Source organism: Lepisosteus platostomus, chromosome 7 (genome assembly GCF_059453375.1).
Source record: "Lepisosteus platostomus isolate fLepPlt1 chromosome 7, fLepPlt1.hap1, whole genome shotgun sequence".
NCBI lineage: Eukaryota > Metazoa > Chordata > Actinopteri > Semionotiformes > Lepisosteidae > Lepisosteus > Lepisosteus platostomus.
Genome location: NC_142617.1, coordinates 13,418,999 through 13,490,373, shown reverse-complemented (window position 1 = coordinate 13,490,373; position 71,375 = coordinate 13,418,999). Strand labels below are relative to the sequence as shown.

General features: G+C 37.0%; 10 protein-coding genes across 14 annotated transcripts; 2 read left to right on the top strand and 8 right to left on the bottom strand.

Moving 5' to 3' along the window:
• The first annotated feature begins 2,921 nt into the window (after positions 1–2,921).
• Positions 2,922–4,226, top strand: LOC148658276 (olfactory receptor 6N1-like). Its single transcript, XM_088639376.1, has one exon. It carries the CDS (start codon positions 2,978–2,980, stop codon positions 3,923–3,925), a length of 948 nt encoding a protein of 315 aa, XP_088495502.1. The 5' UTR covers positions 2,922–2,977; the 3' UTR covers positions 3,926–4,226.
• Positions 4,227–6,129: 1,903 nt separating this feature from the next.
• LOC148658275 (uncharacterized) lies at positions 6,130–7,943 on the bottom strand. Of its 5 annotated transcripts, none has more exons than XM_088639381.1 (2): positions 7,857–7,943; positions 6,130–6,661 (listed from the first exon to the last, which is right to left on the bottom strand). In XM_088639381.1, the coding sequence occupies exon 2, from the start codon at positions 6,637–6,639 to the stop codon at positions 6,391–6,393; it is 249 nt and encodes an 82-aa protein (XP_088495507.1). In that variant the 5' UTR covers positions 6,640–6,661; positions 7,857–7,943; the 3' UTR covers positions 6,130–6,390. The 5 variants fall into 5 exon arrangements, with proteins under 5 accessions (XP_088495507.1, XP_088495508.1, XP_088495505.1 ...); XM_088639382.1 differs by having other exon boundaries at positions 6,130–6,655; positions 7,709–7,902; XM_088639379.1 differs by having other exon boundaries at positions 6,130–6,655; positions 7,704–7,901.
• Positions 7,944–21,861: 13,918 nt separating this feature from the next.
• On the top strand, positions 21,862–24,394 carry LOC148658274 (olfactory receptor 2AT4-like). The gene has a single exon (XM_088639374.1). It carries the CDS (start codon positions 23,127–23,129, stop codon positions 24,099–24,101), a length of 975 nt encoding a protein of 324 aa, XP_088495500.1. The 5' UTR covers positions 21,862–23,126; the 3' UTR covers positions 24,102–24,394.
• A 2,193-nt stretch (positions 24,395–26,587) lies between these two features.
• On the bottom strand, positions 26,588–28,485 carry LOC148658273 (olfactory receptor 4D9-like). Its single transcript, XM_088639375.1, has 2 exons — positions 28,152–28,485; positions 26,588–27,891 (listed from the first exon to the last, which is right to left on the bottom strand). The coding sequence occupies exon 2, from the start codon at positions 27,859–27,861 to the stop codon at positions 26,902–26,904; it is 960 nt and encodes a 319-aa protein (XP_088495501.1). The 5' UTR covers positions 27,862–27,891; positions 28,152–28,485; the 3' UTR covers positions 26,588–26,901.
• Positions 28,486–31,824: 3,339 nt separating this feature from the next.
• Positions 31,825–33,866, bottom strand: LOC148658272 (olfactory receptor 51F2-like). The gene is made up of 2 exons (XM_088641927.1): positions 33,551–33,866; positions 31,825–33,349 (listed from the first exon to the last, which is right to left on the bottom strand). The coding sequence occupies exon 2, from the start codon at positions 33,337–33,339 to the stop codon at positions 32,356–32,358; it is 984 nt and encodes a 327-aa protein (XP_088498053.1). The 5' UTR covers positions 33,340–33,349; positions 33,551–33,866; the 3' UTR covers positions 31,825–32,355.
• Positions 33,867–40,326: 6,460 nt separating this feature from the next.
• On the bottom strand, positions 40,327–41,603 carry LOC148658271 (olfactory receptor 2AT4-like). Its single transcript, XM_088641926.1, has one exon. It carries the CDS (start codon positions 41,595–41,597, stop codon positions 40,620–40,622), a length of 978 nt encoding a protein of 325 aa, XP_088498052.1. The 5' UTR covers positions 41,598–41,603; the 3' UTR covers positions 40,327–40,619.
• Positions 41,604–44,833: 3,230 nt separating this feature from the next.
• LOC148658270 (olfactory receptor 51F2-like) lies at positions 44,834–47,479 on the bottom strand. Its single transcript, XM_088641925.1, has 2 exons — positions 47,433–47,479; positions 44,834–47,173 (listed from the first exon to the last, which is right to left on the bottom strand). The coding sequence occupies exon 2, from the start codon at positions 47,161–47,163 to the stop codon at positions 46,189–46,191; it is 975 nt and encodes a 324-aa protein (XP_088498051.1). The 5' UTR covers positions 47,164–47,173; positions 47,433–47,479; the 3' UTR covers positions 44,834–46,188.
• A 5,725-nt stretch (positions 47,480–53,204) lies between these two features.
• LOC148658269 (olfactory receptor 51F2-like) lies at positions 53,205–55,521 on the bottom strand. Its single transcript, XM_088641924.1, has one exon. It carries the CDS (start codon positions 55,514–55,516, stop codon positions 54,542–54,544), a length of 975 nt encoding a protein of 324 aa, XP_088498050.1. The 5' UTR covers positions 55,517–55,521; the 3' UTR covers positions 53,205–54,541.
• Positions 55,522–58,579: 3,058 nt separating this feature from the next.
• Positions 58,580–59,975, bottom strand: LOC148658268 (olfactory receptor 51F2-like). The gene has a single exon (XM_088641923.1). It carries the CDS (start codon positions 59,969–59,971, stop codon positions 58,994–58,996), a length of 978 nt encoding a protein of 325 aa, XP_088498049.1. The 5' UTR covers positions 59,972–59,975; the 3' UTR covers positions 58,580–58,993.
• Positions 59,976–64,940: 4,965 nt separating this feature from the next.
• Positions 64,941–70,480, bottom strand: LOC148658267 (olfactory receptor 51F2-like). Its single transcript, XM_088639373.1, has one exon. It carries the CDS (start codon positions 66,467–66,469, stop codon positions 65,495–65,497), a length of 975 nt encoding a protein of 324 aa, XP_088495499.1. The 5' UTR covers positions 66,470–70,480; the 3' UTR covers positions 64,941–65,494.
• Positions 70,481–71,375: the final 895 nt, after the last annotated feature.

Sequence of the window (71,375 nt, the reverse complement as noted above, 5' to 3'; positions counted from 1 at the left end):
TTGTAGTCCCAGCTGTTTTGGCTTCCAGCTGATGAGCCCCAGCTGGAAGGGTCCTATAAAGGCACACTGGACATCCCCCGACAGGATGAGCAGGGCCACCCCGGAAGGGGGGAGTTTTCACCGAAAGTCCCGGAGGAGATTGCAACAGTGGAAGGCTTTCTTTTCATTTTTTTTTTGCCTGCACTTTCACTGGGGCAGGCATACACACGCATTTTTGTTATTGTTGTGGGAAATTCTTCATCAGAGGAGCAAGACACAGTCTTGTGCAGATTCAGTTTTACTGAGCTCAATAAGTCCAACAACGCACGCTGGGTCTGCCCCACAGAACAGACAAACTGCAAGGGTTTCCCAGCTCTTATATACAGTCATAAGAAAGTTTATTTCACAACCTGAGTGCTTGTCCTGTTCTTTGATATGTAATTACTGTACCTCTTGTCCTATTCTGTCTTGCTCTAGGTTCTGTCCTTTGATATGCAGCAGACATTGGTCTGCTTTGTCCTGTTTGTGGGTGTTGTTCCTGTCTTTTATTACAGTATGTAGCGTTAAGCCACTGGGGCTACTAAAGCAAGTCAGCTTTATGGCATCTTAGCTTAACTTTTGTTGAAGGCTAAATTAACAGACCCCAGCAACACCTCTCACAATGTGCTTAAGTGGTGATATTGCGATGCTGGATAAGTGAGATTATAGATGTCCCACTTCAGTTATGCACTCCGTTCTTGTTTTATTTTTACCTTACGTGCCCTGCTCATGAGACTGGACCCTGCCAAATAGGGAAAGCCCAGCCTGGAGGTTAAGCAGCACAGTGGTGATCTTGCTTTTCACTCTTTTTGTATTATGTTTGGTCCCTGCTATCCTCAGTGATGGTGCTTCCGTCCCCTCACCTGGGGCGGTGACTTTTTTCCATTGCTCGCCGCAGCTCAATTAACTCATCAATTTCCCTACGGGATTAATAAAGTCTTATCTATCTATCTATCTACACACAGTCACACAGGTTAGCTTGGAAATTTGACAATTTTTACTTCAGACTTTACATTTCCTGTAAAAAATACAAATTTCATTGAAGTATTCATATATGGCCTCCATTTCTTCCATACATTACTTATTGCAAATTCTTGTTCTGTCCTCGCAATGAATCAGACTTCACCTTAAACGGTTCAGACAGCAGACTTATACTATAGGTTCAGAAGACAGCCTCATCCTTATAGTCATGTTCCAATTTCCACAGCCAGTATAGTTAAGCTAATAAACCTACCTAAACCTAAATAAACCCCTGTTCTATATTAATTACAGTAGGTTGGGCAGAACTACTGAACTTCCTCTAGGGGTTCCAACAGCATCTTCCTTGGAGTCAGTTTGTCTTTCACTATGCTAAGCAAGTGAAGGCATTAAATCTAAATCAAATTATGACTTTATTTCCTTCTTATGGTTTGGCCAAACTGCTGAAACCTCAATGAAGTTTTCATTCGATCCACTGTACTTTTTCTCCTTTAGACCATTTAAAATGGCCAATATGTAACAATTGTTAGAGTATATACTGTACATCTTCCAGTTATTGCTAAGTATGCATACTGTATTAGCAACCATCTCTTTTTATTTTCTAGAAGTGGTTAAGAAGTCTAATACCAACTTATTTTGAAAATGCAAATTTGACAAGAACAAGAGAAAAACAAACTGAACACACAGGACAGGACGAGACAGGACAAAATGTAAATGTGAAGTATAAATGGTAGACTTTATGGCTACATTTCGTACAGTTTACTTATTACCTATAAAGGAGCGATAATCATAATAACAATAATAATATGGGATGATAGGAATGATAATAACCCCTTAAAAAAACAGGAAAAAATGAAAATGTGGGGAATAATGGCGATATGTGATGCATTCTTTGTAAGTGTACATGTACTAAATTTGTACCTGTTTATTTATATGTATACAGTATATGTGAGTGTGCATTTAGATTTAGATTTCCAATCAATGAAGACCAAACTTCTGCAAAATGTGTAATTTTGTTTTTTAACAAATGCTGTCATTTTTTTCCATTGATATGTGTTCTAAAAGTAGATTTAACCATTGTGTGGCATTAAGTGCATTTCTGGTTTTCCAGGTCAAGAAAATAACTTTCTTGGCAATAGTTAAGGCGATGAGTATTGTTCAGTGGATTAAATACTGAGAGATCTCCCAGTAAACAAAGAGATGCAGACAGTGGAAGAGGGACATTCTATCAATGTCTGTCTGCCAAAAATGTTCTATGTAGCAGCCATATCTTAAATCCATCATTTCAGCAAAGCATCTCAGCCCAATTTGATCAAATTAATATTCAGGATGAATCTTCAGTTTTGAGTACTCCTAGATTAAAAGAACATTTTTGTAGTAGGGGTGTATGTCATGCTACATGTTTGTGTTTCTCTGGAGTGCTTTTGTTTTTGTTAAACAATGGATAATAAAATGTGAACAAACTGTGTTTGAATATTGAAAAATAAAATCTTAAAAGACAATGAGAAAAATGTAATGATTCTGGATTATACAGTATGCGTACTGTTAAATGGGGAAATTCGTCTTTTCAAAATCACAGTATAAAACTATAGTAAATGCACCTGGTGGTCATAAACACACACATGCATGAACACCCACACAGGAATACTGCTCTTTTCGATGATTGGTGATCTGAAAGGCAGACTGGCTTATAAAAGGACAGCTTTTACAAGGGCTCACTAGACAACAGGCTGAGAGTTCCAGCAGCATCTTCAAAACAGGTATAAATTCTACATCTAAGACTAATACTCTCTACTTGATAATAAATTGTGTGAGAACTCAACAGTTTACCTGTTGAGATAATTGTTATTTTTTTTACATTTATTATTTTGCTGCATTATCATCTCCTTTTTTTACTAGCATTTTTCTGATTTAATTGTAGGTTTCAAAAAGAGGGAAAAGAACAACAGATATCCAAAAGATCTTTCAGCAGCTGGCATTAATGGAAAAGAATACAACATTTCCCAAGCCTGTGGGGTTTCTGATCGCTGGTTTTCAGAATCTGCAACACAGTGAATATTATTTCATATTCCTGGCTTTTGTGTACCTGGGAACTCTGGCAGCTAACTTCTTTCTAATGTCTGTTATATGGCTTTCAGAGTGTCTTCATACACCAAAGTACTTATCAGTTTTTAGCTTATCTGTAGTGGATGTGAGCATTAGCACAGCTCTTATTCCAAAATGTATAGATTTTTTTCTTTTTAATTCAAGGTTTGTGCTATATGATATGTGCATAATTCAAATGTTTTTTTTTCATTACTTCTATGCCCTGGAATCTCTGTCACTTGTCGTTATGTCTTACGAAAGATTTGTCTCTATTTGTTTTCCACTGAGAAGCAGCACAATCAACACAAATTCCAGGATGATCATCATTATTCTTCTTTGCTGGGTATTTGCTTTAGCTATTTTACTAGCTTCAGTGATTTTAATAACACGATTGTCTTTCTGTAAACCAGTTCCAGTCATTATTAGTTATTTTTGCGACCATGGACCGGTGTTTAAAATGGCCTGCAGTGATAACACTCAGAACTGGAATGTTGCTATAATTTACATAGTTTCTTTCATTTTTGTGCCACTTGCATTTATTATTGTGTCATATGTCTGCATTATCTTTGCCCTTTCAAGGATTGTGTCTGCAGAGGGAAAATGGAAAGCATTTAAAACATGCTCAGCGCATTTGATCTTAGTTGCCATATTTTTTGTTCCTGTTCTAGTAACATATATGATTGCATGGGTAAACATAACAATCGATATTGACACTAGAATCCTAAATACATCTCTATCAGCTACATTGCCTCCTCTGTTAAATCCAATCATATACACGTTAAAAACTGAGGAGGTAATGGACCAAGTTAAAAAGTTATTCAAAAGGGTTAAACCACTTAATTAATTGTTTGATAGGAATATGATGTTAATGATGTTTTTGCTTTTTAAAATAACCTAACCTTAGTAAGTGTATCTTTACTCTTGGTCTTTACTCTTCGTATTAGTGTCAATTTAGAACAAAACAGTGGAAACGGCCTGCCTTTTTCTACTTTTGTTTTCTTTGTAATTGCCGCATAAATACTGTTGAAGCTATCAAGAGAAGTAACTGTGAACCTTTTTATATACAGAAGTAGTTCAATTAGGTAGTTGGGACAACATGCGTAGGCTGCAAAGGAACAAGTAGAGGTTTATTCCATGCTGAAAAGAGAAGAAAAAAAACATTGTGTTTCTTTTCTTCTCTTTTCAGCATGAAAGAAACCTTTACTTGTTCTTTTTTATATAGTAGTTGTGTTGCCTATTGCAATTCACATTGTATACACAATTTAAATATTTCTTGATTGCAAGCTGATCAGAGTCCACAAAGATGTTGGCTTTGGCATCCATCAGGCCTCAGTAGAGAAATTTCATTTTCTTATGGTAAATTATTGCATTTAGACTGAATACCAGGTTTAAGTTCTGGACAAAAAATTCTGTGAAATACTGTATATTTCTTTCATATAAAAAATGACATTCACCCTTTTTTACACTACAGGAAAGACATGAATATAGAATAAATGATTTTGATGTAATGCACAGAATGTCTTTCAGCCAGGTTTTAATATGGTGTATTACCAGATGTTACTGCTACTTGAAAAGATGGGAAACACAAAACAGCGCTTTCAGACTGCTTTTGTAGGCCTTCATTTATTTACCTATTTGGTGATAGATTTTATTTGCAGCATTATTAGTTTTTCCCACACTAACAAATGATTTTCAAAATGTTTAAGATGTAGAAATGTTTTGAAAGCTAGAGGAGGGATAGGGAACTTCTGAAATATTCCAGTTTACAACTGCTTTGAGAAAGACAAGCCACATGAAGAAATATGCTTCCATGCTCACATATTAAATGACACTTTTATATTTAACGTCTTGCATGTTACAAGGTAGTGGATTATCATGAATTTATGAGAAATCTACAACAAAAAGTACAAGTTACAATGTACTTACCATACATGACAGTAAACTAGCAAAATTGAGCCATGTAATAAAAATTGAATATAATATGTTCAACAGCATTGGAGCACAGAAGAAACAAGAACTCTACCAGCTATGTTGTATTGTATTGCAGCATAACACAGTAGAGTTGCTATTGCTTCCTCAAACAACAGAAAGGGCTGATCAGTTCTGTTACAGAATACCATCCACTTCCATGTATTAACAGCATACTGTGCTATCGGTTTTACAAGCTGTAAAAAACAAGAGTGGGAACTGTTTTTTTATATTTTATATTCACAATGTGTTTCTGGCATTAAAAATGGAACAGAGGAGTACTGAAATCAATAACATTTGTTGCATTTTAATGCCTCTCAGTAAAATATTTTTTTAATCTGAATAGCCGAAGTATACTATATTGACACACGCACTACTTAAATAAAACCAACACAATCCGTGCCCAGCACCTTTAATAGTAACTACATTGTTTTTCAATTTCCAATGTGTTTCCAGAAGAACCATGATAAACGCATTTTACACATTTTTGGTATCCTGACCTCTAAAGCTCCCTTTAGCGCTAGCTTAAAATTATTTTTGGGGAAAATGTTAATTACTAAAACCAGCATTTTGATGGTATTTTTCCATCTCCTTTGGTCTGAATAAATGACCAATCAATCCAAAAGTAGAGGTTTCCAAATGTTTTTTCAAAAACTATTTATCAGGTGAAGTTAAAACTAGATTCTGTTTAAAACTGTCACTTTGGAGACTTATAATTTAACATTTTCCACCATAACTTATTTTCCTGAAACCATGTATTACAAAAGAAATATTTCAGTTTACCTCATACGATATGTTTCTTTACTGTACCTGTATATTCTAGTTGTTTTTTGCACTTACACCAGTTTCCCATCAAAGTAGTAAGGGCATGTTGTTCATTCACAGAAAGACACAGGTTAAGAGAAAAGAAGCCCAATAAAAGGATTTCTAAACAACATTATTTAATAAAATAATAGTAAATACTATTTAAAAAATAATTTCAGAGAGACAGCTTAGCAGTTGGGTTGGCATGTATTATGTCAGTGTGTTAACCTGAAAATATAACTACAAAAGAAGAAAAATAAAATAATTACAAAACCATTTTTGTTAAATTATGTTGAAAATTTATTTCTGAAGCAGGTGTGGAAGCACAAATGTCCTCACGGGAATCCAGCATCAGTGACCACAAAATAGACCAGGCTGTAAATTCTTTAAGCTGTCACAGTCATTTTGATTTTTACAACTCAACACAATATATCCAATTGTACAACCGTTTTTACAGTAATTCGTAACTGATGAAACAAAACACTTGGTTAAGAGCAAGAGCGTGTCTGTCACCCTGATCCTGGGTGTCTGTATTCATCAACTCTGAACACGGGATGGTGTGGGAGCCTTCTGTAAGCTTTCCTCTTTTTTGGATTTCTGGAACGCCAACATGCACTCCTTAAAGTTCTGGACCTGACGCTGACATTTCCTCCAGTCCTGGTGCTCTGCCATGCACTCCTGCACGGCGTAGTGCAGTTCCGCGCAGCCCGTCTTTGAAATCATCCGATCCACTGGGTCATCCTCATCCTCGCTCCTGCTGCGGTTGTGCGGCGAAGGGGAGGCCATGGTGCACCTCCCACAGCTGAAACTGAAAATAATATTTTTTTACTGACACGTAAAATCCAGGTCTATAAACCATAGTATTGTACTATAAACCAGCAAAGAAGAAAATAAAATCGAATAGTGTACATACTGTACAACACCCATCCATTCAGTTTCTAACCGGTTCTTCCAATTCAGGGTCATGGGAGAGCCAGACCCTATCCTGGCAAGCAGTGGGCACAAGACAGGGTACGTCCTGGACAGGATACCAGTCCATCGCAGGGCACACACAGACATGCAAACACTCACATCAGGTCCAGTTTTCAAGGAGCTAATTAACCTACCAGTTTGTCATGGACTGTGAGAGGAAAACAGAGCACCCAGACAAAATTCACACCAGCACAGTGAGAACATACAAACGTCACACAGACAGCGCCCCAGTTCAGGAATTAAATGAACTTACAACCCCAGCACTGCAAGGCAGCAATGCTAACCACTGCATCATTGGGTAACTCATATATACAACAATTATATATATATATAAACATAAATGCAGTGAATGTGTATCGGAACTAACAGTGTTTGTTGTGTTTCTAATGCTTATTTAATAGCGGCCTAAAGTGTTTTTCGCCCTAAAGTATCCAAAAAAGTGCATTTTTATGCCATTACATAAGCATTAGGCAATATCAACTGGCTAGGACTACAAACGAAAATCCCCTTATTCACACCACATATCACCGAATCCCACCTCAAGAGATGAAGAATACCAACGTTTCTAGAGATAGAAACGTTCTGCAGTATACCGCAGAACATGTATGTTTCAAAAGACTCATTCTAACATCACTATTAAGCATCCTGCTGCATGGTTGCTGATATAAACCGTATCGAGTCCTCATTGGTTTTTTTAATTCTTTTTGTTGGTTAATCACTTTAATCGTTCATTAAAGCATATATGTAAGAAAACTACAGTAATAATAAAAACGCCTAACAACATTTAAAAACGCACGTTTACGATTAACCTTTGAGACGCAAACCATGCAGCACTTTTACATTATAATAATATTTGCACTTAAAAATCCAAAATGAACTTTACCCGTAGCTTTTTTTTAATACCCGATAATTCTGCACATTTACGTAATTGTAAAACTAATCTTCGTTCAACATTTGCGATTTCAAACGTATCCGCACTTTTCTCGGACAAGCGTCTTCTACTCTACCTATATTAACCTAAGAACTGTCACCTCTTTGCACCATAACAGGAAACCTTAACTTCAACAAGAGGAAATGTGTATCTTTAAAATATGTTCGACTTGCGGTCAGGGTGAGGAGGAAAAAAACAGAAAATGGTTGAGGGCTGCAATACAATAGCACTCCACTAGATGGAAATATTTTCCAAAATATAACATTTAGTGCTACACTTCTAATGAGCAGAACTCAATTTGAATTCAGTTCTAGCTCTGTTGTCCCATTTGGCAAAATTCGTTTTACAGCACACTTCCAACATAGCAACACACTGACAGGCAAAATGTTAACTACCAAAAAGTCAGTGCAACAGTTTTACAGAAAGGTAATGGAGAAGATAGTTAAGATTCATTGTTTTAAATAGGTATTGCAGTGGGGATGAAATATTTCCTGTGTCTATTAGTATTACACCTGGGGACTCAAAGGCATCTCCTAGATGGGAGAAGTGTGAACTGGCAGTGGAGGGGGTGAGAGACACAATCTGTAATACACTTTGCTACCACCCTGTTTGTAGAGCATATGTGTGGTGATTTGATTTGCCCCCAATTAATCTGCTACTTATTTTGACTAATTTCCCCAGATTAATATATTTAATGGAACTGATATTGTCAAACCAGTAAATGAGACAGCATGTTAAGACACGTACAATAAAAGACTTGAAGAAAAGTGTTAGAATGGTTCTAACTTCCTTGAAATAGCTTAATTTCCTATGATTTTTTTTTTATTAATTGTGTTGCAGCATTTGTCCCATCTCAGGTTTTTGCCTATGATCAGTCCCAAGTACCTGTAGTCATTGACAATTTCTACAATTTTCCTCAAATGAGCTCCTTTGTTTTTAAGAGAACTCATCACACCATTTAGTAAAATCATTTAGGATGGGTGTTTCCTTTTACCATCATTAGTGTTAAAAACATACAATAAGGGGAACAAAACAATGTCAGATAACCAGTTCCCCAATTTGACCTGTTGAGTCCTATTTGTTAAACAGTTTAGGACTATTATTATCAATTTACTGTTTAGCTTCAAGTTTTCTGAGCCTCTCTGTGCAAGCAACAATGGTTTTATTGTGTTAAAAGCAGAGGAAAAGTCAACAAATATATCCTTACAAATAACCTTTCTTGATCAAGATGATGATAGACCAGATTTAACAATGTGAGTATTGCATCTACCCCCCTCCTTTCTCTGAATACAAACCAAAGGGTGTCAATGAGGTCCTGTGTTCTTTGTAATGTATTGCTATAGAAATCTCTCCAGACTTTTCATTCGGAGAGATCTACAGTAAGAGCGACTGGTCTATAGCTGCTAAGCTCACTTGGCCTGGCAGTTTTTGGATTAGGCTGATGGATTTCTTCCACGGAGAAGGGATGATTTGTAGATTTAAGAAAAAGCAAACTGAAAACATCACACAGGGGATCTGCACAAGATTGCAAAACTCTTCCACACACATTATCTAAACACATTATTGGCGCTATTTCTCACATTAACTTTCCTAAACTGCTTATGCACCTCTACTGAATCCATTTTAATAGACTCCCACCAGATACTGGGAGATCATTACTACAGGTTGGGGTGGTTATGGGTTTCATTTCAAAACAGGTGTAAAACACATATAAATCATTGCCAGCTGCTGTCCATCTATGCCATTTAACACAGGAACAGTACTACCCTTACTCCTGTGGGTGATACTGGCCATGGATTTAATATCTTGCCATGCCAACCTGGAATCTCCCATAGCCATGTATTTTTCTATTTTATCCCTGTATCGTTCCTTTGCTTTGCTTATTTCCCCTTTCACTTCTTTCTGTGCTTCCTTCCTGAGCTCCCAAGAGAGTTTGCTTGAGAGTTTCTGCATATCTAAATTAAATCAAGCAAATTATTACATTCAAATGCAGGGATCACATGGCTTTTGAAATGTTTATCTTCATCTACCCACATGATTCTTTAAAACAGTAATCTCCAGTACTGGTCCTGGAGAACCACTGTTTAGCAGATATTATAGGTCACTGAACTACTTTAAAGCTGCCACTTAGTTCTTAAAGGTTAATCTTTTGATTAATTGATTAATTGAAATGCTTTTTGAACTCAAATGAGTAGAATGTTTCACATGCTTTTTCCACAAAACATCTTTGTGGGCTATGTTGTATAACATATCATGTGCTTTTGGAAATGCTACGTACAGTATATGCATTGTATTACTCTCAACAGCTGATGCAGTCAACACTAGGAATCAATTATTAACAAAAAGCTCATTCAAACTTTAAAGCACAGTTATATCGATAAGTTTAAATTAACACATTATTCAAATCCTAACTCTAGCTTAATTTGTAAAGCGTGTGCATTCAAAAGATCATTTCATCAGCTTGTTTCAAATAAATGAATACCTGACTATGTATCTAAAGTATTATATAACATACATTTTAAGGCAAATTACATTTACATTGTGTAAATCCCCAATAAACTGCCTATTTCTAAAGATATGGAACAATACACATTGTGATCAATCTAACAGGTCAATTCTTAAATTAATTTAAAATTTAGGACTAAAATGTAATGTCTCTTCAACCCTAATGGATTACCAATCTCTCAAGTGAAATATAATTTGCTCGATTTACAGTATCAATTGCTTGTTGGTTTTTCCAGTCTTAGACTAGACTAGACTTAGACTAGGGGTTACCAGTCCTGGTCCTTGAGGACTACACATCTGCTAGTTCTTGGTCCAGCTCAACTCTCTGCTACAGACTTGAAATCTAAATTTACTTAATAATCAAATTAATTTGACCTGCTTGACTATTTTTACCCCTTAAAAACATTTAAGTGTTGCCTTTTAAGTGTTGCATTTCATAAGCACAATAAAATTGCAAATTATTGAATACCAAACAAACTTGCAAATATTCCAATTAATCAGTTTTTCAGTTCAGTTAATGGTTCAATTAGGTAATTAAACTCATCTGGAATTGAACCAAGCAGGTTTGTGAGCCTGCACACAACTACCTACAGTATAATAGGTCATTCACCAGTGTGTTTTACCACTGGGTGGTGTTCATTCTAAGTAGTGTGTGTCACTAGTGTGTGTATCTTTAGAGAATCCCTTAAGGACCGTTAGGCTTTTGTTATTGTAATTGTAGTTTGGATTATTTAAGAAAGGGATTAAGAGGTCTTTTTTCACTGGAACCTGGATTATTTAAGTAATCAATTATTGATTGACATTTGCCCTTTAGATCTAGGAATTCTACAAGTGGCTTTACATTTCTGTAGCTTCATTGTGATGTAAAATGAATGTTTTAAGCTTTAATAGGATTTTGTTGAGCATTATGAATTATTTGTATTCATGTGACAAATAGCTGTCATGCCTCCAGTGATTAAAAAAAATGACCATGCAAAAAAGCTCTAAAACAGGACATAAGCAATAAGGATCACAAACAGGAGAAAACAAACTGTGTCTATAAGCCTACATGTTCTTAACAAAAAAATCTGTTTTCAATATATTAATGTTAACACAAGCTGTTGTAGCGGAGAGGCTTATTAATAAGAAAGAATTAAGTGTTCTGAGTCTTCCCAAATGAGGCCCCATTTCTCTGTTCATCTCTGTGGTGCAGCCACAGAGAAACTATTCATGCAGGCTGATTTAAGGTTCCTTTGATAAGGACAGCTCCCAAAGGGGGATGCACTTAGCTAAGCCTGGCTATCATGATCAATGGTCATCCATTGGCGCCTATCTGTCTAGGGAGTGCCAGATGGACATCTGGACTGCATTCCTAAGTGTCAGGAGTAAGTGACTCATATCTCACCTTGATCAACCAATCAGGGACTGGTAGGGCCGAGTAACCCACGTGGGACTCTGATGCCCATGGAACTTTCAGCCAATCAACGAGCTGAAGTTCCTCCAGGTAAAAACAGGCAACACAGAGAGCCTGAGAGATTCAGAGGAGATTCAGTAAGATTCAGGAGAATTCTGTGGACTTTTCTAAAGGGAATTCAAAGGAGAATTCCAGGGCAGGATGGCCCAGGAGCAGAAGGCTCCCAAGGGCAGGACATTCTCGCAGCGCGCCTCCTGACCATCCTGAGACTCAGTCCGGACAACCACGGAACGGCCAGTGTGTCCGAGTGCCAGAACTTTCCTTTGTTCTAAGAGTCTAGAGCGGAGGTTGCCAGAGAGTAACCAGAGGATCCACCCGAGGTTAGCACCAGCAGCAGGCCTCGTGAACAGGTCGGAACTGTGGACAGCTCAATCACTATTCAGAACTAGGTCTTCATCAGGAACGAACCGGTCCTCTTCCTGACTTGCTGGGACCCACAGTCATCTTTTCTCCTGTGCACAAACTTTGCTAGTTAAAGCCAACACTAACTAGCCGGTCAGTGAGCATCTGCAGCGCACCGTCGCAAGCAGCACAGCACAGCCTGGCACCGAGCCAGAGAGCGCGGATTGGACAGCAACAGCCTGCAACTGTTTCTCTGAGCCCGCAGGAGATCTGAATCCCCAGAGATTGGATGAGTATTCAACTTCAATGCATTACAGCTCGAGAATTCAATTGTTATCCCAACCAGTTGATATCAATTTAATTCCTAAGAGTTATGTACTTGTTTTGAGTATCTAATGTAGAAGTTATAACCAAGTTCATTTATGAAACGGTCTTAATGAATGATATACTGAACGTATGTCCTCTTGATATGTGTAACACTTTGTAACTGACTGAATATATACCTTTTGTATTCTGATAACCCTCTCGATAAGATATGTTAGGTTTATATGCATATTCTATGTATTAATAAATGTATCCTCGTGTATTAGTACCTGTGTGTGTGCGTTGTTTGAGTTATGTCGCATGGTTGGATTCTAAAGCCATCAAAATAATCAATTTTGTGATTTACTGCTACAATTAATAATTGTCTCAGTAAATGCCCAAACCCTACAGAACTGGTGCCTTCAGAGAGCCACTACATTTACATTTTGGCTAAGGCAACATTACATTTTTGGCGTCCCTGGGCCGGCTATGATTACATATTTGGCGTCCCTGGACTGGCGTGGCAAGACTGAAATGAATCAACCAAGCGGAATAATTCAATATAAAACGCCGCGGGTTTCATACACGACAATACAGTGTGCTGACAGCCGAAAGGAAAAAAGTTCCCCTTGCTCTTTAAGCAGTGCTTGATTGTTTTGTGATCTTTTGCGATCTACCGGGTTGATTGCATACTTGATCTTGTGGTTTTCTGTGGTAAAACTGTGATTTCGTACTTAAAAGTAATACTCTTTAAGTTTAACGATGGTTGCTAAAAGGTCTGAATTCGGGTCGCTATTAAGCACTCTCTCTAGCAGCGACAGGTCTGACCACGATCTCTTCCATATCTCTGTCAGTGGAGAAGCTAGAATAAATCTCCATTCTCTGAGAGAGCTAGCGAAGGGCATAGAGAGATTTGACCCCGCAGTGTCAGAGAATAATATCGAGAGTTATATTCAAGACCTCAGGTATACCCTGCAGTACCTGCCAAACGCCACAGAACAGGAGAAAGTATTTCTGGTCAGGAAAACTACCAGCAGAGCTGTACATGGGTGGATGGCTAGGCAGATGAAAGAAGTCTGTAATGACTTTGAACAGCTTTGTCATGCACTTATCGAAGAATACAGTGCGTTTATTGACCCGACTGCCGCCGCCCTTAACATTAAGCACGAGAGAGCAGAGTCCCCTCGCAAATATTACGAGAGACTTAGACGAACTTATTTTGCAGGGCGAAATGATGAGGGTTGCGAAGAGAACACACATTTCAAGGGTTTATTCATTGCGAATCTCCACCCGTCAGTCAGAAAGATGATCTTAATGCATACAGATGCACAGACCATGAAAATGACTGATATTAAGAGATTCGTGCAGAAAGCCTGGGAGTATGATGTCCAAAGTCGCTCTCAGCAAAAAGCTGTTAAAGTGACTGTGTTCGCCGTCAGAGCCAGCAGGGTTAATTCCCCCCTGCTCGAAGGAGCACAGGCTCCTGAGCTGGCTAAGCCCCGTTCCAAAGCAGGCACACAGGACCGCACCCAGCGTCCTAAGTGCCATGAGAACACCGGGGGAGGGAAAGGGCTAGATAAAGCTGAACAAAAGGATTCAGTAGCCGCCCGCCTGGCCAGGCTTGAACAAGCTTTATTAGGACAGGGACAACCGCTCCCCAAGGCTGCTGGAAGCGTGAATGAGCTGATACTCTCCACTGGAGGAGGCGGAGACCCGCCCCCTCTCCCTCCCTCAGTCTATCTGATTGAGCGGAAGGGTTCCTGCCTGGATGAGGTCAGCCACTCCCAAGTGAGTGCTGACTCCACCCCTGAAGTCACAGAGCAGGCAGTAAAACAGAGAGGAAAAGCAGGAAGCTTTTACCTCAAGGCTGCCATGGGAGATGTCTTACACAGTGAGACACTGATTGACACTGAGGTTGAAAGGTGTTTGATGTCACACGGCAAGCTCAAACGGGTTGAAAAAGAAAAGGGCATGCGACTCAGAGAGGAACCTTTGGTGGATCGCCAGAAAGGCAAAGTGTGGAAAAAGGTCAAGGCTCCTAAGCCTTCTGTACAGAAGGAAAGGGGGTCCAAGAGGCAGACTGTGCTCACACAGTGCCCACCGAACACAGAAGCCTATGTGAAGATTCGTTCTGTTCCCTCTGGACAAGAAATAAAAATATTTCCTTGTTCCCCGGATATACAGGGAAGTCGTGTCCCGGCCAAGGTCCCAACAGCCTCCATGCCACAGGAGCGGTGCTCCGAGCAGCCGCCTGATCCACCAGGTAAAGCACACACCTTTTACATCCCTAAAGAGGAGCAGATCTCCCCACCTGGCGATGAAAAGGAGCTTTCCCTGTGCACCCTGGCACCCAAGAGGGGTCAGGACCACCACCCCACAGTGGTGGAAGGGATCCAGATGGCAGGAGAGCAGGTTGGTGATGTAGCCCTCACCCTTAGCCCTGAGAGGTCCTCTATTAGTGAGGATCTACTTGAGCAGCTGTCACTGGGCCACCGCCAGGTGCCCCTGGTGGAACATTCACAGGTTAGACATGAGGTCCAGCTGGACGCTGAGACTACTGCGCTGTGGACACACCTGATCCCAGATGCCGATTCCCTCTGCTGTGACCCAGGGAACCTGCAGTCAGGTAACATTATTTCTCACAACTACCAGGTAGTGAGTGAGACTGACCTGATTGTTCCTGCCTCAACGGCAGGGTTGCCAACACACCCAGTCCCCAGGAAGAGACAGGGAATGAAAGCCGAGCCGGTTTTCTCATAGCCACCAGCTCAGTCTGTCAGTCTGAGTCTGACCAACAGTGGTTCACCCAGACTGGAGCTGGATGGTCAAGTCACCCGCCTGCCAGTGCAGGACATCGCAAAGAGGGGTGTCAGAATCCCCGCCTGCACTGACATGGGCCTGGTGGGTGATAGTAAGTTCAAAGACAGTGAACTAGCTATCCCAGTGCTGGGGCAGCTCCCTGAACCCCTAGCGAGGGAAGGGGGGAGCGAGCAGGTGTCCTACACCTACCCCCAGCGAACGATTGTAAACATGCCGATAGAGGGATTCCTCAATCAGGAAGTGTGCAGGGTGGACCTGAACAGTGAGAATGGGATAACAATCCCAGATCACTCAGGTGATCCAGATGACCACTCAGCCGAGGGTCAGGCATGCTCCACCGCTGCACCACCCCCTGCAGGGTTCCTAGAGCACAGGCATGAACAAATTGAAAAAGCAGATGCCCTGGAAAAGGAGGAGCAGCATCAGCAGCTGCGTCAGATCTCCCCAGATTTCCAGGATGTTGGTGCCCAAGATGCCACAGGGCATACTGAGAAAGACACCATGTACACGCTGCGCCAGCTTAGAAAGGCAACAGTCTCTCAGAAGGAGATGACTGGGATCAGCCACCCGAAAAGACTTTTGGGAGGACTGATTGCTGCCGCCACTGTTGCACGTTTGCTTTTTCTGGTAGGTTTGTGTGCTACTGGCACTCTCACCCTGACTGCCCCAAGAAGGCAGGTGTCAGAGATGCCAGAGGGTAGTGACAGACTGTATCAACAGCAGCAAAAGTTGGAAAGCTTAGGGAAAACCCTACAGGCAACTTCCTATGCAACAGGGTTAAACCTTATTCCCCAACCAGTGGACATGATTGTTGGTGTTATACAGTGGGTTTATGCTTGTGTGCAACAGGCCAGAATGTTGACACAAGACCTGTTAAGGGAGTTTAGTGCCACTGTAGCCAGTCTAACCACGGCACAATTCCCAACCCACTTGATTCCACTCTTCTCAGTAGAGGAGTATGTGACATTAACCCCATCACTCATAGCTCACCCAGTAGGCAATCCAAGATTGAATTCGGTTCCAAATCTTGAGATGGGTATGGCTACCAAAGCTATCCATTGGCTGTGTCTAAACAATTCACCAATGAAGGGTGTAAAGCTACTAATGAGCAGAGGAAGGTTAATGAACCCCATGAAGAGCAGGTGGGAAGTAAATGGCTGGTCAACACACCACATTTAACTGACACTATGACTTGTGACAGGCATGATACAGCTACCGCAATGCAGCTACCTAACCAAATAGTTTTCCTGCAAGTTCCCGAGGAGGCCACAGTGCTCTTGAACTTAACACTGTACTGTCTAGAACCAGACAATATAAGACCAAACTTGAGGTCATGAATGCCTTCAGGTGCCACACTATTGAATTGGATAGAAATCCAAGAAACAGTAAGCCCTGAAGAGGTACAGGTAGTTGAGTTTGCTTTAATGGAACAAACCTCCAAACCACCCTAGCAGATACCCAACACAAGTGTTGTGGTTTATCGGGGGGCTGGGAACAGGAACCGTTGTTATTGTAACACTACTGCCGGGTAGCTGGATCATGACTGGGTGTACTCTGAATGCTGTACTCTTACATCAAGATGTACTCTGGGTAGCACGAATGAGTCAAAGGTAGCATGTCAAAAGAAAGGAAGTGACTTCTCCCCAAATATCTACTACAGAGGTATCAGATATAGACAGTGAACTTCCTGATGTGTAATTCCTAGACTGAGATAATGTCTCCTACCGTGTTTATGCATACTCCAGATGTTATTCATCCTGTTTGTATCCAATGCTGGTTCCGGTATGAATTCTCGAGGAGTAATGTGAACATTTAAGATTAATGTTCTAATGACAAGGGACATCACTTAACTCTGTTTCGTTTTGAAGGCAACAGCGCCTCAGGACCTCGTGACCTTCAAAAAGGGGGGATATGTAGCGGAGAGGCTTATTAATAAGAAAGAATTAAGTGTTCTGAGCCTTCCCAAATGAGGCCCCATTTCTCTGTTCATCTCTGTGGTGCAGCCACAGAGAAACTATTCATGCAGGCTGATTTAAGGTTCCTTTGATAAGGACAGCTCCCAAAGGGGGATGCACTTAGCTAAGCCTGGCTATCATGATCAATGGTCATCCATTGGCGCCTATCTGTCTAGGGAGTGCCAGATGGACACCTGGACTGCATTCCTAAGTGTCAGGAGTAAGTGACTCATATCTCACCTTGATCAACCAATCAGGGACTGGTAGGGCTCGAGTAACCCACATGGGACTCTGATGCCCATGGAACGTTCAGCCAATCAACGAGCTGAAGTTCCTCCAGGTAAAAACAGGCAACACAGAGAGCCTGAGAGATTCAGAGGAGATTCAGTAAGATTCAGGAGAATTCTGTGGACTTTTCTAAAGGGAATTCAAAGGAGAATTCCAGGGCAGGACGGCCCAGGAGCAGAAGGCTCCCAAGGGCAGGACATTCTCGCAGCGCGCCTCCTGACCATCCTGAGACTCAGCCCGGACAACCACGGAATATACCTTTTGTATTCTGATAACCCTCTCGATAAGATATGTTAGGTTTATATGCATATTCTATGTATTAATAAATGTATCCTCGTGTATTAGTACCTGTGTGTGTGCGTTGTTTGAGTTATGTTGCATGGTTGGATTCTAAAGCCATCAAAATAATCAATTTTGTGATTTACTGCTACAATTAATAATTGTCTCAGTAAATGCCCAAACCCTACAGAACTGGTGTCTTCAGAGAGCCACTACATTTACATTTTGGCTATGGCAACATTACACTGTGCTTTTCTAAATATTTTGACAAGCAGTGCATATTGAATTGTAGCATTAACTTAATTAATTACATTGTTACAGTGGCAATTTAATCAATGTCATCATAATCAATAACTGACACCCGCTAGTTATGGCAGTTGTCATGTGAACCAAAAATGCACATAACATCTTTTAACTACATAGTATGGAAAATAAGCACTTTTCTCCTGATACTGCTCACTTTTTTTCCCTTACATAGGCATTAGCGGGCAGAATTAATGGAAACGAAAGGATCATTTTCAACATTGTTTATCAGAGTATCACTGGAAACACTGATGAGACAAATGTTAAAAATGACTGCATATTTTTAGTAATTTGGTACTAAATCAAATGTACCTTTTCCCTATAAATAAAAGTAACAGCATTATCAACAAATGTGGCACTAGTATTTATTTTAAATAACATTGAATAATATATTTTTATAAACATATCTCTACTGCAGGGAAATAAATCCTGACAGGAGGTAAATGTTGACTTCAAACAAATAGTATTGATTTATCTTATTATAGTCACATAATTGTTCCTTATTTACATTTATTCATCTGGCAGACACTTTTATCCAACATGACTTACAAGCATCCAGTCAAGGTACAGTACATGAAAAAGTATTCATGTAACAGTAGCATAAAACAACAATAAAACCAGTAAGTACGGTGTAAATGAAGTGCTAGGATGTCACACAGTGTTACAGAGTATTAGTGCAGCTTGACAGACATTGTAACATGCTCTGACAGCCTCTGGAGTGTAGTTTTGTATATCCTGAAGAGGTGAGTTTTCAGCCTCTTCCTGATGATGACAAGTGAGCCCACACTTCTAACAGTGGCAGGTAGGTCCTTTCACCACTAGGGGGCAGCACAGAGAACAGTCGAGCCTTGGATCTGTGGAGCTTCGGTAATGGAGTTGCCATTCAGCCTGAGAACCTGGATCTCAGGGGTCAGGAGGTATCCTGGTGCAGTTTCCTTGAAGCCCTGTAGGCCAGCACCAAGGGATTGAATCTGAACGGATGCCAATGCACACAAGGAGATGGGAAACATGAAAAGTTTTTCAGGATGTAAAAGATGAGGTAGGCCGTAGGGTTTGGTCTAATCTGATGACACATGCAGAGAGCCCTGCAAGAAGGAATCCAGGCATGAGATGACAAATGCCAGCATGAGGGAGTTGAGTAGGGGGTCAGGTATGGGCAGATCTTCTGGATGTTGTACAGTACATGAGGAACCTGCAGAAGTGAGTCACAGATGATATTTACTGTGTGAATGTGTGGTTATCACCAAGGAAAACATCAAGGATCTTGGGAGTCTTGGTGGAGTTCACATAAGCTGTGCCCAAGGTTAAAGGGAGCTCCCAATTAAGTGACAAAGGGATGCAATTAGGGTTTCTTATGTAGGGGGTGTGAAAAGTGTCTGTTTGAGCACAAGAACTGAACCTATAGGGATCAAGGGCCATGGAACATCTATGGGTGGATGTGGCAGACCAGTACATGAAGGGACTGCAATAATCTGCTGCCACAAGCCACCAAATCTCTTAACAATTGTAAACAGGCTCACTGGGAGATAATTAGTTAAATATTGTTGAAGGGTTAGTGTCTACATTCTCAAATGGGGTTAATTAATGGTGGTTTAGTGTGTAAAAAGAGTAACTCTGGAACTTGTTGGGTTTGGTAGCAGTTATGTGGAGGTTGCTTGAGAGGGTTTTTTGTAAATATTTTAAAAAATCTGCAATAAAGCCTTTTTTTAAGGTTTGGAATGCCTCTCAATACAAACTGGGAACATCACTACATGAACAACTAAAAAAGAAATGGCAGACATGGCTAATGGTTTCTTACATACTCAGTTTTTTTGGTACATACATGAAAGAATGTAAGAGTTGATCTAGTTTTCTGAATAATCAAAATGAGTATTTCACTCAAGTGATTACAGAGAAAGAAACTACCATGTTAAATAATATTTGTATAGAAGCAGAAATGTTCCAGATATCCCAGATAAATATGAGAACAGCAAATCCCTAAGGCTTGATTGTATGCGGCAAATTCTAAATAATGGAATTCACAGGCCACTTACAAAACATTCCCACATTCACTCATGTTAGGGCTAATACACTTTGACAAAAGTTTCTAATGCAGTGACAATCCTTAAACTAAAATGCATAGATTGCCTTGCTAAAATAATCACCCTTTTTCAACGGTTTAATTTTGTTGAATCACAAATGTTGACTAAAAACTTTCAAATGAAAGTTTTTATTCAAATCATAAATTCTCAAGCTAAACACGTAAAGCTGTTAAATATCAGCAAAAAATGCAAAAAAAATCAAAAGGGAATTTTGATTTGAAGTTGGGAGACAACTATTATAGCTGCATGTCTAATGGGATTAATTCTCTACCCATCAATGTTTCATCTCAGTTTTAGGACTGAAATACTGTATATTTGCCTCTAATATTTGTACTTCGCTTTGTCCATTTGCACCTCAGTCTTGACAAGTATCACAGTCCCCATTGATGAAAATAAGTCCAATAACATGATTCTGCAATCGCCATGCTTCACAGCAAAAATAGTGTTGAATCGGTGATCAACTGTGTTTTTCATACAGATGTGATGCTTTGCATTTAGACTTCTTGTGGTCAAATAAGACAAAAACCTTTTGCCATGTTTTCAGCATTGCCTAAATTCTTTGTTGCAAACTCCATGTGGGATTTGAGATGGGTTTGCTACTCAAAACAACCCATTTCTGTGAAATACCTGGAACTTATTGACTTAGACAATTGGACTTTGAGAAATGGACAGTTCCTCGCATCTCCGCCATTGAACTCTGTTGCTCTTTCAAAGTTGCTGTTGACCTCATGGCGGCATTCCTTATCAGTTTACACCTTTCCCCGTTACCTTTCCCATTGTTCAGTTTAGTGGTAGGCAGTCTGATGTACAGTAGGCAGCGTCGGGGTGGTACAAAACACCTTCTAATTCTTAATCAACTACACCATGCTCAAAGAAATATTTACGGTCTGTGGCTTTCTACTAATTTATTCTTGAGGTATTTTGAAATATCCTTGGCCTTCATCTTTGAATATTTCTTGAAATTCACTACCGGACCAAAGGACCTTACAAAGACAGGTGTATTTCTTCTAAAATCACTTGAATCAATATGATTGCACACACAGAGGACATTTAACCGTCTGTGTGACTTGTCAAGGTATTTTTGTGCTACTGAAGTACAGGACTTTATTTAAATTAATAACTACTCACCTACTGTAACTTTACCTAAGATAACCAGTTCTACATCATATTTTCTCTGTGACACTTTCAACCTTTTAAATGGAAAGATACTGGCCACATACATCTTTGTTACAATCAATGTGGATGCATAGATCAAACTACAAGAATAAGACATGCATATTATGTCTGTATCTTAATTACCTAAATACAGACCCTCTGTTGCTTCAAATCTGTGATATGAATCTACCAGTAACATTATCTGTTTAGAAGGTGAAAGGAGACTGCTTATTAGTTAGGCAGGAGAAGTCATGCCAGATAAATATCTCACAGCTAACTGCACATGACCAGGCTCCTAGTGTTAGAAGACATTTGTATCCAAATGATGAGTGTGGTGCCAAAGGGGTCTTGTGGTTTGGAGGTGATGACAAGCCATTTCTCAAACAGTCACAGAGTATTAGCCTCTAGTGTTTAAAGATACAAGAAAGATCATTTTCCCTGCATGTGCAAACCAAATGTAATATTACTGTCACTCAATGACAAGACACCATTGAAGAAAAAAATAAAATCAAAGAAACAAATTATTTTAATTCAGTCACCATTTAATCCTTGCATTGTATTCATATTAATATTTGTGGGTACATTAAAATAGATCCACTTTTTCTCTTATTAAAAGCATGTAAATCAAGTCTATATGTTCATCATATAACACAACATGTTAATAGGTCTCTTGTTTGGAACAGTCAGAAAAACTCAGATTGGATAAGCAGTTCAACATACAGTAGTTTACCTGGTATTGATACAGAAAAATTATTTCATATTTGTGGTGAAATGTGTGCTGTAAACTGTACCCACCATAAAAAAAGAGCTGGGAAAAGCTGTTTAATTACTCCTATAAGGCTAATAATTAGTTCAAGTAATTTGTTAAGTGCTAAGAAGGAATACATTGGAGGCAAAGCAATTCTTCAAGAGTGGGTAGGGGGCTCCTTTATCAAACACCCAGTCTGTTTAATATTTGAGATGTATAAGCATATATGACAGGCTTGATCCAGCGCCTCAGTTTGGTTTGACTATTTTTTTTCCCATGTTGTATTGTTCTTTATATATTCATGTTGATGTATATTCAGAACATGTACTGTACACCACTGAGTATGATGCTTTGCTAATGCTGCCTTGACATTTCTTATTCTAAACTCTGGATGGTATATAATAGCATGTTTTCTAAGACAATTAACTGTTAAGTTACCCAAGGGTTCTAAGTAATTACTTTATGTCAGAGCAATTTACACATTTAATGAAATCCCAGGTGCATTCTGAAGAAGGAACATTAACATAAACAGCTCGAGACAAATGCTGTGCGCTTACATTTTTTCCTGTCCATGGAGTGTTTCATTTCCATCTACTACGTCTGCAGCAGTGGATTGGTGAATGTCCCCTTTTCAAATGAATAAACACAGAGTACTCAAAAGCCAACAAGATAAGTTCTTGTGCACCTGTGAGGAACTGCAATAACCTGATTAGCGCAGAGGTATAAATACAATGTAACAGCAGCAACACCTGAGCTTTGCATGAGCTGCAGCCTGAGGCCACACCTTTACCAAGACACAATTTGTGCAGATTGTTGCTGTGTTTATGATGCCATACACCCTTAAAATCTTTAAATACGTTTGCTTGAATTGTGAATACCATACCTAGCAGGGAAAACCAGTAATGGTTAAAACCTTGACTTGTTCGTTTTCAAATTTCCATCCTATTGCTGGCAGTAACAAGAGACATGCATTCAAGTGAGTTTTGAGGTTCGATATTGGATGTTTGTTATGAATTATACTGAATAATAATAATATTATCGTCCTCTTTTTTTATCCTTCTGTTTAAGGTTCAGTTACACCTGACAGAGGTGACGAGTTACTGAGGAAAGGAAACAGCTCTGACATCAAACATCAAAGATGAGCACCGATTCTGCATCGAGGGCTACTTTCATCAATGATTCCTTTGTGCGTCCTCAGGGATTTTATCTTGCTGGGTTTTCATCATTACCTTTAGTCAATGTATATTTAATTTTCCTATCCGTAGTGTACATTGTAACGTTGCTGTCTAACACATTGATAGTCTCAGTGATATGGTCAGAGGAACGCCTTCATACTCCCAAGTACATCGCGGTGGTCAACCTGGCGGTCACTGACATTTGTTACAGCACAACCTTGATCCCACAGATGATCAGGGCTTTTCTTCTCAAATACAACTTCGTCCCGTATAGTTTATGCTTAACGCAAATGTTCTTTGCCTTTACGTTCGCTTCGCTAGAATCTTTCTCGCTTGCTATACTGGCGTACGACAGGTTAATTGCAATATGTTTTCCACTGAGGCAGCACTATTTTAACACGGTGCCTAAAATGACCTGCATCATATTTACTGCTTGGATCGTATGTACCGTTGCCATTGCTTATTCCGTTTCTTTAATGAACAACCTATCTTTCTATAAATCCACCACGATTTACAGCTATTTCTGCGATTACGCACCAGTGTTTCGATTAGCCTGCAACGATTATACACAACAATGGGTCACCGCTGTCGTACTCAGCATGCTCATAATATTTGTCCCTTTGATGTTTATAATTTGCTCGTATTTGTCCATATTAACTGCTGTTTTCAAAATGCAAAACCTAGCTGGCAGACACAAAGCACTTGTGACATGTACCGAGCATTTAACGTTAGGTGCACTTTTTTACTTACCGATTTTAATCCTGTATATTTGGGGATTCTTTTTTTTAGCTGTTGATGTCGACATAAGAATGCTCAACCTTTCATTGTCTGCTTGCATTCCACCTTTAATGAACCCAATAGTGTATACCCTGAAAACCAAAGAAATCATGAATAAAATACCAGCACTTTTCAGAATAGTTAAAGTTGGTTCTAAATAATGAAAGGTCTGCATTTTTCAATTTACTAGGTGTATTAGTCTGAGGCATTTGTGTAAATACAGTATAAATGGGAATATATGAATGCTACTATCAATGTATACCATACAGTACACTTGCCATTTTGATCCCCTCTTATTAATCTAACTTAATCATTATAAGCACTACTGCACAAATAAAAATATACTGTTTTTTGGCATTTCTCACATTTTATGTTTATATTCGAACTTAACTGAAAAATATTAAAATATCTATGCTCTTACTGATGAAGTGTTTTATCAGTAAGACATGATTAGTTTAAAGTTCAAAATATCATATACTGTATAGTATCCTTTAGAAAGCGAATAATAATTTAAAGAGTCATTGCTTAAAATCATCAATTTTAAGTATTTTTACAGAAAATGAATAAAAAGTTCCAAAAGCACCTGGATTTTCATGAAAAAAAAAACTGCTTGGAAGGATTTAGAAATATTTATTTAGAAAGTGCATACTGTAGATCTTGTGATTATTAAGGGCCATTAACTCTATCATTGTTGTCACTGTAATCTGAAGGTTAACTTTAGATAGCCCAGTTAAAAATGTACAATAATAATGGGTCAAATATTTCTTGTATAATATTTTGTATTAAATTGTGTAGTTATCTGCACTTCTAAAGCTTATTTACTGTATATTATATTAATCACAAATTAAAGGGTGTCTTTAGATTATACACTTATATATTATACCATGGTATTGTAGTTCATGTGCAGCTCCACTGAGCAGGAGACCTTGATTTATTTGCTTTTACATTTCACTGAACCAAAACTTTGACACAAAGTAACAGATGTTCTGCTTTGTGTGAAATAATCCCTTGGCATCCTCAAGATTAATAAAAAAAATGCTATCATCTCCTTCTCATTTGTAAACCTTGGGGATAGGTAGTGCCTCTAAATATATATACAGTATGAGAAAGCAAGGTGATACATGGAAAATACATGGAACTGTATTTAAAACTGAGAACAGCTGCTACCCCTTTACACAAAGGGTTGTGGGAGTATGGAACAATCTATCCTGTCATAATGTTGTTGAATATCATTAATTCCTTCAAGTTACTGTTGGATGAGATCCTTCTATCAATTAACAACTGAAAATAAAAACAAATGGGACATACAGTATATCATACAAAATATTTCTTAAAATGTGATCTTTCTAAGCCATTGAACATTACCGCTTGGTTCCTTGCTGCTTATGGAACAATAGTACATAAATCCCACCCTTTGTGACAATTTTAACCCTATTTAATAAATTTAATATTTAAATATTTCTACTATTTAATAATTTAATAAATCCTACACTTCTAATGATCCAGCGATGTTTCACTGAGGCAGTTGTACAACAAATGTGGCACTGCTTACTAGCCTTTCAAACAAAAAGCACGGGACGTTTTCTGCCGAACTGGATGCGCTTTTACATCCTGTAAAGAGCATTTTGTGGTATAAAAAGGTTTTGTATAAATTGGATGTTCATAAATAAACATGATTTTAAAATTTTCTTTGCTTTGTTCTTCAAGGATGATTAGAATGTGGTTGTTAAATTAAAATTGATTATATACCTAAATAATGCATTTAATTACATAAAAGACAAAAATTACATAATTATCCCTCCCAAAGCTCCCAAGAACTCACAGGAACATACTGATAAGCTTGCAAAAGGACAAAGCTTACGTTATGGATCAGAGCATGACAAGTACTGTATTTTCCAGTATTACAGTAAATGTACAGAGGGATTCTATTGCCCATTCCCTTTTGGTTCTGTTGCACATTATTTTGCAAAAAACAGAGGTAGTCTATATGTATGCCTTCATGGAAAACAAAAATTACTACAAGACCTTTTTTTATTTTAGTGTATTCATACAAAATAAAGCAATGTGGGTATTACAGTACAGTATATATGGAATTTACCATATCTAGTTTAATGTTACAACTAAAACTAAAAGTTAAAACAGATTTATATAATTTATTTAGTACATTTAGTTACCTTATTTTAAGAAACAAGGTAACTCACTGCAGTGATGGTGAGAGTGGAAAACTGGTGAATAAATTATTTATTATTAAAAACATTGTTATAAATATTTGCTTTTCATTTTTCACTAACTTTCCATGTGTAGTTCAAACCACAGCAGGTACTGTATTTAAGATTGCTCCTGTTAAGTGCAAGGGGTACAATGAATTCAGTACCTTGGAGAGGTCCCTGTCTTCAAAGGTCATGGTATCAAATGGTTGCAAAAATTGGAGTTTGTGTCTGTACATCGGGAACACCATACATTCAATCAAACCACAAAACTGTGTGACTCTTTCACTGACTTTATCAGGTGCTAAATGATGAATATGCAGACTACCGTTACCTCATATTGAATTCAAGTCTCAATAAACATTTCACCTCATACTGTCCACTTACTAGAAAGGGTGAGGAAAATGTAACTTGACAGATATTCGTCCTATGCAGAACTATAAAAATACTAAATTATTTTAATTCATTCACAATGACAATTACATAAATAAAAAACGCATTTAAAATTGTAAAGGTACATGTACAGTAGACATTTTCTTGAATACAACACAAAAAACAAGGTCATATTGACTCCATGCACATAAAACAATTTAATATCTACATTTTTTTCAGAAAACATGGATATGTAAACAGCAGATTTCTCAACACAAATGTGAACGATTTTAGTTATGTACAGAACAATATATCCTCTCCACAACAAATAAGTTTCCCACAAACAGAAATTGCAATACCCTATGCAACATTTATTGGCTCGTTAAAATCTGGGTCTAGTTTTCCTGCGCCTGATAAACATTTTAATTTGTTCCAGAATTTCTTCAGTTTTTAAAGTATATATAATAGGATTTAGGAGCGGGGGGATAGTAGCAGACATCGACGTGTTAATTATCCTTGTGTCCGTGTCGATGTTCACATTTACCCACGCAACAACGTACGTGACAACAATAGGTATAAAAAATATAGCCACCAGAGTCAAGTGTGTGCTGCACGTCTTGAAAGCTGTCCACCTACTTTCTGTGGATGCTATTTTCAAAAGAGCATTGATAATAAACATGTATGTAACGACAATAAAAGTAAACGGAGCGAAGTATAAGGCCACCGTGTAAAAGCAAGCCATAAACCAATTGGGAGAATAATCCCCGCAAGCTATTTTAAACACTGGCCCGTGGTCACAAAAATAACTGTTGACAATAGTTGTTTTGCAGTATGGCAGAGGAGGAATCAACGCGACCATGATTAGAACGACAATCAACGGTATTGTCCAAGAAACGATGATGATCAACATCATTTTAGCATTGGAATTCAGAGCATGGCTCCGTAATGGGAAGCAAATAGCGATTAACCTATCGTACGCCAGCACACAAAGACCAAACGATTCCATCGAAGAAAAGTAATGAACAAAGAACATCTGCGTTAGACAGGCATTGAAGTACACGAATCTCGAATTGAAAAGAAATGTGTGTATTGCTTTGGGAATAAGAGCTGTGCTGTAACTCACGTCTACGACTGCCAAACTGAAAATGGCTAGGTACTTCGGAGTGTGGAGGGATTCTGCGTACCATATGATTAACATTATCAAGAAGTTTGCTAGCAGTGTAATCACATAAACAACAGCTAAAAATGTGAAATAATATTCAGTTATTTGTAAAGCATAGAAGCCTCGGATGTAGAATCCAACAGGACGAGTGAAGTTACTCAAATCTGGTGTGGCATCCATTGAACTTCAATTCTTCGAATTTCGTGATCCCTAGAAATAGTCAGCATAGATATTGCGATTTAAAATGGTTATGAATATATAAACCTTATAATTTTAAAATGATAATACCCCAGTAGAATTAATAGTATCTTTATTAAAAGTAAAAGAAGAAATCGTACTGGCAATAAAATACAAAAGAAACAATATGCTGATTCACTATTTTGTTTGTTAAATAGGCTACTGTAAATTCCACATATGCTGCACAAGACAACGAAAAGTGAAAATTGTCCTCAATAGTAAGTAATACATACCCTCTTGGACAAAATCTGTAGTTATTTAACCAGCTCCTTCCGATGTAGGTGGATTCGTAATTTAGTTTGGTTGTGGGAAATCCACTGAATTTATGCGATGGATTTCACTAGATCAGGCGGACGTAACGGAACCCACGTCGCTAGAGGTTATGGAAAACAGTAATTGTCGTTAAACTGTTCCTCTAAGAAGTTCATTACATTTGACGATGCCTCTCTCGGGATGCAATTACTGTAGATAAACCTCGGCATCTTCATACTGAGATTCGCACAGGATACACCAAGAAAGAACTTAAGGTGCAGAAGTTTAAATCGTCTTCCTGTACATTAATTTGGTCTGAGGATTTCAAATGCAGTATTTGAGAAGATCCGTGGGTTGAATAATCCTCTCTTTGCTATATCTGTAAACAGGATCTAGGATTATTTGTTAAACTTGGCAAGGGATGAAAAAGCACAAGCATGACAGACTTGGAAGGAATGCCTGTTGCTGAAGCATCCCTACTTCCAAAGTCACAGTTTTTGGTGTTAACTTTTTCACATAGGCTATTGTCTAGATGAGACCACTTATCTGCTTTAACTTTATTTTTATTTTTTTTATACCATGGTGTGAAAACAATGGAGGCAATGGATTTAAATTTTAAAAACGTGTCATGTCCTGTTACATGAGATATGTTAAGATGAAAGTGCCACGTAACACACATCTAATGTAAGGCCACTTCAAACTCCTTGTGCCAATCACAAATTCCAAATGCAGTACCAGATGGAGGCTTTATTTTGTTCTTGGGTCTACCCAATCGGATCCCACCAACAAGAAAATATACAGTATTGGGTTTAAAATTCTGCTACAATTAAACAGTTTGATATAATTTAAATTTGCACAAGCCTAAAATCCTCAGAAACAAGTTAAATATATATATTGCTTTGTTATATTTTAGAGTTTTTTTAAACTTAAACTTTTAAACACTACAGTGCATCTGAAACAAAGTTTTTCATTAAAAAGCTGTTGACCCCTTCAATACTTCAGAACTAGGCTGGCCATGTGAAATACTGCTTTATGTTTTAAGTTTATTGTTTCATATCAAAGTTTCATGAAAAGTGAACACTGAATAACTCACGGTAGTTCTGCAAGCTTCAGGTTCAATTATCTCTTCACATCCATGTTCACCAGCCTCTCAGGTCCAGCAAATGAAGAGCAGTTATTTATGCAAGTTGGCTTTTGTTTAATTGAAATTAATTAATAAAAAATAATTCCAAAATGGCTACACATTTTTTAAATGTAATACATATCCTGTGTTTGCAAGGGGCAGGCCCTTCAATTTTCATGTCACAGGTATACCATAGAAATGCTGATTACCAGAACTGCTACTTAAAGTATTTTATGTTTTGATATTTCCATTCTGTGGGTGGTGTTTGTGGTGAAAGGGTTGAATAGCGATTAACCTCCCTGGCCGTAGGATGAAGAGACTCAAGCTTCATTCAGAGAGAGGAGTTAATCAAGGGGTAGCTGCAAGGTGAGATGGGTTGGAGGCGGGATACATGAGATAGATGCGACAAGAGGTGATTGGTTATATACTGTATGTAACTAATTTCAGTAAAAATTATGATTAGAGTGAGATTGACTTGTTGTCATTATCACTCCTGAATGTCAGTTAATAACTTCTTAATAAAATAGCATTTTGAAAGACATACAGTAGAAACCACAGATATTAAACAGCCAAATAATGTTAGTTTAAAAGACAGGTTTCGTCATAGTTCTTAGTCTGCATATCATTAAATAAAGCATGCATAGTATTTTTTGTACTGCAGTGTTTTTTTAAAACATCATATGGTATCTCACCCCTGAGGATACTGATGAAAAACAACAGAACCAGCCTCTTTATGTTGTCTCAGTCAAACCCCACTGCCTCCACTCTGCACTTTCCTGAAAAGCAGTTTAATTTATTAAAGTCACTCTGGTGCTAAGTGGCATCAGGAGTCCCCAGGGATGGGTGCAATGGAGGAGGTTTGATTAATTCCTGTAATAATCTTTAACTTAAAATGGTGCATCATTAGTTTTTTACACTGTAGGCTGCACCACAAATCTGATTCATGCATCCAATAATGTATTAATGCAACAGCGCAGCTGTTATCTTATCAGGTGTTACCTGTGTTTAAAGCAACTTTTTAGGTCTCGCCAAGGGGAGTGCAAACAGCAGATTTGTTTCCTCAGCAAGCTAGCAAGATGTCTTGTGATAAATACGGAAATGCTGAAAGGTACCTGGACCTGGAGCAAGCAGGGAATCCCCCCTCACAACCCCCCCCCTTCACAGAACCCATGTTAGCATTCAGACGGAGACAGAATAATTTTACGATTGACCCTTGTAGAAAACAGCCCTAAGCGTTTATACAAGTGTCACTAAGAGTTTGTATGTACATTATATACTGTATTAAGAGGGAGTTGTACAGTGCTGCCTGTGACATTAGAGCATTAGTAGTGAACTGGAAAGGGTTGAAAGGAGATGACACTGTATGCTGGTCCTACATTCTTAATAACATCTTCGTTTTAGGTACGTTTTATGCAGTAGACTTGAAACCCCTAAGGGCTACACAAGGTGAAGTGCACTTCTATTTTATTGTTCTTATTTAGTTGCAAAAAATGTAATCCTCTTCAGTTTTACCTTCGAGTTACTTTTCCGAGGTTAGAGCAAGTGTGGCCCAGATTTGAAGAACTTACAGCCAGTACTCTCAGTTCTTTTTTGTGTCCAGTAGGTACTGCACACTGCATATTTTGAAAAGTGATATAATATTTACAGGTGATGGGGACTCCCCTCCAATACCACCAATGTGTAGCCCCCACCTGGATGATGCGACAGCAGCCAGAGTGGAGAACAAAGTATGAATTTGCATGTTTTTACCAGCCACACATTTCTATTGTCGTCCTATTAAAAAGAAGCACATGCACTATTGCCTAAACTTTATATTTCACTAATACACTCATGCAGAAAGTGTCATTTTCTATACTGGATAGAAACATCAGCCCTAATGCAGACATTTTAAAATGTTAAAATAATACAGTATATTTCTCCTTGTCATGTGAGGATGGCTAGAATGTAGTGTTACTTTTAAAGAACAACCTAGATGGAGCCTCATCATTTATAACTACAGTGCATGAAGTAAAGGCGGTGTGGTGGCTCTGTGGCTAAGGGTCTGCGCCTGTGGCTGGAAGGTTGCAGGTTTGTACAGTATGCTGCGGCCGACAGAGGAATCCTACTCTACTGGGCCCTTGTGTAAGGCCCTTAATCCCAACTGCGCCAGGGGCGCCGTATAAATGGCTGAGCCTGCTCTCTGACGCCAAGCTTCTCTCCCTGTCTTTGTGTCGCATGGAAAGCAACTTGGGGTATGCGAAAAGACAAATTCCTAATACAAGAAATTGTATATGGCCAATAAAGTGATCTTATCTTATCGTATGTTATAAAGTAGACAGGGAATTATTGACTCGTCAAGCAGGCACCCCATCAATGTCAAATAGAATAGAAAGCTACAGTATGCTGTATCCTAGTAATTCTGACCACTTAGTGTTTCTAATCCATTCTTCCTGTGTTATCTTGGTCTCCTTTATTTGAGATACTCTGGTGAGAAATTAAAGATTTTGCAACAAAAACTATTTTAATTTTTTTTAAGTTAAATGGATGACACTTCAAAACCCAACACTTGCACGAACAATGTCATAGATAGTTGCTTACAGTAAATTTGTAGAAAACAAATAATAGTCTAATATTACACGGGGCATCACTTCTAGTGCTGTATCAAATTACATTAAAATCACGCTGATTGACATTTAATCCAGGTAAATAATTTGTTAATTGATATTACTGAAGGAACAAAAACAATGCAAAGTATGTATACAAACAATGTGAAGTGCAGTTACTGACTTTAAACTTTAACTTTGTTAAAAGTTACTGTCCTAACTATAACAAACCCACATTTGTACAAACCACATATAGTACAGCATTTGATAGGGCGTTGCACAGAGATAGATTAATGTGAATATAAAAAAAACATTTCAAGAGAAAGAAAACATCCAAAGGATCTTTTTGCATCTCAGAGAAGCAGATAAAATGGGGTTTGCAGGTGGTTTTCAAACTTATTCCAAGAAAAAAAGCTGAATATTATTTAGTTTTTATTTTTTAAACATGGTTTTGTTTTTATTAAACTTTTTCAAACTAGTTTACCGCGTAAAAGAAAACAAATTATTTCTATTTCTAATGTATTTTTTAATTTGCTCCATAATTTCGTCAGTCTTCAAAGTGTAAATAATAGGATTAAGAAGAGGAGGAATAGCACCCGACAAAGACGTGTTCAGAATTCGGGTGTCGGTATCAATGTATACGTTAACCCAGGCTATAATGTTGGTGACTAAAAGCGGAACGTAAAATATAGCCACCAAAATTAAGTGGGAAGTGCATGTTTTGAATGCTTTTCGTCGACCATCGGCTTCTGCTATCTTTAGCAGTGCTACTACAATACAAACATAAGACACCAGTATTAACGCGAGAGGGAAAAACAATAAAACGACTATATAAAATGCAGCCATAAACCAGTTGATAGAATAGTCGCTGCAAGAAATTTTAAATACCGGTCCATGGTCACAGTAGTAACTGTTAACGATTACAGATTTACAATAAGACAAGCGTGTTATGAAACACACCATTGTTAGAACAATAACAAAGGGTATAGCCCAAGAAATTAGAATAACTATGATCATTTTAGAATTTGAATTGATAGTTTTGCATCTTAGAGGAAAACAAATAGCAATTAATCTGTCGTACGCCAAAACCACGAGCGCGTACGATTCCATTGCAGAAAAAAATTCAACGAAGAACATCTGAGTTAAACAAGCATTATATTCGACGAGTCTGTTCCCGTAAATAAACATATCTAAAGACTTCGGGATGAGTGATGTGCTGTAACTCACATCTACCAAGGCCAAGCTAAAGACCCCGAAATACTTCGGGGTGTGCAGCGGCTGAGCAAACCAGATGATGGACATAATCAGTGCATTGGCTAATATTGTAGCGATGTAAATCACCCCTAAGCATATAAAGTAGTAATTCGAGTTTTCCAAGGCGTAGAAACCACGGACGTAAAAGCCATAAGGTCGGATAAAAGTGGTGTTAAGAACTGGTGATGTTGTAGTCATCTCGGACGTCATAGTTCTTAACCTGTAAAAAAATAAAAAATGATGCACGAGTTTCTCAAAGTCAGATTTCAGAAACATCAAAATGGGTATTCATTGTTTAAAGATAATAAAAGCTGTTAAAATATTAATCGATGTACGTTTTCCCATCCACATGCACACTAAACGACTAAATAGTTAACTGCAGACGAATATTTTTCAGTCCAAATTGGAAGACACTGCTCACCTTTGAAACACTGTCTCTTCAAGCCTGCAATTTGGTGCAGAAGCGCTCTATTAAAGATCTCCATGATGTTATCACGTGAGGTATTCCTAGAATTGAGCTGGGCGGGTAGAGTAAACCTCGTTTGGAATAAACATGCAACGTCTCTTGAAACTTCCCTCTTAATTAATGTGTCTATTACTGTATGTCAAGAATATGTAGATGTACAGCAGCAAATCCCAAGAAGGAGTGTACAGCCAAACAAGGGGGTTCTTCATGAAGCAAAATAAGAAGTCGCAAATGTTGAGAAGGTAACAATTCTCCCATTTTGTCCAAAGCACTTTGTGTTTGGATGAGAGGTGGTATGAAAGAATTAGCTGTGTTGTCACAGAGTGACAAAAGTGAATATAGGGCTTCAGGTGTTGGGGACTATACTGATTTTATGATTGGACCTTAAGATACAGTGGCGAGTTTTGTTTTGTTATTTGAAGCACGTTTGAGACTTGAGCTTCCCCTCGTACAAGTTTTCCTGGCACAGACAGTAAGGCAGGTACCAGTCAACAGTAATTGTGTAAAGTGTGTGTGTGTGAGGGGGGGGGAGGGTTGGTAGGAGAGGCAAAAGTCTAAAAAAAAGACAAACAATACACTATACTATCAGTAGTGTGTATCACACATTACACAGGGCATATCGCATTGCAAGAATAATTTTCTAACTTATCAATTCAAAACAAAAAATAAAATAATCAAATAAGTAACTCAATTTCATCCACCTTACCCTAAGTAGGGGTTTGAATCTCTAAATTTACTTAATATAATCCGAATCCCTTTTGCTGTAATACCCAGGTTCTTTTTATTTTGTCGACTCACTCAATCACAGGGCAAGAAACCAACATTACTAACTGTATATTAACATTTATTAACATAGAACAAGAGCAACTAAAACCAGTTCCAGTCAGCACTTAGTGGATGACTATACAGTGACTTTCCATAATCACAACTAACACGTGATAATGATACCGCTATGAATAAAGAATAGTGCAACAACCTATTTGTACTTGCCCTACTAAGAAGTCACCTACCCACTCCAGATACTCTACAACTCACGCCAGAAATAAGAGCTTCAATCATCTCCAAGCAGTTGTAATATACAAGGACTAAAACTACCATTAACAAAAATTCCCCAACCATGCCAACGGGCAAACATAGAAACGCAAAACAATTCCACTCTTCCTCTAATATGACACCAAAGAGAAACAAAGCAATATAACTCCATGCACAATTATAGAATACGGTACAACTAGAGACCCTGAGCTGGGAGGTACTAGAATCTAGGTAACAGACTACTGCATTTACTCAACACTGACCCGCCGTAATACTCCCTCAAACCAAGCAGGAAGAAAATTTACTTCAATACAGTATTACTGTTTCCTGTCCTTCTCTTGACAACCATCTAGTGCACCCTCCCAACTCAACTATCCTCAACACAGGTCCTCTCTCTTCTTTACTCGTCAGTCTTAGCTTTTAATCTCCTTTACCACATAACCAACAGCAAGATGTACAGTAATTATAGCAGCCAAATCACAGAGCTGCTCATAATGGGGAAAAAGAGAAAATCTACTGCTAAAACAATTATAACTCTTTCCCTCTTACAACTGAACATTTCAATGTTTTCATGGGTGCCCATCAGTTACCACATACTGTAGTTCAGCGGTGACATGGGATGGCAGACAAATTTAACTAGGCCTGAGACAGAGGAGGGGGCTCCAGAACAGGGGAAGAATAGCAATCTACGTACAGTGAGTTAGTTAATTAGCCCCTAGCCATTAGCTCTGCCCAGCCCCAAGACATCACAAGCACACTCTCACCCCTCATTTTGAGTCCCAAGCTCTGGTCGGGACGGTGCTTTATGAGCTTGAGTCAGAATTTCATGTGAAGAATTTGGAGGGCACAAATTGCACCATTGGACACTGGAGAGGATTCAGGTACCAGACAGGAACTCTACAGAGTGCAGCAGATGAAGCCTCCATCTTCATCTTTCTCCCTATTACCCTGTATTGAACTCGGAGGACTCAGAGAAAACAAGGTGTGGGGGTGCATAATGAGACATATTGTTTGGGACTGACTAGCTGAATCCAGGGCCTCACAGTTTTATCCCTTTCCTCAGTGTTTCTAGTTTAGACATTTTTTATTCGACATTAAGGATTTTTAAAAATCAAAATCTATCATATTATACATATTAACCAATATTATTGTTTTTGCACTTTTGAGTATATTCTTTCATGGACTTATAATATGCCAGTCAATAAATGTATCACATTATTTGATTTTGAGTGCTTTTCACTATTTTAAATTCAGGATTGCTCTATCAGAAGAGATTGTGATGATACTCTCAAAGCTAAATAACATTATCACAGGACTTTGATTTCAGAGGTGTGGTCTCTGTGCCTGGAAACATATTTGATTTTTATGCAAAAAAAATGCTTGGGTTTTTAATTTTTTGTGTGTGAAATATTACAGTATTGTTTAATGAAATGGAAGGTTATGTATTGTAAGGGACAGGCTGAACTGAAGGCTTTATAGTTCTGTCACTTTCTTTAGTTTGGTTGCAGAAAGCAGACTATGATACCAGACAGCTAAGAGTAGTACTCTTGGACTTTCTTTTCTCTTTCAGGACTTTCCTTTGGATTACTGGAGAACTATATAGTAAATCTCATTTGTTTCGACTGTACATCCTCTGCAGATGCTTTTTTATTGTTTTATTCTTTCTCAAATGGTCATGTATTATAAATATTAGAGGAAATAAAGGAGTCTATTGTACATAATTATGTAGCTCTAATGTCTTTTACAGGGCTGTGGGTTGTTGGTTTTGGTAGATACAAGGAACCTGCTGCAGGGGGAAAGAGCTGTAACACTCTTAACATTTCTAGGTGGCATACTCAACTACAATTTTCTTGCATATTGGGGGATAAATATCCATGACATTATTTGTGGTTGGTATTTGGCATTATTCTCAACTGCAGTGCTTGAGAGGAATGGGTTACTCCAGTCTCTGCTGAATTGCACCCTTTGCTGGTCAATCTACATATTAATTTAAGCCGTTTTGCATGCTATAAGATGCTAATTAATCAAAAGAAAATATTTAAAAAGCCATATGGTTTAGAACTAGAGCTAAGGAATCCTGGAGTTATTTGAGAGTCCTCTGGAGCAGAGAGCAGACTTGCCTCTCTCCTGGGTTACTGGATCACTGGATCTCTTCCTTTTTTCTTCTTCCTTCTTTATTCCACTTCATCCTCTGCCATGTGGTTTCACAACTGTGACAGAACTGTCCAGAGAAATATTTCCACAGATCCCTGCATTTCCGACTCCCAAAGTGTTTTTGTGTCACTACTGCTCTTTCAGTGGACCACTGTCTTTCAATAGCTATTTGTGAAGCTCCGTCGTAGTGTAGGGAACTAATTGGGTGGGTTTAGTTTGCAGAGTTCTGAATTTAAGTAAGAGTTTGGTGTCAGAAAGTGTTCTATAAGACAAATTTTACATAAGTCAGATTTCACCCTTGAGCTCTATACACAGTTAGTATTCTATACTTTGGTGGTTGTGATGCTTAGTCAAAGCCTCTTCCTTCACTGAAGTACAGTACTGTAAATTGGACAAGTGTGCCTTGATTGAGTGATTGAACTCCCATGGAATGGAATTCCACAGATAGAAAAGAGATCAACTGATTTGCCCTGAGCTTAACTGGGCATTCCTTAGGAGTACCATCAGCCAGTATATCAGCATTGAGGTGAAGCTGCATCTAAACTCCTGCAGTTCAAAGAGGAGGGTAGATACTGTAGTGCTTTAGGGACAAGGGTAAGGCTTTTGGCCTGTTTTTTTTTTTCTGGATAAAGCCCAGGGGTGAAGGCGGAGTCTTTCAAAGAGGATAAGGACAGGGGAATATGTTTTTTGTTTTTGGTGCACAGTAGGGCTGTTTTTTGGTAGTTTTGTAATGGCCATGGTGGCCAGCACGGCATTGTACTGTATGTTTTTTAAGGATGGTAATGGTTTGACACCCTTGGCTGATATTTCAAGGTTGGATTTTTCAAGAACAGGGTTGCAGAAAGAGTTGGGAATCAAGGCATCCGATGTGTAGTTAGTCCACCGAGGGGAGCTGGTTTTGATATTACTTTTAAGTCGCAAAGTTGTTGAAAGAGTTTTGGATGAAGGTAGAAGAGAAAAAGGTCAGTACATGTGAATGGGAGAAATTGACAGATCATTCTAGTAGGACAGTGATTTTGTCTGTTTAATGATTTGGTGATGAAAGAAGATATTGTTACATGGTTGTCTATAGTTTTGTTTAGTTAAAGGTGATCCATGGAAAATCTTGGATGATTTGTGCGTGTTCTGTATTACTGGGTTAAATGGAACTTCATAGTCTTTTATAGTATAGTAGATTAGGGTTTGTTGGAAACTGGTTGCTGGGCATATGGTGTGCCAGTAGGTCTTGGAAGAGACAGGGGACAGTATCTTTGAGTGAAGACTTTGAAGGGGTGTGCCTGACTGAGTGTGCTGGGGTTCCAGGGACTGAAGTTATATCAGGGCTACAGTCTGTGGCTTGGAGTTGGCTTTCATCACAATGGTACTAAATTGTTGTATTCAACGTATTCCATAGCTCCATGAATACATCTTGGTATAGTGCAATAAGTTTAGTTACCTTTTGATTGTATTGTACTGTATGTGCACAACAAAGTTATATATCATTTTTCTTTGAGGTTCCAGTAGCGTTCCTTTTAACTGAGTCTGAATTGATAACCTTTTAGGTTATGCTTTTAGCTACAGTACCTTTGTAATTAATAGACATTATACTGTAGTAAATTCTTTCAAAATATTTTAGTCATCATGGTGTCAATTAAGCAACTAGTAACACATATCAAAACAAATTTAAATGACCAATTATTTCTTCAGTATTTACCTGCCTAATCTTAAATCTCTAGTTGTGTAAGGCCTTTGTTTAGGGCTAAAACTAGGAACTAGGAAGAACTGCTGACATGCTCCTCTGATACACTAAACAATTACACATGTATAGATTATCAGTATTAACTGCGGTCAGTTAGACATGCAAAACTCCTTTTAATCTGTCTGTACTTTGAATGTTTTAACATGTTTTACATGTTACATAAGTAGCTCTTAAGATGCAAGTTTTTAATGTATTTGCAATTTATTTACAAATTGGTAATTGAACAGGAAATTATTGTTAACAAATGCAAGTGTCTCATGAGTTCTGGGACAATGAGCAATATTCATGATTTACATTCTCTTGTCTTAAGCATTTCCTGTTTGATTTTAGGAAATAGCTCACTTAGAACTGAAAATCACCACATGAAATATCCAGTGCTGAGAGTGATCAGCAGCTGTGTGAATATAAAGTGAATTAAAATTGAATGGGTGTATGGAAATTCAAGATACTGTGGACAAAGTTTGGTATATTGTCAGACTGGCTAAAGTACTGTACAGTATACTGTGTATTGGATTTGATCACTTAACATTAATATCACAATAACTGGAAGGGGAAATGCATAATCTATACTTCAGGTGATCTTGAGTACTAAGTTTGTTTTTCATTAAACAATCAGCAAGTGGCATTTTCCTTTATCAGAAAAAAAGTGTTATTTTCTCAGGTTTCATGTAATATAATTTATTCTTTCTGGCCACTGCACCAAAATCAGATTCCTCATAGTAGAATTATAGTTTAATACTTCTGGCCAAAGAAGGAGGATAGGTGTACAGTATAGTGTTACTTCCAAGGAAAACCCTGGAAGGGGCCTCAATATTTTTAACAATATGTGAAGGAAAGCAGAGATCAGGGCTGAGCAAGAATTCTCAGCATTTGTCACAGTCTTCCTGTCTTCAGTGTCCAATGGGATAGAAAACTACAGCTGGGGATTGCCGACAAGCATCAAATAACTAGATCTCATTTCATAAACATGCAGTCCAGGCAAACTAATTCTGTTAAATGTCCATCTACAGTATGTATTTCCAAACCCCTTCATCTGGATTAAAATGCAGCTCTTTGCGGTAAGTTTGAACACTGCATACAGTATCTATCCCTGAGGTCTGGCTGTGGAGCAGCCTCAGACATCAAACATCAAGTAACCATGTGCACATTAGCTATTGTTGTCACGCCCAGTACACCTAGCGGGCGCTCTACTTCTCTCCTGTTCCTAGTTCCCTGTGATTATTCATGTGTTTCTGGTGTGTCTTGTTGTGTAGCCTATTTACTTTCTGCTTCCACTCTGCTCCTCGCTTAGCATTGAGGTTCAGATGTCCTGAGACCCGCCTAGCACTAGGTCACTCCTGTCCATGGCCTGAGGGCATAGGTTTCTATACGGCATTTCCTGAACAGCTAAGCCCGGGCTAACCCCATGTCTCGCCGATACGCAAAGGGTCTATTTTCGCTCTCCTTTCCGACATCCTTGACAATTGTACTACTGTCAGGGCCTATAGGCTGTGGTACATAGGAATGTAAACCTGTACAGAAGGTAATGCACACCAGACACCTATTCTAAATACACTAAAATAGATTATCAATGATATGATGTATTTGTTCTTTTGATATATTTTCCCACAAAATATGGAGAAACCTCATTGTTCTTCATTTCGTCTGACCTCTTGAAACTATGAATTTAGAGAATTTCAAGACTTTCAACTGAATAAATAAATTGCACACAGTAGTATAGAGCTGAAATAGTACACATTTAATAGTAGTAAATGTTATATATTTTATTTCACAGACTGACCCAGTTTACTCTAAATTTTGCTTGATTTACATTGTATTCAGCTTAAATGTTTATTTATATGACAGAAGCAAGGTTAATAAATGCAACATTTAGAATATTATCTAAAATGCACATCAGCAACTACTAAGCAAAATAAAATATTTTTCTTGTGTCAAGTCAGCACAACAATGATACTTATATGTAAACAGAAAGATTTTACACAAAGAATTACATTACACACATTTCGAGAAAAGTGACCATTAGAAGATATTTTATTGATATCTGAGAGCTGAATCAGAGGATTGATGATAGTACAGATTCTCACAAGCGTTATCTCTTAATTAAGCAAATAAGACTATATTCCGATTTCTAATGTATTTTTTAATTTGTTCCATTATTTCATCGGTCTTTAAAGTGTAAATAATCGGATTAAGAAGAGGAGGAAGAGCACCAGACAAAGCTGTGTTGAGAACTCTGGTATCAGTATCAACGTTCACGTTTACCCAGGCTATAATATTGGTGACAAGAAGCGGCAGATAATATATCGCCACCAGAATTAAATGGGAAGTGCAGGTTTTGAATGCTTTTCGTCGACCATCGGTTTCTGCTATCTTTAGAAGTGCAACTATAATACATAAATAAGACAGCAATATTAACGCGAGAGGGAAAAACCAAACAGACATGACATAAAAAGAAGCCAGGAACCAGCTGATTGAGTAATCGCTGCAAGTACTTTTAAATACCGGTCCATGGTCACAATATAAACTGTTGACGATTACAGATTTACAGTAAGACAAGCGAGTTATGAAACACACCATCGTTAAAACAATAACAAAAGGTATAGACCAAGAAATGATAATAACTATAATCATTTTATTGTTTGAATTGATAGTTTTGTATCTCAGAGGAAAGCAAATAGCGATTAATCTGTCATATGCCAAAACTATTAGCGCGTACGATTCCATTGCAGAAAAATACTCTACGAAGAACATCTGAGTTAAACAAGTACTGTATTCCATGAATCTGTTCCCGTAAAGGAACAAGTCTAAAGACTTCGGGATGAGTGATGTACTGTAACTCACATCTACCAAGGCCAAGCTAAAGACCCCGAAATACTTCGGGGTGTGCAGCGGCCGAGCAAACCAGATGATGGACATAATCAAGGCGTTGGCTAATAAAGTAGCGACATAAATCACCCCCAGGAATATAAAAAAGTAATTAGTGTTTTCCAAGGCGTAAAAACCACGGATGTAAAAGCCGTTTGGCCGGATAAAAGTGGTGTTAAGAACAGGTGATGTTGTTGTTATCACGGAGGTCATTTTTCTTAACCTGGTAAAAAATAAAAATGATACTCGAGTTTCTCAAAATCAGTTTTAAAAAATATCAAAACATTTGTTTAAAATTGACTTAAATTAAAGAGTGTTAAAATATTCATTGCCTGACGTTTTCTTATCAACTTGGATACTTAGCGATGTAATGGAACTTAAACTATTTTAAATAATAATATATTCACAATATCATGATTATAATAATGAACAAAATTAACAAAATGTTCTCTATGTCTACAGTATTTTTAAAATAACCAGATACTTCTTAAAGTCACCATTTAAAAAAGGCCACTCACCTTTCAAACACGTCCTCTTCAATTGTGCACTGTAGTGGAGAGGCTCTCTAATTTATAATAAACTACCATGACGCTAAATCACATGAAGTATTCCGAGGGGTAAGAGTTATTGGGAAACCAGATCTTATTTGTACTAAACATGTATACCTGGAAAGGCCAGTTAATTGCCTCGTCAGTTAATGCCTCCTGCGGGGTAAGCTTGATCACATGTTCTGTAACAGTAAAAGGTAAATCATGAATAGGTTGCAATAATGTAATATCAACGTATGAAAAAGCCTGTGCTCTGCTGTGTGTAAAGTAAAATAACATGGTCAAAACAATTGAGTGTGTAGTATGATACTGTAGTTCTCAGATCGTGTCCCTTTCTTATAATAATAATAATAATTGCTTACACTTATATAGCGCTTTTCTGGACACTCCACTCAAAGCGCTTTACAGGTAATGGGGACACTCCTCCACCACCACCAATGTGCAGCATCCACCTGGATGATGCGACGGCAGCCATAGTGCGCCAGAACGCTCACCACACATCAGCTATCAGTGGGGAGGAGAGCAGAGTAATGTAGCCAATTCTTGTTGTGGTTGTATGAGAAGCAGAGGGAAGGTGTAGCTTCTGCTAGTTTTGACTGGTATTTGACTGTCAGAGAAGAAATCTTAATGAACAGCTTTTGAATGTGTGATTGTAATCTTTCTAAAATGTGCCTTATCGTACTGTATGTCACGATAAATATAAGTCCAATACAATCAAGTTGTAGAAAACTTACTTATTTTGTGTGCTCCACCAGACATGCGTTAAACGTCTGCTACCAGTTGTTTTCCTGCAAGGGCTCTTACAGGTCAGGTGGTACAATACAAGCACTGAGTGCTATTGCACTTTTACAATATACCACAAAACGGACAGTCAAAAGTTAAGGAGTCCCTTAACTGCACTCCTCAAGAGCAAGAGGTCCAGTAATTATTTTGTAGCGTTTTTCACAGGTCTTAAGCTTCTGATAAATCGAAAGAGAAGATCCTTAAAAAGTAAACCATTGATGAATGAGAGCTCACAAAGAGCAAACTGGGAACAGATGGATATGGAGGATAGAATGAACGTGTTTTAAATGTAATTCATCCCTAAAAGAATGAATTTCTGTTCAAAGAAATATGGCCTAAATGCCATTATGGAGATATTAAGAAAAAGGTGAAAAGGGAGAGAGTGTTCTAAAAGCTGCATAAAATGCCCAAGATTCACTGTAAAAAAGATATTTTAATTGCCAAAATGGATACAGAAAGATATTACAACAGAGACAAAAAATAATAAATTTTCAGTACATGCACTACAGCTGTATAAAAGCATAAAGTGGGACTTAACAGTTCTCAATATATTGGTTAATAACAGAAGTAACAGAAGATGACAAAAAAAATGATAAAATATTGAGCCTACATTAATTACATTATTTACATTAGTTTTTACATCAGGCAATAATAACATGCCTTGAAACACACACAAATCCAAGGAGAAATTTAGAAAGGCCATTTAATCTGCCTAACTTGGCTTTCAACTGTGGTAGCAAATTGGAGAGCCCAGAAAGATCCCATGTTGGCAAGCTGGGAACATGCAAACTCCACGCTAAAGTTGTACCAGACTGGAACCAAACCTATCTTCCAAAGACTGTGATGCAGAAAAGCTAAAAGTGCTATACCAATTATTAATGGTTATGATAATTTTACCATACCTTTTCCACGAGTACTTTCATGTTTCCTACTGTACATGGAATTCTGTTGATATGCTGACACTTCTGATTGTGTGTGTGCAGGTATGGGATCACACATTACTATCAATGCAAGGGCAAATGCTCCAAGGAACAGCCTAGAAAGGCCCTCATTATTTTTAACAATATGTGATGGAGAGCAGAGAGCAGGAATTCTCAGCATTTGTCACAGGCTTCCTGTCTTCAGGGTCCAATGGGATAGAAAACTACAGCTTGGTATTGCTGACTGGCATCACAGAACAAGGTGTCATTCAATAAACATTCAGTTCAGGTAAAAAATATTCTATTAGTGTCTATTCATGCGTTTGCAAACCTCCATGTCTTCAGATTAATCGGCTGCATCATGCTGTAAGGTTGAACACTGTATACAGTATCTATCCCTGAGGTCTGGCTGTGGAGCAGCCTCAGACATCAAACATCAGGTAACTGTGTGCACATTAGCTATTGTACTACTGTCAGGGCCTATAGGCTGTGGTGCATACACTATGAATGTAAACCTGTACAGGATGTAATGCATACCAGACACTTATTCTAAATACAGTATAATACTGTATTCTACTACATCTAGATATTCTATCTCTGTACTGTATATCTACTGTATTTAGATATTCTAAATACAGTTTAATTGATTATACAATATTCATAATACTATGTGTGAAGACAGACATGAATACAATAGTTTTAGTATCGATACCACTTAATTGTATTTTGTGATTTTTATTATATATTTGTCTACAAAATAACCAGAAAGATGGAGAATCCTCATCATTCTTCATTTCTTTTGATCTCTTGAAACAGTGAATTTGGAGAGTTTCACAGCTTTCAACTGAATACATTTCACAGAGACTACTATAATACTGAAATAATAGACATTTAATAGGGCTAGATGTTATATCTTTTTTTCTATTGCATAAAGTGCCCCAATCTACCTTAAAAGCTGTTGGATATACATTTTCAGTGAAATTGTTTATTTACTGTATACTGCATTACAGAAACAATAATTAAAAGCAAAGGCAACATTTAGAATATTCCCAGTAAAATGCACTATAATATCTAAGCAAAATATTTAGAACTTTCTTTTTTAGAGTCAACACAATAACAATACTCTTACAGTATGTCCTAAAAGGACACAAAGACCTACTGCATTTTGACGAGACGTTTTTGTCTTTTTAATGCACCAACAAAAATATATACAATATACATGGGAATACATAGAACCTCATCAGGGGTACATACAGTACAGTAATACAGTTGCTTTTCACACAAAAAAAAGATTAAATGAGGTAAATAAGGCACACAGAGCTTTCCTGTTCTAACATTTAGAAATAGTCTGGAGATTGGCCCTTACAGTGCTCTATGCCCATTTTAAATTGTTAAATGTGGGTCTCTTCTCTGACCATTTTATTTTAAGTATATACTGTAATAACAAGCAAGCATTATGATTCAGTCAATGAAAAATTATATTTTTATATTTTTTTCAATGGGATTAAAAAGTAACATAACATATTTTTCTAAAAGAAATGTCAATATTAGAATCCTTCCTTATACAATTTTTCATATCAATCCTGAATGTTTTAACAACAGGACAAAACCTAAACAAAGTGTAAAGTTTTTGTGCTGAGATTGCAAAAGGCAGAAGTTATAATATGCATTCATTTTATATCTACAGCATGCACAACAAGAATCTTTACAGGGTAAACTCAATGAATGATTTCATAATCTTATTGGCAATACAATATTTATTTGACATCATACATATTTTATTCCTGTCAATTAGTCTCCCAAATAAGGCATTTCAAAATAGTTTAATTTACAAGATATTATCATCTTGCAAAAGGGATTTTAGAAATTTATTAGCACAACTATAACTCAATAAACTGCATCCTTGTAGTCTCATAACAGCTGTAAACTCTTTCATAGTTTCCGATGGACAATTATTATTAAAGTTTCTTAAAAGAGTTAATGCCTCTGTAGGGATAGAATTGGTTACAATATAGGTGTTCAGACTTAACATATAATGTTTATCTATTCACAAAGTCTGTGTATTTATACATTTCACTGTCATGTTTTACCCAAATGATACCACTTTTAACCCAGGTTTCAAAGAACACTTTATTGCTAAAGTTTATATCTCTGTTATTCCAGATTGTATATACAGTATACAGTATGAGGGGAAATTTTTATTCTTAAGAGAGCATGTAAGGAGTACTTGTTTATGGAAGCTGGCAAGATATAAGGGGATTTGCCCAACATCAAAATTACATTTAAGTAAAAACTCTATACCCCTACTTCTTGGAAAATTAAAGTAGGGAATATACGGTATGCCATACACTTTGCTTAATTCTATATCCACGTTCACTTAAAATTGTATAAGATGTTCTAAAATCTAAAGCATAAAGGTAAACATTTCAGACAAGTTGAGAAAAGAATATTAGTAGTTATTAGTCTTTTAAGTAAGGGTGATACATCTGAGTTGAATCAGAGGCTTGATGATTGTTCCGAACCTTGTCACCGCTGTTTTATTGTATCTACGAATCAAACAAATGAAACCATTTTCCTGTTTCTAATATATTTTTTAATTTGTACCATTATTTCCTCTGTCTTTAAAGTGTAAATAATTGGGTTAAGAAGAGGAGGAATACTACCCGACAAAGATAAGTTGAGAATTCTGGTATTTGTATCAATGTTCACGTTCACCCAGGCTATAATGTTTGTGACTAATAGTGGCACATAAAATATAGCCACCAGAATCAAATGACTAGTACAGGTTTTGAATGCTTTTCGTCGACCATCGATTTCAGCTATCTTTAGCAGTGCAACTACAATACATACATAAGACAACAATATTAACGCAAGAGGGAAAAACAATAAGGACACGACAAAAAATGAAGCCAGGAACCAGTTGATAGAATAATCGCTGCAAGAAATTTTAAATACTGGTCCATGGTCACAGTAGAAACTGTTAACAATTACAGATTTACAGTAAGACAAACGCGTTACGAAACACACCATTGTTAAAACAACAATAAAAGGAATAAACCAAGAGATGATAATCACTATAATCATTTTAGTATTTGAATTGATAGTTTGGCATCTCAGAGGAAAGCAAATAGCGATAAATCTGTCATATGCCAAAACCAAGAGAGCATATGATTCCATTGCAGAAAAATAGTGTACAAAGAACATCTGCGTTAAACAAGTATTGTATTCGACAAGTCTGTTCCCGTAAATAAACATATCTAAAGACTTCGGGATGAGTGATGTACTGTAACTCACATCTACCAAGGCCAAGCTAAAGACCCCGAAATACTTCGGGGTGTGCAGCGGCTGAGCAAACCAGATGATGGACATAATGAAGGCGTTGGCTAATAACGTAGCGACATAAATCACCCCCAAGAATATAAAATAGTAATTCGAGTTTTCCAAGTCATAGAAACCACGGATGTAAAAGCCGTAAGGTCGGATAAGGGTGGTGTTAAGAATAGGTGTTGTTGACATTTGGGAGGTCATTTTTCGTAACCTGTTAAAAATAAGAACAGGAATTGATCAAAATCAGCTTTGAAAACCAACAAAACATTTGTTCATTATTTAAAATTAACGAATAATGAACGATATGCATTGTTTGACCATTTCTTAAAGTCTTCTTTATCCTCATAATAATGGCAATATTTTCAGAATATCGTGATTATAACTAAACATATTCAGAATGTTTACTTTTAAAATAATAAGTTGCTGAGAGTTAATAAAATTACAATCATCATTGAAAAGATACCTCTCACCTTTCAAACTCTGCCTCCTCAATTGTGTACTGTAGTGGAGAGACTCTCTAATTTGTTTAGGACAACAATGACGCTGAGTCACATGAGGTATTCCCGAAGGGTGAGAGGTGTAGAGTAATCAGACCTTGTTTGTATTGAATGTACACTTTAAATTGCCAGTTAATTGCCTCATTAGTTAAAGTCTCCTCTTGGGCAGCCTTTCTGTAACAGTAACTAGTAAGTCACAAGAAAATATGAGTATGTTGCAATTAGCACTTGTTAAATATTAAGGAGAGGAGACTGGCCTCTTTCCTGTCAGAAGTAATTGTACAAGTTTAAATCAAAGATTTTACCATTAAGATTAAGATTTATTGTAAGTATTATTCTTTACTATTAATTACTTAAGTAGATTAATTTTTAATTTAATTAATCTTCATTTGTGTTTCATTTGTTGAAAGAAAGTATGTAGTTATAAATTCTTTTGCTCTCTCTGGACAAATAGGTCAGCCATTTTCTTGGCGGAAGGCAGGGCAGGTAGGGGGATGAAGTGCGCAGCCTTAGAAAATCTGTTGGTGACCACCATGATTGCAGTTTTCACTTATCTGCGTGGTAGGTCCGAGATTAAATCTACTGAGAGGTGAGACCAAGAGCATTGTGGGAGAGGGAGGGGATGAAGGAGACCATATCTTTAAGCACAAGGGGTCTTGACACGCGCTCAGGTAGGGAACACCTGGACATAATGTTTGACCTCAGTTGACATGGATTGCCACTAGAAGTCCCTAGAGATAAGCTCCAAAGTGCGTTGGATGCCCAGGTGACCTGATGATCATTGGACAGGTGTTGTTAATTAATGATGTCCTGGTATGCCCATAACAATTTGCCTCTCCACTGTGGTAGGAAATCAGAGAACTCAGAAAGAAACTATGTGGGCAAGCTGAGAACATATAAAACAAGTATACTATCTCTGTACTATGGAAAGACTAGATGTAGTTTTGTTCCTCTCTTGGCTGTGGCAGATGAAAGAATGCCAGATTACCAGAGGGAACTGTTTTGGAGCAGTAAAAGTTCTGGATGTCTATTTTGGGACATTGGTTTTGAGTTACTGGGGTCCAAGGGGTTTGTGTTTGTAAGTGTGTATGTTCCTTTGTGTTGTGTTTCCATGTATCAGGTAGACAGTGATAGATATTATAGTTTCTAGAGTAATAAGAAGGGCAATTATTTAGTATTACTATCTTGTGAGGATCTTTGGGTACACTGGTGGTTCTGAGAGTCCTAGCACTCTTAAAAGTCTTGCATATAATAATAATAGCTTACACTTATATAGCGCTTTTTCTGGATACTCCACTCAAAGCGCTTTACAGGTAATGGGGACTCCCTTCCACCACCACCAATGTGCAGCATCCACCTGGATGATGTGACGGCAGCCATAGTGCGCCAGAACGCTTACCACACATTAGCTATCAGTGGGGAGGAGAGCAGAGTAATGAAGCCAATTCACAGAGGGGGATTGTTAGGAGGCCATGATTGATAAAGGCCAATGGGGAAATTTGGCCAGGATGCCAGGGTTACACCCCTACTCTTTTCGAGAGACACCCTGGGATTTTTAATGACCACAGAGAGTCAGGACCTCGGTTTTACGTCTCATCCGAAGGACGGCACCTGTTTACAGTATAGTGACCCCGTCACTACACTGGGGCATTAGGACCCACATGAGCCGCAGGGTGAGCGCCCCCTGCTGGCCCCACTAACGCCTCTTCCAGCAGCAACCTTAGTTTTTCCCAGGAGGTCTCCCATCCAGGTACTGACCAGGCTCACACCTGCTTAGCTTCAGTGGGTTGCCAGTTGTGAGTTGCAGGGTGATATAGGGATCACTATCTACAGTACATCTTCCAGTTTGTCTAAGTGAACAGTAGAGCATATTATTATTCTCATCAGAAGTGCACGAACATAACAGGTTATTCCGGCTCTTATTGAAATTATACTCTTTGATGGTTAATATAAAAATTAATTTAACCCATTTGTTTCTGTGTTGTAAGATGTTAATTAACCAAAATAAAGTATTTTAAATGTCATGTGGTTGAGAACTTGTGCTCCAGAATTCTGGGTTTTTTTAAAGGTTTTTGAATTGCTCAGCACTGAGGCTACGGATGTCCCGAGACCCGCCTAGCACCAGGTTGCCCCACGTCCGTGGCCTGAGAGCATAGGTTTCTATACCGACATCGTCTGACCCCTTCGGCCTGGGCTAATCTCCTTGTTGCCCCCTTTCACCACTCTGCATAGGGTCTCTACTGCTCTCCTTGTCATTCCACGGCATGCCCTTCCGACATCCGTAACAGATTACACCTTCCTTCTGTATCGTCCTTCAACCTCTGTCATGTGCTTTCACAGCCATGGCAGGATTGTCTGAAGAAACATTTCCCTTTATCCATGGATGTGCACCCCACAGATTCCTACATTTCAGGCTCCCAAAGTGTCTCTGTGACGCTGCTGACCTTCTTGTTTCAGTAGATCACTGGTTTTGAGTAGCTATTTCTGAGGCTTTCTAGTGCAGAGAATGGAATGACCTGATGTCTACTGGGAACCAATTGGATGACTTTGATATACAAAGAGTTCTTAATTTAAGGAAGCATTTGGTTCCAAACACTTCCCTTTAAGTAAAAGTTTTCATAAGTTACACTTCACCTTTGAACCGTATACAGTTACTATACAATTACTATTTTATTCTTTGTACTGCTTAGTATATATGAATACATTTGTAAAATAATGTAAACACTATTTTGCAATAACTGTAACCTGTGGAATGTCTGCATACATACTGTACAACAAAGAGGTACCTGTATTGACATACTGTACAGCACTGTATCATTTACCCAGGAGGCTAAAGCTGCGTTCCTATTCAGAGAACCAAGATTATGGCAACTTTATAGATTCCACTTTTAGCTACCTTTGTAATTAATAGACATTAAGATATATTGAAAAAAATACTGCAGTATAATTATTATTGTGTCAATCAAGCAATAAATATTACAAAAAAATTTGGAATGACCAAATATTTTTGATAGTATTTACCCACCTAATATAATGTTTCCAGTTGTTTAAGGACTGCACACATAGGAAGAATGGAGGCCTGCAGGCATGATCCTTTGAGACACACACCTGTCAACCTGTTTTAAAAATTAGTATAGATTATCTATAGATAATGTAGTCTGTAGTCAGTTAGACATGCATAGGTCCTTTCAATCTGTTTTTTCTGTGAATATTTGACAATATTCTTAAAATGATTTCTGGCTTGTTTAGAAAACAAATCATTTCTTGATACAGTATATTCTATAACTCTCAAACAAAGTTACTGTATTGTAGGGTAATTCTGAAATGGTGCTCATTTTAAGATGCAAGTTTTATAATTTATTTACAAAATGTTAATATGAGCAGGAAATTATTAGGCATTACGTAATAGTGAATACCATAGATATTAATGTCACGGATGTCGGAAGGGACGAACCGTGGAATGGCAGAAGAGCGAAAAAGACCCTATGCGTAGCGATGAGATGGGGGTTAGCCCAGGCTCAGCTGTTCAGGAAATGCCGTATAGAAACCTATGCCCTCAGGCCATGGACAGGAGTGACCTAGTGCTAGGCGGGTCTCAGGACATCTGAACCTCAATGCTGAGCGAGAAGCGGAGCAGAAACAGGAAGTAAATAGGCTACACAACAAGACACACCAGAAACACATGAATAATCACAGGAAACGGAACAGGAGAGAAGTAGAGCGCCCTCTAAGTGTACTCACATCGTGTCCCCATATCGTTTTTCACAGGTCTTAAGCTTCTGATAAATCGAAAGAGAAGATCCTTAAAAAGTAAACCATGGATGAATGAGAGCTCACAAAGAGCAAACTGGGAACAGATGGATATGGAAGATAGAATGAACGTGTTTTAAATGTAATTCATCCCTAAAACAATGAATTTCCGTTCAAAGAAATACGGTCTAAATGCTATTATGGAGATTTAAGAAAAAGGTGAAAAGGGAGAGAGTGTTCTAAAAGCTGCATGAAATGCCCAAGATTCAATGTAAAAAAAGATATTATACTTGCCAAAATGGATACAGAAAGATATTGCAACAGAGACAAAAATTAATAAATTTTCAGTACATGCACTACAGCTGTATAAAAGCATAAAGTTCTCAATATCTTGGTTAATAACAGAAGTAACAAAAATATGATAATAAAATATAGAGCCTAATAATGTAATGTAATAATTACATTATTTAAAATTAATTTTTACATCAGACAATAATAACATGCCCTGGAACACACACAGATCCAAAGAGAAATTTAGAAAGGCCATTTAATCTGCCTAACTTGGCTTTCAACTGTGGTAGCAAATTGGAGAGCCCAGAAAGATCCCACGTTGGCAAGCTGAGAACATGCAAACTCCATGCTAAAATTGTACCAGACTGGAACCGAACCTATCTTCCAAAGACTGTGATGCAGAAGAGCTAAAAGTGCTATACCACAAATATTAATGGTTATGATAATTTTACCATACCTTTTCCACGAGTACTTTCATGTTTCCTACTGTACATGGAATTCTGTTGGGGGGCTGACACTACTGATTGTGTGTGTGCAGGTGTCTGTGTGTATGGGATCACACATTACTATCAGTGCAAGGGCAAATGCTCCAAGGAACAGCCTAAAAAGGCCCTCATTATTTTTAACAATATGTGATGGAGAGCCGAGAGCAGGAATTCTCAGCATTTGTCACAGGCTTCCTGTCTTCAGGGTCCAATGGGATAGAAAACTACAGCTTGTTATTGCTGACTGGCATCACAGAACAAGTTGACATTTAATAACCATTCAGTGCAGGTAAAAATATATTCTATTAGTGTCTATTCATGCGTTTGCAAACCTCCATGTCTTCAGATTAATCAGCCGCATCTTGCTGTAAGGTTGAACACTGTATACAGTATCTATCCCTGAGGTCTGGCTGTGGAGCAGCCTCAGACATCAAACATCAGGTAACTGTGTGCACATTAGCTATTGTACTACTGTCAGGGCCTATAGGCTGTGGTGCATACACTATGAATGTAAACCTGTACAGGATGTAATGCATACCAGACACTTATTCTAAATACAGTATAATCCTGTATTCTACTGTATCTAGATATTCTATCTCTGTACTGTATATCTACTGTATTTAGATATTCTAAATACAGTTTAATTGATTATACAATATTCATAATACTATGTGTGAAGCCAGACATGGATACAATAGTTTTAGTATTGATACCACTTAATTGTATTTTGTGATTTTTATGATATATTCGTCTACAAAATAAGCAGAAAGATGGAGAATCCTCATCATTCTTCATTTCTTTTGATCTCTTGAAACAGTGAATTTGGAGAGTTTCACAGCTTTCAACTGAATACATTTCACAGAGACTACTATAACACTGAAATAATAGACATTTAATAGGGCTAGATGTTATATCTTTTTTTCGTATTGCATAAATTGCCCCAATCTACCTTAAAAGCTGGTGGATATACATGTTCAGTTAAATTGTTTATTTACTGTATACTGCATTACAGAAACAATAATTAAAAGCAAAGGCAACATTTAGAATATTCCCAGTAACATGCACTATAATGTCTAAGCAAAATATTTAGAACTTTCTTTTTTAAAGTCAACACCATAACGATACTCTTATGTCCTAAAAGGACACAAAGACCTACTGCATTTTGACAAGACGTTTTTTTTAAACTTTTTTAATGCACCAACAAAAATATATACAATATACATGAGAATACGTAGAACCTCATCAGGGTTACAGTAATACAGTTGCTTTTCACAAAAAAAAGATTAAATGAGGTAAATATAAGGCACACAGTGCTTTTCTGTTCTAACATTTAGAAATAGTCTGGAGATTGGACCTTACAGTGCTCTCTGTCCTTTTCAAATTGTAAAATGTGGGTCTCTTCTCCGACCATTTTATTTTAGGCACTGTATATACTGTAATAACAGGCAAGCATAATGATTCAGTCAATTAAACATTATTATTATTTTTTTCAATGGGATTTAAAAGTAACATAACGTATTTTTCTAAAAGAAATGTCAATATTAGAATCCTTCCTTATACAATTTTTCATATCAATCCAGAATGTTTTAAGAACAGGACAAAACCTAAACAAATGTTGTAAAGTTTCTGTGCTGACAGTGCAAAAGGCAGAAGTTAGAATATGCATTAATTTTATATCTATAGTATGCACAACATGAATCTTTACAGGGTAAATTCAATGAATGATTTGGTAAGATACCCCCTTAATCTTATTGACAATACAATATTTATTTGAAATACATATTTTATTCCAGTCAATTACTCCCCCAAATGAGGCATTTCAAAATAGTTTAATTGACAAGATATTATCAGCTTGCAAAAGGGATTTTAAAAACATATTATTACAACTATAACTCAATATACTGCATCCTTGTAGTCTAATAGCAGCTGTAAACTCTTCCATAGTTTCCAATGGACAATCATTATTAAAGTTTCTTAAAAGAGTTAATGCCTCTGTAAGGATAGAATTGGTTACAATATAGGTGATCAGACTTAACATATAATGTTTATCTATTCACAAAGTCTGTGTATTTATACATTTCACTGTCATGTTTTACCCAAACGATACCACTTTTAACCCAGGTTTCAAAGAACACAGTTTTATTGCTAAAGTTTATATCTCTGTTATTCCAGATTGTATATACAGTATTTTATTCTTAAGAGAGCATGTAAGGAGTACTTGTTAATGGAAGCTGGCAAGATACAAGCGGATTTGCCCAACATCAAAATTACATTTAAGTAAAACCTCTATATCCCTACTTCTTGGAAAATTAAAGTAGGGAATATACAGTATGCCATATACTTTGCTTACTTTTAAAAATAATTCTATATCCACTTTCACTTAAAATTGTATAAGATGTTCTAAAATCTAAAGCATAAAGGTATTTCAGACAGTTTGAGAAAAGAATATTACTAGTTTTTAGTCTTTTAAGTAAGGGTGATACATCTGAGTTGAATCAGAGGCTTGATGATTGTTCCCAATCTTGCCACCGCTGTATTATTGTATCTCTTTACGAATCAAACAAATGAAACCATTTTCCTGTTTCTAATATATTTTTTAATTTGTACCATTATTTCCTCTGTCTTTAAAGTGTAAATAATTGGGTTAAGAAGAGGAGGAATACTAACAGACAAAGATGTGTTGAGAATTCTGGTATTTGTATCAATGTTTACGTTCACCCAGGCTATAATGTTGGTGACTAATAGTGGCACATAAAATATAGCCACCAGAATCAAATGACTAGTACAGGTTTTGAATGCTTTTCGTCGACTATCGATTTCAGCTATCTTTAGCAGCGCAACTACAATACATACATAAGACAACAATATTAACGCAAGAGGGAAAAACAATAAGGACACGACAAAAAATGAAGCCAGGAACCAGTTGATAGAATAATCGCTGCAAGAAATTTTAAATACCGGTCCATGATCACAGAAGAAACTGTTAACAATTACAGATTTACAGTAAGACAAACGCGTTACGAAATACACCATTGTTAAAACAACAATAAAAGGAATAAACCAAGAGATGATAATCACTATAATCATTTTAGTATTTGAATTGATAGTTTGGCATCTCAGAGGAAAGCAAATAGCGATAAATCTGTCGTATGCCAACACCAACAGCGCATATGATTCCATTGCAGAAAAATAGTGTACAAAGAACATCTGCGTTAAACAAGTATTGTATTCGACGAGTCTGTTCCCGTAAATAAACATATCTAAAGACTTCGGGATGAGTGATGTGCTGTAACTCACATCTACCAAGGCCAAGCTAAAGACCCCGAAATACTTCGGGGTGTGCAGCGGCTGAGCAAACCAGATGATGGACATAATCAAGGCGTTGGCTAATAAAGTAGCGACATATATCACCCCCAAGAATATTAAATAGTAATTCGAGTTTTCCAAGTCATAGAAACCACGGATGTAAAAGCCGTTTGGCCGGATAAAAGTGGTGTTAAGAACAGGTGTTGATGACATCTGGGAGGTCATTTTTCGTAACCTGTTAAAAATAAGAACGATGCACAGGAGTTGATCAAAATCAGCTTTCAAAACCAACAACACATTTGTTCATTATTTAAAATTAATTAAAATAAATTAATAATATTCATTGTTTGACCTTTTCTTAAAGTCTTCTTTATCCACATAATAATGTAAATGGAAATATCTTCAGAATATCGTGATTATAACTAAACATGATCAGAATGTTTACTTTTAAAATAATCAGTTGCTGAGAATTCATAAAATTACAATCATCATTCAAAAGATACCTCTCACCTTTCAAACTCTGCCTCCTCAATTCTGCACTGTAGTGGAGAGGCTCTCTAATTTGTTTAGGACAACAATGACGCTGAGTCACATGAGGTATTCCCGAAGGGTGAGTGGTGTAGAGGAATGAGACCTTATTTGTATTGAATGTACACTTTAAAGAGCCAGTTAATTGACTCATTAGTCAAAGTCTCCTCTTGGGCAGCATTTCTGTAACAGTAACTAGTAAATCACAAGAAAATATGAGTATGTTGCAATTAGCACATGATATCTACAGTATGTATGAAAGAAGCCTGGTCTCTTTCTTAAGTAAAATAACACGGAGTGTGTACAGTAGCATGATAGTGCAGGTCTCACTTTGTGTCCCTTCCTTTTTGTGTTTCTGTTTGAGGTGAAGGGAAGGTCCACTTAATATTTTGTAGCGTTTTTCACGTCTTAAGCTTCTGATTAATCAAAGAGCAGATCCTTAAAACGTAATGGATTCCAGCCTGGGGTCATGGAGTTAATCTGGTATAGCTCTTGTTAAATATTAAGGAGAGGAGACTGGCTTCTTTCCTGTCAGTTAGAAGAAATTGTTAAGGTTTAAATCAAAGATTTTCCCATTAAGATTTATTGTAAGTATTATTCTTTACTATTCATTACTTAAGTAGGTTAATTTTTAGCTTAATTAATCTTCATTTGTGTTTCATGTGTTGAAAGAAAGTGGTTGTAAATTCTTTACTTTCATTGAAAATCTAAACTGTACTCTTATGTGAACAGAATTACAGTAGCTAACTAAATCCAGTAAATTAAACTACTTTTTAAAATATCCTTGTTTCCCAGATTGCCAGGCATTCCAAATTGTGATCAGTGAGTACATTCTCTGAATGCATCAGATTCCTAAAGAACAAGTCAATTAAAATGAGGGTTTATAGGTTTTCTTTTAAAAGCAGACTATGAAGGAATGAAGGAGAGCTCACAAGCCAATACCTGGGAACAGATGGATATGGGGGAAGAATGGACATACTTAAAAATGTTAAAGTCTTAAATTGAATTCATTCCTAAAACAATTAAGTTGTAGTCAAGGAAATATAGTGTGGCCTAAATTCTTTAATGGGTGTAGTACCGAAAATGTAAAAAGGAAGAGTCTGCTCAAAAAGCTGCATAAATTATCCAAGGTTCAAAGATATAGAAATCAAAAAAGTCATTAGAACTGCCAAAAACATACAGAATAATATTGCAACTGAGAGAGAAAATAATACTTTTCCATTACATGTACTAAAGCATTAAAAAAGCATGAAGTGGAAGTTAAAAGTTTGCAGTATGATAGGTTCTTAATAATAAGGATGATTATTAATGACATAAACAGGATAATAAAATATATACTAGATTTAAGTTAAAGTAAAATAACAATATTTAAACAACTACAGTCACTGTAATATCCTTATTAAAGTAGGAAAGTTCTACAATTTTTTTAAAGTACACCATTTTCCAGGTTCTTGGGGTGTATGTGTTGACATTTTAAAAAATCTAGTGCCATAACAGGAAAATCAGCTGTTCCAGGCCATTGCCCACATGCACATCCATAATGGCCAAAGTCTGCACAATCTGTGTTACGAGACTAAAAGGAGAACCCTGTGCAGGTCAGTCTTGGTAGAAAAGTGGAGAAGGGAAACAATTCCAAAAGGGCTAGACAGAGTCGGTATCCAAGGAAAGCAAGGCAGAGTCGATGTCCAAAATAGTCACTAAGAGACTGTACAATACCGACTGCAGGGGTGTGGACTGAGACAGGTTTAAATAGCAGGCCAGACATGGAATGTTAATTGTTAATTAATGATGTCCGGTGTGCCCGTAACAGTGCCCCCCCTCCTACAGGTGGCTCCTGATGCCCTAGATGGTTTGTCTGGGAAGGTCTGATGGAATTCCTGGAGTACGGAGCAGTCGAGGATGTTGTTCTCCCTGATCCAGGACCCGTGTTCGGGACCATAGCCCTCCCAGTCAACGAGGTATTGCAGTGTGCCACGTCTCAATCTGGAGTCCAGGATTTTGTTAACTGCATAGGTGGGATGCCCATTAATGAGACATGGGGGAGGGGGAAAGTTCTGCTGCTGGGAAATGGGGGAATGGAGAAAGGGTTTGAGGTAGGACACGTGGAAGATGGGGTGAACTCTTAGGGTTTGAGGAAGGGCAAGGCGACAGGAGACGGGGGTGACCTGTGCAATGATGCGGAAGGGTCCACTTGCAGGCTTATTTCAATTAGTTCAGTTCAGGCAAACTAATTCTATTAGTGTCCATTGACTGTATGTATTTGCAAACCCCTTCATCTGAAATTAATCCACAGCACCTTACTGTAAGATTAAACACTGTATAGAGTATCTACCCCTGAGGTCTGACTGTGGAGCAAATATCGGGTAACTGTGTGCACATTAGCTATTGTACTACTGTCAGGGCCTATTGGCTGTGATGCATAGGAATGTAAATCTGTACAGTAGGTAATGTACACCAGACACCTATAACATTCTTAATACAGTATATTGGATTCTAAAATATTCATAATACTTTGTGAGAAGACAGACATGGATACAATATATTGTGTTTCATTGTTGGTACCACTGTACTTTGTGATATTTTTTGTTCTTTCTGTATATTTGTCCACAAAATAACTAGAAAGATGGAGAATCCTCATTGCTCTTTATTTTATCTGACCTCTTGAAACAAATGAATTTGGAGAGTTTCAAAACTATAAACAGGATAAATACATTGCACACAGATGAGTACAGAACTGAAGTAGTACACATTTAAGACATCTAGATGCTATATCCTTTATTTCATAAAGTGCCCCAGTCCACCTTAAAATCTGGTGGATATCCATTGCATTCAGTTAAATCATTTATTTATATTTAATAAAAATTAAAAACAGACGTACAGGTAGACATTTTAAAATATTAGCAGTAATATTCACTGTAACTTCAAAGCACAATATTTAAAACCTTCTTGTTTAAAGTCAACACCAAAATGATACTTTTACTGTATGTCCTAAACGAAACAGACACAAAGGCCTTCTGCATATGACAAGACATTTTGAGCTTTAGAAAAGCCACCATTACTAGATATTACTCATCATTTTAGTAAGGAAGATACTGTAAATCCCAGAGTTGAATCACAGGCTTGAAGATAGTAGAGAAGCTGAATCTCGTCTGAATTCTTCTATCTCTTAACTCTTTAACCAAAAAATACTATTTTCCTGTTTCTGATATATTTTTTAATTTGCTCCATTATTTCCTCTGTCTTTAAAGTGTAAATAATTGGGTTAAGAAGAGGGGGAAGAGCACCAGACAGAGATGTGTTGAGAATTCTGGTGTCAGTATCAATGTTCACGTTCACCCAGGCTATAATGTTGGTGACTAATAGTGGCACATAAAATATAGCCACCAGAATTAAGTGGGAAGTGCATGTTTTGAATGCTTTTCGTCGACCATCGGCTTCTGCTATCTTTAGCAGTGCAATTACGATACATAAATAAGACAACAGTATTAACACGAGTGGGGAAAACAATAAAGCCATGACATAAAATGAAGCCAGGAACCAGTTGACTGAATAATCGCTGCAAGAAATTTTAAATACCGGTCCATGGTCACAATAGAAACTGTTAACAATTACAGATTTACAGTAAGACAAACGCGTTACGAAACACACCATTGTTAAAACAATAACAAAGGGTATAGCCCAAGAAATTAGAATAACTATGATCATTTTAGAATTTGAATTGATAGTTCTGCATCTCAGAGGAAAGCAAATAGCGATTAATCTGTCGTACGCCAAAACCACGAGCGCGTACGATTCCATTGCAGAAAAATATTCAACGAAGAACATTTGAGTTAAACAAGCATTGTATTCGACGAGTCTGTTCCCGTAAATAAACATATCTAAAGACTTCGGGATGAGTGATGTGCTGTAACTCACATCTACCAAGGCCAAGCTAAAGACCCCGAAATACTTCGGGGTGTGCAGCGGCTGAGCAAACCAGATGATGGACATAATCAAGGCGTTGGCTAATAAAGTAGCGACATAAATCACCCCCAGGAATATAAAAAAGTAATTCGAGTTTTCCAAGGCGTAAAAACCACGGATGTAAAAGCCGTGAGGTCGGATAAAAGTGGTGTTAAGAACAGGTGATGCTGTTGTCATCTCGGAGGTCATAGTTCTAAACCTGTTAAAAATTTTAAAAAATGATGCGCAAGAGTTTATCAAATTCAGATTTCAAAAGTAACAAAACATTTGTTCATTATTTAAAAAATAATGATATTCACTGACCTTTTACATAAACATGTGGATGGTAATACTTTCAAAATATCATGATTATATCAAAACGTGTTATTTGTATAACAAAACGTCATTTAATTAAAATTAATTATAATACTCTCTACCTTTTCTTAATGTTTTATGTATTCATATAATTATGTGGATGACAATACTTTCAAACTATCTTAGAAGTTGCTGAGAATCAATCAAATTACCATAATCATTGAAAAGATACAGTACCACTCACCTTTCTCACTTAAGCTATTTAAAATAATAACAAATTCTCAATATCATGATTATAACAATTAACAAAAGTACCAAAATGTTCTCTATATCTACCATATTTTTTAAATAATCAGATACTTCTTAAAGTTACCATTTAAAGGATGCCTCTCACCTTTCAAACTCTGCCTCTTCAATTTTGCACTGTAGTGGAGAGGCTCTCTAATTTATTTAGGACCACCATGACGCTGAGTCACATGATGTATTCCAAGGGGTGAGAAGTGTCGAGGAATCAGACCTTATTTGTATTAAACATACACCTTAAAGTGCCAGTTAATTGCCTCATTAGTTAATGTGTCCTCTGTGGCAGCCTTAATCGCATGTTCTGTAACACCAGCGAATTGCAAGAAAATACGATTATGTTGCAATTAGCATGTGATATCTCCTGTATGTGTGAAAAAGCTTGAGCTCTTTGTTAAGCAAAATGCTTGGATGTATAGCATGATATTGCAGTTATTACTGTCACTTCCTTATTGTGTTTGTGTGAGAGGTGGAGGGATGGTGTAGCTTCTGCTAGTATTAGCTGATATTTGGCTTTTAGAGAAGAAAAGTGAACAATTTTTTTGTGTGTGAACTGTTTAACGTTGCATTCTGTGACTGCATTTCTCGAGAGGAAGAGATCCAGTTTTTATTTTAGCAATTACTGAGAGAAAATACTTAAAGAGTGGATTAAGGCCTGTTGTCATGGATTTCGGTTGTACTATTGTTGTAGTTTATATGATTGTATACATTTAAGAGAATAAAGCTTTTTTTATCTGTTAGTGAAAATTGTAAAAGTTAAAATCAGAGGTGCACAGAGTGAACACTTCTCATTTAGATTTATTATTACTATTATTTCCTATTATTTATCTAAGTACAGTAGAATAATTTGTTGCTTATTAATCATCATTTTAATGTATTCAAACATAATTCTTGGGGGATGTAAATGTACTTAATTTCTGATTTAATGGAATGTGTGCTGTTCTTAGAGTGGTAAACTAAATATAATAGTTTACTCTTCTTCACGAATAAAGTTGTTTCCCATATTCCCAGGTATCCCACAAAGAAATTGGTGAACACAATCTGTATATATCCAATCCCTAAAGAACAAGTCAATTAAAATTAAGGGCTTATAGATTTTTTAAAGCAGTCTATGAAGGAATGAAGGAGAGCAACAAACTGGGAACAGATGGATACAGTGGAAGGATGGACATACTTGAAATGTCAAAGTTGAGGTCTCAAAATGAATAAATCCCTAAAACAACAAAGTTCTAGTCAAGGAAATATAGCCTTAATGATTTAATGTAGGTAATAAGAAAAAGAAGTGCTGTACAAACTGCATAAAATGTCCAATATTCAAAGATAGAATATAGAAAAAGGAGATGCAAGATTACTGCAACAGAACCAGCACATTTCAGTACATTTCAGCCATCTCATCCATCCATATTCACTGACCACTTTATCCTCAGAGGGTCTCACTGGGCTAGAGCCCATCTTGGCAGGTAGGGGGTTCAACTACACACTGGAACAGGATGCCAGTCCATTGCAGGGCCCACATATACATTACACATCCAAGGAGCAATTTAGAGATGCTGTTTGTTCTGCATCTCAGAGGAAATCAGAGAACCCAGAAATAACAAGTGTTGTACTGTATGCAAACTCCATACAAAATGTGCCCCAGGATGGAATCAAACTTATCACCCAAAGGCTGTGACAGAAAAAGAGCAAAGTGTCATGCCACATCACCTTGCCATCTACCATGTACAATGGTTTTGATAAATTCACCATAATCTCTCAGAAATACTTTAATGTTTCCTGCATTGACTTCTGATTCAGGCCTGACACTTTGACACTCATACAGTATGTGTCTGTGTGTGTGTGGGAGGGTTATATGCACTATTACTATCAATGTGGGGGAAAAATGTATGAAAACAAAGATCTCATGCCAATCAGAGGTGTTGAGCTCACCACAAAAGTTTTTTTTTTTATCAAACAACATCTTTTTGCTAAAAATAGTTATTGTGATACAGTATGTTCACACCAAGTAGGGTCGGTCCATACAGAGATCTGCATACAAAGCATTGCATTTTATTTACAACTTGTGTTTTTTAAAGTGACACTTAAAACTGATGAAGAAAGATGTTTAATAGATAATGTATAAATGTGGAGGGAAAGAAAAATACAAAAAAACGTCCAGTAAAAAATGTAAAAATGTTTTAATTATTCTTAGTACATACAGTCATACAATACAAATATTACAGCAAAGAACCTTTATTTGAATAAGAATCAAACATATTATTGGAATATATGAGGAAGACCCTTTAATACACAATGAGAAGGAGAGCTGCCAAAATTACATAAAATAAAAAGCTATTTTGGCATCCACTTCAACAGTTGGGCACTTTACCAAGTACGCAAATGTCATTACAGCCACTGGATTTATAGTCCTTTTAATCCTTTACCTTTTAAGATTTGAATGTTTCCCTGTACATTCAGCTTCATAATGTTGTCTATTAACTTTGTTAAAAGGATCGACCTTACCAAGAACAACTGTACTCCCTGGCCATGAGGAAATCATACCCTAAGAAATCATTTTTATATTATTGTACAGGGTCAGGAGGGAGAATAGCCAAGCGAGATCTAGACAATAACTCCCATTTCAGGAATAAGAGAATGAGATGTTTAAACAAGTTATCAAACATAAAAGCAGTTTAAAATTGACAGCAATCATATGAAAGGCTCCACACATGAATAACAAAGTTAAAAATGTATTTTGTTATTTTGCAAAGTAAAAATACAATACAAAATAAAAGCAAAATCCATATAAGGGACAGGGAAGGGCAATTGACCACTATACTCACTTAGGGACTGTCAACAGTTCATGGGCTTTTCAATAAACAGAAAGCAACATGTAATAGCACTTTTGGAAGACAATGAATAAAATTGTGAGGGAAGGCACATATCCCCCATTGAATTAAAAACATGACAGCTACCAAAAATTCTCTTCCAAATTCCAAATTACCACAGGGTAATCTTCAAGCACCACAAACAGATAAAACTTCCAAACTCTTGTTCCAGGCAAGGGTAGAATTACTCCAGAAATATCCATTCAAAGTTCTAACTGAATGTGAACTGTACTGTGCCTTCAAAGAAGCCATTTTGACAAACCAATTAACAAACACCATGTTTAGCCTGTAGATTCAGCAATTTTTAAAATACAAAAGAAATATGCCACCAGCTGGCAAATACATGGGGAAGGGGGTGGGAGAGGTGTCTTTCTGTGATGTTGTCATCCCGCTCCTTAGATATAGCTAATACAATTGTAACTTGGAACTGTTTAAATAGAAATATGTATGCTATCATGCACACATTAATACCTGTCACCAGACTAATTGTTTAATATTAATATTGAATAGAAACATGCACTATAACATTAATACTTTCAAAAACATCACTGGGGACACTTCTTAAATTCTTCAAGTGGTAAAATACCAACTCCATTGAGTGCGATTCGATGGAAGTGTAGTGTACATCTCCTGATCAAGCAAGAATATAAGAGTATACTGTACAACTCCTGCTTAGATCTGATGAAACACAGCCAAAACCACTCAAATACCTTTTCCAATCATAGTTAAGAGTACAAACCTCTACACTATTAAAAAGAAAAGAAACACAGAAAGGATTAGGCAATGTCAGTCTCTTAATTTCTCATATGCAACATCTAACTCCCATTCACAGCTGCAGTACCCTTGCTAAAGACGGCACTGATATAGGTTTTAGAAGCATTTTTATTAATCAGTTATGTTTAACATGATACATTACATTTCACAATCCTTATTTTTAACCTCACACAAAAGTCCAACCACAAATCCCACTCAATAAATACAATTATCCCTGCATTAAACTTTTCAAGCTTAAGATTTAAACCACAAGTGTAGCAGAAGACAGGAGTAGAAGACAGGAGGAGCAGACAGTACTATCTGGAACATGAACCAAATTATTTGGTGGAGGTGGATAGAACTAGCCGGAGTCTGTTTGGCACTATTGTCATTGTATGCACACACATCACCTGGCTGCTGGACCCAGCATTACACAGCCCATTAGGGTAGCCTGCCTCCACTGATGGCAGAGGGTCAACCAGAGGGACTGAAAGGTAACCTAACCTTGAACAGAAGCTACCATACTAACCAACATGGGAAAGACATACTGTACTAACAAGGAACACAGGAAAAGGAAAAACAAGGAGAATGTAATTGGGAGGTAGAGGACAGAAAGTGCTTAACTGTGTTTCTGAGAAATGACAAATAGTAAAAACACGAATGAACAGCCTTTTCTAAAACCAGCAAGCTTTGTGACACAAATAAGGTATACTTAAGCAGCTGTCTGCTTTTGTTTTTTTAGAAATATTCATGTGAAGGTGGGCAATCTACCTTTCTGCAGACCAAAATAAGGATGATTCTATTATTTCAAATTCAATACCTTTTTTATACCGCACATCCAGATTACACAATAGATTACAGATATTTACTAGACAGAAAGAAAAATCAGAAATGGTTTCTCTACAATTCTGAGTACTTGAAACCATACAGTAAATGATACAATCCCACATTTTTAAACAAAGAAACTTTAATATTTATAAATAATATGCAGTACAGTTTTAAATATGACATTTGCAAAGCTTCAGAACTGCTGTTTTCTTAAACAACTGCATAGACTGTATCTTGTAAAGGAAGTGAAATAAAGCAGATATTTAATAACATTGTTTATTATACTCATATATTTAATTCACAGATTGCCCGAGTCTACATTGAAATCAGGTTGATATTTGATTTAATCTAGTTGATTAACTCAATAATAATTAATTCAAGTAGAATAAGTTAAATCATTTCGTTTAGCGTTACACAAGAAACAAACGTGATAATTAAAACAAACAAGGTATTTAAATAAACAATCATAGAATGAAAACCAAAATTATTAGAATCCCTCTTTTACGTTAACAGTTAATGCGTTACTTTTCTAACTGGAACACATGCACACAAAATGCGTACTACATTTGACAGCTCCGTTCAATTAAATTTGTATTATTTGTAGATATTTTAGAGGACAATGTAATGGCTTTTTTTTAACCGGATACACAGTTCTTCATCTGTTATGTACATATTAACGAGATAAAGCCAACTTTCGGTTTCTAATATATTTTTTGATTTGATCCATAATTTCGTCAGTTTTTAATGTGTAAATAATCGGATTAAGAAGGGGGGGAATGGCAGCCGACAAAGACGTGTTGAGAATTCTGGTGTCAGTATCAATGTAGACATTAACCCAGGCTATGATGTAGGTAGCTAAAAGCGGCACATAAAATACAGCCACCAGAATCAAATGGGAAGTGCAGGTTCTGAAGGCTTTTCGTCGACCATCGGCCTCTGCTATCTTCAACAGAGAAACTAAAATGCATACGTAAGACAATAATATTAAAGCCAGAGGGAGAAAAAATAAAGACACAATAAAAAATGCAGCCATAAACCAGTTGATAGAATAATCGCTGCAAGAAATTTTAAATACCGGTCCATGGTCACAAAAGTAACTGTTAACGATTACAGATTTACAGTAAGACAAGCGTGTTATGAAACTCACCATAGTTAAAACAACAATAAAAGGAATAACCCAAGAGATTATGATCACTATAATCATTTTAGTATTTGAATTGATAGTTTTGCATCTCAGCGGAAAGCAAATAGCGATAAATCTGTCGTAGGCCAAAACCATGAGCGCGTACGATTCCATTGCAGAAAAGTAATGTACAAAGAACATCTGAGTTAAACAAGTATTGTATTCGACGAGTCTGTTCCCGTAAAGAAACAAGTCTAAAGACTTCGGGATGAGTGATGTACTGTAACTCATATCTACCAAGGCCAAGCTAAAGACCCCGAAATACTTCGGGGTGTGCAGCGGCTGAGCAAACCAGATGATGGACATAATCAAGGCGTTGGCTAATAAAGTAGCGACATAAATCACCCCCAGGAATATAAAAAAGTAATTCGAGTTTTCCAAGGCGTAAAAACCACGGATGTAAAAGCCGTTTGGCCGGATAAAAGTGGTGTTAAGAACAGGTGATGTTGTTGTCATGGAGGTCATTTTTCTTAACCTGTTAAAAAATGATGCACAGGCGTTTATCAAATTCAGCTTTCAAAAGCAACAAAACATTGGTTCATTATTTAAAATCAGCGAAAATTAATTATATTCATTGACCTTTTCTTCATGTCTTCTTTATCCACATAAAATATTATATACCTATAATAATAATAATAATAATAATAATAATAATAATAATAATAATAATAATAATAATAACCATCATCTATTTACTGTAGTTTATCATAATTTTCATTTATAATGCACACAATTTTCAGAATCTGAGTTCAGAAACATCAAAACATTTTTCAGTTTTTAAAATGAATAGAAAATGTTTAATAAAATGTTAATCTCAATTTAATTTGATTATGTTTTCTTATCTATATGAAATATCTGTGACTGTTACAATACAAAAGTGCAAATGATAGACTAGGCAAACCTCTTCAAATGTCTGTATAGTGTTCTATTTAAAGATAAAAACATTGCTCACCTTTCAAATTCAGTGTTTTCCACTTTACTCTTTAGTGGAGAGACTCTAATTTATTAAGCACACCCATGACGCTAAGCCACATGAGATTTTCTAAGGGGTGAGAGGCAGGGAGGAATTATACCTTATTTGTATAAAACATGCACCTGAAATTACTGGTTAATTGCCTCATTAGTTAATGTGTCCACTGTGACAGGCCTAATCACCTGTTCTGTAACAATAGCACGTAAAACACTAGAACAAAATGAGCATGTTACAATAAAAAATCCAGGGAATTAAAAAAAACTTTAAACATGATAAAAAAGAATGGTAGTATAGCTCGTTTAAGAGTAGTATATGGTTTCATTTAAGAGGTTTGTGGAAGTGTTACCCGTACTGTTTGTCTGTTAGCCTCTTTTAAAAAAACTATGCACAGAAAGTCATTATCCAAAGTAGACAGAATAATGGGTCTATCTTCTTCCATTCAAATTGAGATCTTTCTTGGACGAACTAGTTTTTAATCCTTACCCATTTTCACCTGCCTTAAACTACAGATTAATCTGTAGATTAGAACACTCCGAAATTTAGATCATGAACAGATCTGAGGAGTCGTAGTGTATTTCAGATTTACACAGTTGTACACCTCAGAAAAGCAATGTGACTTATGGCTTCTTTATGGTTTTCAAAGTAATTGTAAACAGTACAATTTAAAGGTGATCATTTCATTAATCTAATTTTACCAAGTCTTAGATTAACAGTCAATCACACATTTATTTTATATTCCCAGGAAACCCACAAAGAGAAGAGTGAGCACCTTCTTAAACCCCTCAGGTTTTTTGTTCAATACACTGAACATATTTTTTCTGGGATTGTCTGAACAGCTCTCCAATCACCCTTTCTGATAGCCTACCAAAAAGGTCTTGAAAGAAGACTTCCAAACCAGCATGGCCTGAAGACATAAAAAACACAACACATTTTGTACTTTATATTTTTCATTTTGTATTTGCCAATTATTTTTGTAAAAAAATAAATATTTTGTGTGTTTGTCCAAGTCTAGAATGACAGTTATAAATCTGCCATTACAACCATGTAAAATGGGGAACTCTGCACATCTTTCAACATTTCATATGCAATGGCCACCTACCTGAAATTCAGGAAGTGAAGCAGAATCTGGTCAACAGCACAGCAAGCTTGCAAGCACCACTGTGGCCACAGGAGTCACCATGTCAATGATAGCCAAAAGAGACCTGGGTAATCCCATCCTAACCTCAGAGGGTATCTTCCTATTGTGAGTTCCAGCTTGATCCATGTCACAACTGACTAGTGGCCTGACCCAGTCATACCAATAACCGGGCATGACCCAACCCATAATGTTAGAACTTTTCCAGTACATAGGCAAGTGCCTTTACTAACTTACTTTTTTTTCACATTGCAATTAAAATTAACATTGACATAGCTGTAAGAGATCTGAATTATGAGCAGGAATGTTAATTAGTTCTTAGTCCAATCACAACATTTCAAGAGTTAGAGTAGTTATGTGATTAGACTAATTAATATTCACTGCTGCTCCTACCTCCCTTCCTAGGCTAAAAGGATGTTCATGCTAAGATAGATAAAACTTCATAGAGTAGATAAATGATGTAAAATACAATATTACATCATGTAAAATACAATAGGTTACCAATGCAGCATTCATTAAATGCTGAATGGAAGGCAACCAGAGAATTGCTCCTATTTAAAGAGAAGGAAAAAGCAACTGTGTCATAAAATGAAAGCAAACACAGGAGAATGGTCACTGGATCAGTTTGGTTACAAAAATGAATGTTAAAACACTTTTTTTTTCCAGGTACAAGGAATGATCATTAAAGATCGATTCATCTCTGGGGTAGACAAATAAACGCTTAGCACTTCAAAATTGTCCATTCACTTTGTGTAATGCAGCAATACATTTTGAGTGCATTATGTTTTTGTTTTATTTATTGTAGTTCTCCAGGTTATTTAGAAAATTCTACATAAAACAAAATAATTGCAGTGTAATGATTATGGAACTTATTCAGATGCCAAACGACTGAAAAGAAAATCTGGCCTGTTCATTAACTGATTTTACAGTACAGAAAGATATAAAATTGTTTGCAACCGAAATGTTATATTTGGAAAATGTAACATGGCATACGAAAAGGCATATTTTTCAAAAATGTTTATACTGTACCATAAAAACAACTGGAACTCTTGTATTTCACCATATTATTATCATTGTTATTTAATATTAGTACTAGTAATAGTATACGACTAAAAATAAAAATATTTGCATTAGTAAATTCAGTACCTGTTGGATTATATTTGTCATTTTCAATCTGTTTTACTCCAATGGAGTGCATTTGGTATTGAGTGTGTTATAGAGAGTGACATCACTACCTTTGAGCCCAGGTGGTGCTGATTTCTCCTGCAGCAGGAGGCCTGTTCTTTTGAAACAGATGAAATAACTGTCTGCGTGCTGCTCTCCCTTTTCTCCTTTCCTTTTCTCACCCACAAACTTACCAGCATCCGAAGATGTTCGATGTATGTTGCATGATGATAACCGCGGACCAAGTTTGGACAGCCGTGCTGAAATCCGCAAAAGACATCTTAAAATCCTCTTTTAATATTCACTTGAAAAGTGCAGTGAAGATAAGATAAGATCACTTTATTGGCCATATACAATTTCTTGTATTAGGAATTTGTCTTTTTGCATACCCCAACTTGCTCTCCATGAGACACACAGACAGGGAGAGAAGCTTGTTGTCAGAGCACAGGGTCAGTCATTTATACAGCACCCCTGGAGCAGTTAGGGTTAAGGGCCTTGCTGAGGGGCCCAACAGAGTAGGATTCCTCTGCCAGCCACAGGATACAAACCAGCAACCTTCCAGCCACAGGTACAGATCCTTAGCCACAGAGCCACTGCACCACCTATGCAAGTGTACTGTTCATATTGCCCAGAAACTTCTAAAGTAAGTGTGCTGTTCCATAACCAAAAAGAGCAGCATACAGTACCTATTGAAGATGCTGATATTATCATTAATCCACCTGAACACTGTGCGGTAAAGGTAATGATATTTTAAGGAACATTTGTGATATACTGGTGAGCATTTGTTTTATTATTTTTATATGTAAGCAATAAAAACTAAGTTTTCTAATGATAGGTGTATTTTATAAATTAATATAAAGCTGCTTTTCAGATATTTAAGATTACAATCCAGTGATTTCAATTCATGAATTATGCAAATAATAAGTAGCAAGACTCTAAAACTGTAATATAATACAATCCAGTAACAGATTAATCACTTGTCTTAAATGTAGTTAATGTGCGAGATAAAGTTATCGCTTTTTCAATACTCTCATAAAATAACAAGCAAGTAGGAACAAAATAAGTAACTACAGTATGACTGTACTGTAGCTTCCTCCTCTTAAATGCACATTTGGCATAATTTCCAAGACCATCCAAATTTAATCTATCATATACAGTACACCGCATTATCAAATACATACAGTATATTATATTTAAACAAAAGGGCTTCCATTACCACCACTTGGCACTTGAAGTAGTTTTCATCTGAGAAATGGATTAAACACCTTTGTGAAATTAGAATTATAGGTATGGATATGGAAATGAGACTCTGACATATGGAACTTGTAAATATATATATGCTGTACCACATTTAAAGGGTTTTTAAAATTTATTAACAATCACTGTTCCTCTCACAATCTGACTTTGCCACCTTTTTTAAAATTCCAGGTATCTCAATCCACTTTTTATTGCTACTTTGACTCTTAAAACAAATTGGCTTCAGCACATTTAATTACCCCTTGGACCTGGTGTGTCAGAATTTAATACAAAAGGTGTAAATGTCATGTTTAATGGAACATCTTTGAAGATGAGATTAATTGAATCATCATTTGGATAAATTTGGGAAATCTGTTTTTTTTTACACACCATAGTGTCAGAGTCTCTTTCCAGAGACCAATTTGACTGACAGTAATGCAACACACTACTGAATTACTAAATATTTTTACAGGTATATATTATTTTATATTATAACATTTCTGATGGACTTTTTTGTTAAAAAAAGTTTAACAGTTTAACAAAAAAAGTTTATGTTTTTTTTGTAAAAAGGGCTGATGTTTCATTGAAAGAACCTGTTGAATGAGATGCAGCTGCTCTGAATGAGTAATTAACACTCAGAGGGAAATTCCACATGAAGGAAAGGAGCTGGTGGGATAGGCTCTGTGTGTAATTGGTTACGCCGCTTGCCTAATTGTGAGGCTTATAAGAGCAGCCAGGAGAATAAGCAATGCGGTTTGTGTCTAGACTCCAGCTTGCTAGGTATCAGTGAATTAGAGGTGTATGGAGGGCAGGTGGCCTCATAGTAACTGAATAAGCTCTCTTGTAGTTCTGCGAGTGTCAGT

Coding starts and splice junctions, on each gene's coding strand:
- LOC148658276 (XM_088639376.1), top strand. CDS start 2,978: ATGGAAAAGAATACAACATTTCCCAAGCCTGTGGGGTTTCTGATCGCT.
- LOC148658275 (XM_088639377.1), bottom strand. CDS start 6,912: ATGTCTGTGTGTGCCCTGCGATGGACTGGTATCCTGTCCAGGACGTAC. Junction 6,662..6,766: donor GAATGGATGGGTGTTGTACA/GTATGTACACTA, acceptor TATTATTTTCAG/TTTCAGCTGTGGGAGGTGCA.
- LOC148658274 (XM_088639374.1), top strand. CDS start 23,127: ATGAGCACCGATTCTGCATCGAGGGCTACTTTCATCAATGATTCCTTT.
- LOC148658273 (XM_088639375.1), bottom strand. CDS start 27,861: ATGGATGCCACACCAGATTTGAGTAACTTCACTCGTCCTGTTGGATTC.
- LOC148658272 (XM_088641927.1), bottom strand. CDS start 33,339: ATGACGTCCGAGATGACTACAACATCACCAGTTCTTAACACCACTTTT.
- LOC148658271 (XM_088641926.1), bottom strand. CDS start 41,597: ATGACCTCCGTGATAACAACAACATCACCTGTTCTTAACACCACTTTT.
- LOC148658270 (XM_088641925.1), bottom strand. CDS start 47,163: ATGACCTCCCAAATGTCAACAACACCTATTCTTAACACCACCCTTATC.
- LOC148658269 (XM_088641924.1), bottom strand. CDS start 55,516: ATGACCTCCCAGATGTCATCAACACCTGTTCTTAACACCACTTTTATC.
- LOC148658268 (XM_088641923.1), bottom strand. CDS start 59,971: ATGACCTCCGAGATGACAACAGCATCACCTGTTCTTAACACCACTTTT.
- LOC148658267 (XM_088639373.1), bottom strand. CDS start 66,469: ATGACCTCCATGACAACAACATCACCTGTTCTTAACACCACTTTTATC.